Genomic DNA, 72089 nt, shown 5'->3' on the forward strand with positions numbered 1-72089 from the left:
CATGGATATACGACCTCATATCACGTTGCGTTATTGGTCACACATACAACCGTGCGGTCCAATCGTACCACTTATAGACACTTGTTGCCCATAAATGGTAGGATCATTGGAGTCTCCCTACTGTGCTCCAAAACAGCCAGAGCGTAACACAACGAAAACTTTATCACACTCTGTTGCACGTTTTCACTTCAGGCCGTGCTCATAGATCACACAGATCACAAAGTCCACAAAGCGGGATTTAATACCGTTTTATCACATAGACCACAAAGTCCACAAAGCGGGATTCAATACACTCATACCGTTTTCAACCCACTATCATTCTTATAGTTTTCTGATCAGAAAAAAAATCATTTCCCGTAGTCTGATAGCTCTCCCCAGAGGTGTTGCAGTAAAGTAAGGTATTTAAACTAAGTTTTGGAAAGCTGAAATCAATTTGTGCTATTTATCGCTTTGCGTTATTTATCGCCTGTTAAAATCAACTTGTGGTTTGAGTTACGTGGGCGTACACAGACGCTCCGTTGCGTAATATACGCTGCGTGCGTCGGCCTTTGGATTGTGTACGCAAGTCTTTGTTAGAGACACGTGTACGCAAAGCAAAGATCCACCGTAACACAATTTATACTTTTATCAATGTAGATTGATCCTTGATCATCTACCACACAACACACTGACTTCGCCTTATCTCCCAGGCAAAAACTGTGTGTTTGTCTATACTTTAACTATATTACCTCTATTCTTAAACTATGAAATAACGGCAAATCTCTTTTAGCACTTTTATCAACTATAAAACTGGCAGACAGGAGAGTGATATACGAAAATACATAAATGAAAAAGAAATGCAGATATATATGTGTGCGTGCAAGACAGAAAAATAAACAGTTTTAAAAGACACTAGCGTTTTGCTCTTACCTCCGGTTCCCGGATTCCTTCAGCACCCTTTACCTAAGCGAAGCAGACGCTTATCCCGTCAGCACTACGAGGGATACAACCTCCCGCCCTTTGCTGATGGATAATGTCTGCTGATCTACCTAGTGCAGATATGTGAAGGACTGGACGGCCCCCAATTGATAAAGCTATATGTTTATCTTATATATTACCCTTTAAGAGGTCTAAGAACACTGTACGCTATCTACGTAAGAAGTACCGTAAGGGTACGCAAGTTGCGTAACGATCGCTCAACCGTAGTCGAGACGCTCAAGCGTCACGTTCGCTTACGGCCCAGAGATCACAGGCAGGCACGCTATTGCATTATAACATTAAACCTTTATATCTATACCTTTAACAACGAAATATACAGTAAACCTTAGTGTGGTGATAGAGTGTAAATGCAACCTGGTGTAACCTGATTAACTACAAAGCTGCTTGGGCGTCACCGACGCTCAGGGAATACTTAACACTATAAGAAATACACAGATACCTGGGCTTAGGGTCCAAAACCTATTATATGTATTATGACTATTATACTTGCAAAAGAATCACATTACAAAGCATACACTACAATATAACATAGACTAACTAACCAAATAACTACACAGGAAATACCATACAATACAATACAATACAATCAAGGGAAAATAAGGGAAAAAAGAGAGGAGAGAGAGATGGCTTACAATAACATCAAGACAATATGATTGCGGAGAAACACTTACGCACAAGGGGAAACGATCGCATGCGCCTCGATATCCAGCTCCCGATTATCAGCAATGAGAACCGTTGAAGAGAGTGAACTGGATATGGTCGGCCTGCCTATTTATGCCCCACACACAATACAATTCAATGGTCCCTACAATCTCATTGTTCATTGGACACAGGAATTCGGCTTCGCATTATAACAAAAGGTCATAGGTTGATTCATACAGGTGGGCTGTGACTATTTCCAACTGCTCAGGTGGGAGGGAAACTGGGTTTCCCGCCGCATGGGTAATAAAGTGCAAATAAAGTAAATGTTCATAAACTTCTTATGTCCATAACTATTCGCACGAGCGATTGATCTGCTTCAAACCAACACCGGAATATTTCTAATTAAATATTCTTCCGATGGATACTAAACACCACTGTATTACTCCTGTCTGACCCTTCGTATCAAACAAAGAGGGATTTCTCTGTTCGTGAACATTCTATATTAACCAAACTTTCAGAATCTATCAAAGGGACCATGATCTACAAAATACATTATTACTGAAAATATGTAACGAATGAGTCGCACGCTACGATTACATAAACTCCACCGTAAATACGCATACCGTGCGCCTGCGGGTGCCCGCGACTGTGAGTATGTGCACGTACGGGAGAGCGTACGCATGCGCAGCGCGGACCAGTATGAGGTGCAAATATGGCAGTGTGTGTAGAGATATTTTTCTGACTTTGACAATATATATATATATCACACTAGTACTGCAGCCGGACAGGTATATATTATGTAATGACGGACCTGCTGGACACTGTCTGTCAGCACTGCAGACTCCTAAAGTAAGCTACTAGTATCAAGAAGATAGAAAAAAAAAAAACCACGGGTAGGTGGTATACAATTATGGATGGACGAGCGACTGCCGACACAGAGGTAGCTACAGCCGTGGACTACCGTACTGTGTCTGCTGCTAATATAGAGTGACTGGATGATAATGAGATAAAATTAAAATATATATATATATCACACTAGTACTGCAGCCGGACAGGTATATATTATGTAATGACGGACCTGCTGGACACTGTCTGCAGAATGCGTTTATAAAAACACCACACGACGAGTGTTTAACTTTTTCAGGCAGACAATCACAATATACTGGTGGTCAGCAGACAATCACAATACTGGTGGTCAGTGGTCACTGGTCAGTCACACTGGCAGTGGCACTCTGGCAGCAAAAGTGTGCACTGTACTTAAAATATGTACTCCTGCTATAACTGCTCCCCAGTCTCCCCCACAATTAAGCTGTGTGAGCAGTGAGCACTCAGCACAGTCAGATAATGATATACAGTATTACATATGATGCAGCACACTGGGCTGAGCACAGATATGGTATGTGACTGTGTCACACTGTGTATCGTTTTTTATCAGGCAGAGAACGGATTAATTAAACTGGTGGTCACTGGTCACACTATCAGCAGCAAGTAGTACTCCTCCTAATAATATGCTCCCCAAAATTTGTGTCTCTCTCTAGTACTCTAGTCTAAACGGAGAGGACGCCAGCCACGTCCTCTCCCTATCAATCTCAATGCACGTGTGAAAATGACGGCGACGCGCGGCTCCTTATATAGAATCCGAGTCTCGCGATAGAATCCGAGCCTCGCGAGAATCCGACAGCGGGATGATGACGTTCGGGCGCGCTCGGGTTAACCGAGCAAGGCGGGAGGATCCGAGCCTGCTCGGCCCCGTGTAAAAAAAGCTGAAGTTCGGGCGGGTTCGGATTCCGAGGAACCGAACCCGCTCATCTCTAATACACACTTGCCGATGTATACGATATATCATACTTGCCTACCCTCCCGGAATGGCCGGGAGGCTCCCGAAAATCGGGTGACCCTCTGACCCTCCCGGCCCCCCGGAAGAGCCGGCAAGTCTCCCGATTACAGGGGTGCCCCCCTGCCCGGCTGCCCACTTAGCGAGTGAAGTGGGCGGTCCGGGCAGGCGATGACGCAATTCTTGTTGAATCGCGTCATGCAAGCCACGCCCCCCACTGTATAATGCCGGTAATTGCGGCATTGCACAGTGGGGGGCGTGGCTTGCATGACGCGATCCGGCAGCCACGCCCCCGTCCCTCCTCTGGCCCGCCTCCGCCCCCGCCCCCTCCTCACATCAGCTCACTGCCCGGCGTGCCCGCCCCCCTGATGAACCGACTGGCTGCTCTCTCCCGGAGAGAGCAGCCCAAAAGTCGTCAACTATGCGATATATTGACAGATCCACCGGTTCGGACGATATATCGGGTGCACATCAGCAAGTGTGTACCCAGCCTAGGCTTGGTACATAGACACCTTATTGCTTGATGTGAATATTATTATGCACTATGTATATAGAGACAACATATTTCCAGCACTGGTCTATGCATGAGGAATAACTATTTCAGGTGCAAAAAGTAGGACAGCTAGTGTGCTCTTCTTGGGTATGGAAATTAACCATTATTGTCGTTTACTGTCAATTTTAATAAAGTTAATTGACAACTGATAATTCAGCATTAGTTTTATTCATGTTTATGCAGTACCAAAATGTGTGCATTATAAATGTACTACCTGGGGGAACAAATATTTTAGGATTCTTAAATCTGAGAATCCCACCCTTACACAAAACCTCTAATATGGGAAAAGAAAATGTATATTTTAAGAGAATATGACAAGGTCATAATTTTACTATGTTTTCTTCTTCTATTGGGAAGTGCAATGGTTGTGCAGTAACAAGGAGAGCTGTGTATAACCAGGAATTAAGATGTGTATACATAGAGATGATGGCTTCAGTCACACTGAGAGTCTAGTCTGTCCCACAAGCAGCATGTGATGTTTTCCCGCAAACAAACCCAAGATGTTTATATGTATGAAGGAGTGTTTCTCATTACTGCATGAAAGCAAATTCCTCTCGAGTTGTCTTAGTGCAGGCACTGACTGTCACTGGGAAATACTGATTGAGGCCACATGTCTATCCCTGAATGAAGAACAATAATACATTGACAATGGGCTCGGACGAGAGAGGGATTTGTACAATGGGACCCGTCTTCAGAGGGTACTACAGAGAGAGCAGTCTCCACTCTCCAGACAGAAACTGGTTTAGGGGCCCGAATTCACAGCTTCTTTCTGTGCTGAATCTTTGTAATCCCAACATGTTTAAATCACTCAGACAACTTGATGCCTGGGTTTACTCTATATAATAATCAGAGCCGTAACATTCAACATTTCAAAAGAGAAAACTTGCTGCTGATTTTTCTGGGGCTCCAACATCCCCCACAAAGCTCAAACCAAAACCAGTGGAGTGGAGATTAGAGGAGGGGGGATGCTTGCTTCGGAAGGACCGATCACAAGCCAAACACAATAGATTTTGTGAACGGTCATAGAGGTGCTGCAGCTTTAAAACAAACCAAATTAATGTTACACACCTTCTATTTTGTATTACAGACCAGGGATTCTCAAACGGTCTTCAAGATACAATAACAGTCCAGGTTTTAAGGATAGCCATGTTTGAGCAAAGATGGTTAACTCACAATCCCTTATCCCAAGCATAGATATTCTTAAAGTATGGCCTGTTCGTGTGTCTTGATTACAGAGTGTGAGAAGCACTGCTATAGATGAAACATTTGCTTATGTCTGCTCCATTGTACATGAATCATTCTCCTTTTTATGCACCTACGGATTGTATTTGCTTTGCAGCAGCCTCCTGGCATAAATTGCCAAAACTATTTTCCATGTCTAACTGCCCTATTTAAAGTATAAATAACAGTATTGTTACCACAATCTAGTAGAAGTATCCATTACATTTATCTATGTTACCACATCTTCCATCTCTCAGTTTACTGTTCTGCTCTGTGTCAACAACCCTACATAGCTCAGTGTCATCTCCTAATATGGACACCTCTCTCTCCAGTCCATCTAAAAGGCCATTAATAAAACCAGTGAACATGACAAGAGCCAATACTGATCGCTGTGATAGCCCAGCTGCTAACATCTTTAGCCCCATCTCTCACCCAGGAACAGTCTCAGAAAAAGGATCTCTCATAGAGCATAAGCCAGGATCATTTGTCTAGCTTTTTTTTTTGTGGGGGGGTTGGGTTTCCTATGTAAATACTGGAAACAAATCTGCTTTTTATATAAATCTTGTGGTACTGCTAACCAAGTTATGGATCTACACTATATATATACACACACACACACACACACACACACACACACACACACACACACACACACACACACACACACAATCTCCATTCAGGTGCGCAGAGCCACTGGTGCTGACATTGCTGTTATGTCGTTCTGGTAACTAGTATATTATAGGTATACTGTGTATAGATAGATTTTTATTGTATTATTTCCCTTTAAAACTGGAACACTAATGAATTACACAGGTTCTGCGCCCGGCTGACTTCAAGCCTGGTTTTAATCAGCCACGAACCTGTGTAATCCATGAGTGTACCGGTTTAAAGGGATGGGGGGGGTATGTATGTGTATGTGTGTGTGTGTGTGTGTGTGTGTGTAACATGTTATCAATATGTTTTTAGATGCTTATACCATTTAAAAGTTCTTTGGTAAAAAATTAGGTGTTGATAAGACACTTTGGCGCCGATTCTCCTATTGCTATATATATATATATTATATAGAGCGAGACAGAGATTTATATACAGTATGTAGATCCCTCATAAATTAGTCAGCAGTCCTGTAAAGCCACCTACATACGGTGTGATACAGGCCAACGGCCGATATTGACTATATTGTGGCCGGAGGCATGAACCTCCGCTATGCTTGCACATTCTATTTTTCCTTGCGATGAAAAGCACGCAGGACCGCGCATCAACATCGCAAGGTGTTTCCACCGATATATGGACTATACAGTCCATATCAGTAGATATATTGCACCGTGTGTAGGCCCCTTAAAGATGATATGAAATGGAGATCTGTATTTGTTACCACTATTTCTAAGTAAAATTTGTGTTTGGGCAAGGATCCCCCATAAAAACAAAAAGAAAACAACAACAAAAAACACATCTGTAAATGTTGATATTATTATTCGATAAAAACAAAAAAACAAAACTAAAAGCACGTGATCTAGGCCTGGCAACCTGATAGTACCAGTAATACTGTACGGTATGCTTGTCCTATTACAACACAACTTGAATTCCTCCCTGTGTAAACACGGAATAAAAGAATGTATTTCACAGGACCTCACTAGAGCTCACCATTATATCTTTTAGTGACTCAGTATTCTCAGTTATTAGCCGAGTTTGGTATAATGTGTTTCACTCCTTGTACTTCTTTATTGATACATCCAGCATTAATTATTGAATAGCTAATTGTTTTCCCACATATATTTATTTAACCAGACTGTTTTAAATTTAACATTTCTTCAACTCAATGTCTACATACCTAAAATACCTGCAACAATATTTCTTTAAAAAATTCTGAGTATTTTAGCCTCAATACTTTTCTTTGTCATAGTCTATTTTTAGTTTCTGTCCAAGTTTAACACAGTACCCATCATACCACTTTCAGACATACGACATGGGAATTTCCCTGCTCAGACCCGGGTTTTTCACCTCTCAAAAATCCTGGGGGTTTTTGCTTGAGACCCCCTTTCACACTATACCGGAGAACAGGATAATTCCTGGATCGACCCCTTTCAGACACAAGCCTGGTATGCCCTGGCATTCTACAAGCAAGGGCAGACCAGGCTACTCTCATGGCACATGTCATATACACACGTCACACTCATACATGTCTTACACACACACACACACACACACACACACACACACACACACACACACACACACACACACACACACCTTGCACATATACATGTCACACTCAAACACATCATATACACACACATGCCAAACTAATACACACACGTGTCACACACCCAGGGCTGCCATCAGAAATTGTGGGGCCCAGGACTGACAAAATAGGCAGTATTCATCCAAGGCATAGTTTTAAAACATTGCAAACATTTTTTTTATTTGAACTGGTAATAAAATGAAACTATTAGGCAAATATCAGGGAAGAGCAAGGAACAGAGGGCTGTGAGCACCAGGACATTTATAATTTTATCAGAATAATGTTATTACAGTTTTCCCCCTACCATTGGTTACCTGCAAATGTGTTCTTACTATGTGTTTTTTTTTCTTTTTATTCAGCGTACTTCCACCCCACTGTGTGCTATTCCTGTAATGTGTACCTCCACTGATCGCACACCCTGCCCGCAGCAACCTACAAGTGCACCCCAGATAGGTGCCTTGGATGGTTCCTCTGCGGGCAGGATGTACTTCATGTGTATCTTTCCATGTAGGGTATATCATACTACTACACAAGTGTCAGTTTACCCATATATGCACTGGGTCCTTGTATGGCTCATCTCCCACAGTGTAACCTATGCAGTGCACCCAACATGGCTGCCTCATTTGGTAGGCTTGTGAATGGGATGAGAAATACATGGACCTGTTTTGTTGGGACCTTACAATGAGCGGTAAGATCAGCAATCACCCCATTTTGTGTCATCTCTTCTAGGGGTAGACTGTTCTACCCAGGGTAATCCAACGCAGTCGCCTAAGATGGCTGCTTCACCTGGTACCTTGTGAGGGTGGAATACACAACCCGTGTAGGTTATTACCCAAAATGTCTACACCAGTCCTGTATTATGCTTACTCTACGGTCTAGATTTTCTTTTCTATGTCTGTGTGGCTTGTGGGTGTCGATCATAGGGTCAACCACACTTAGGTCGACAGTGTCTAGGTTGACCACTATTGGTCGACCATCAGTAGGTAGACATGGTTTCTAGGTGGACACAAGTTTTTTTTTCATTTTTTGGGTGTCGTTTTCTCCGTAGAGTGACCGGAACCCCAATTAGTGCACCGTGTCCCCTCACATGGCTTGTGCTTCGGGCAAGGTTACCATTCCCACTTGTGGTCCACATGGATCGTAAAGCATGAAAAAGTTAAAAAAAGAAAGAAGGGAAAAACACATGTCGACCTTCTGTCATGTCGACACAGAGACCATGTCGACATAGAAACCACGTCAACCTACTTACTGTGGACCAATAGTGGTCAACCTAGAAATTGTCAACCTAAGTGTGGTTGACCTATAGACTGGATACCGTGGCTTGTCTATTGCTGTATTACTATTCTTCTGTATATGCATTGTTTTTGATATCCTGCTGGAGAAAGAGCTGTATAAATAAAATTATTCATAATTATTATTATTAATATCATCAATCATTATATGAACCCAGAGCAAGAGTATCTGACACTAGTTTCTGGATTACATTTATGGTTTGAGTATTTTAGAGGAATCATTGAGGATGGCGCTTAGGTTCCTGCATTAATAATGAATGATAGTAAATTCTGTTATGCTGGATGACCTCTACCATACCTTAGTTAGTACTATACAGTGTCTTTGTCTCCATAAGGATCTACCAATGTCTACAAAGACAACACGGTCCGCCCCTGCCAGATGCTGCTTCATATGGACAAACTCCCCTGGCTTGGAGTCTGCAGAACCCCAGAATTTTACAAAGAAACATTTTCTTCACAACAGGCCATAGGTGGTAAATAAAATTTTATTAACAGTAAAGTAACAGTAAAACAGCCATGTTAATACTTATATTACAAAGAAACAAACCTGTATAAATATTTGTATAGGGCTCAATGTTCCGTCAGTAAACTAGCCAGCAGTACAACATGTTATAAGTGAGAGACCATCCAAGAGCTAAGTACATGGGATTTTGCCATAAACCGTTGTATTTCTCACTGGTCACTATGAGCCAAGAATGTCTGGAGTCCAGGGTATCTTTCTCATGTCTATCTATACCTACATTCAGCCACTGGGTGGGTCACACAAAGCACTCTATGGGATATAAAAACAAAAAAACATTTTCACCAATGTTTTAGCCCTGCGGCCATTCTCAGTGACAGCCAGTGAAAGATGGGTCTAGTTGTGCAGCACAGGAGAGGAAGACAGATTCCCAGTTACTAATAATTTCTTCACTATTCATGTGATATCTGTGTCACAAGACTCATCCTTCAAGGGAGACTGTACACAAGCAGATCCAGGGGTTGGGCTGCATCAGTGTCCAATTGAGTCACGAGTGGTCAAATCAGATACAGCTGTTTGCGGCTCAAGTCTGCCAAATAGATGCGATGGTGCCCATTTACTGAGGAACGAGGATAACTGAATGTTTTTGAGATGCTCAATAATAATAGATAACTTTTGTGTATTTCCTGTCCCCACAAAGTGGTCTGCTTCACAGTTTGCAAACATTTGCTCAAAAATAAGAGATCTAGAAACTGAAAACTGAACTTGTAGTGGTGAGAGTATGTTTCAGCTGGGTTGCCCTAATCGGCAATTTCCCAATCCATACCTTCAGAGTAAGCACTTGCCTGCTTCATATCCAAGTCCACTTAGTGGGAACACTGCACAGTTTATGATGAAGATGGCGATTTTAATTCCCAAACCTATGACCAGATGCTTGAGAGGACTTAAAAGGCTGTCCTCATCCAAACCAGCTGACCTGTAGCCGTCTCTCACCAAGGTCTAAAATCACTGAAAACAAATAAAACCATAGCCTGGTGCCACAGGATCATCTGCATAGCTAAGCTGTATACCTTATGTCCCATGCTGTATGTAGGCAGTAACTGGCAAAATCCAGAAGTTATTAAGGTGGGCCTGTCACTTACACATAGAGGCAGCAGCCATTTTGTGGGCTAACTCATGCAGCTTATCAAATCATTAGGAATTTGCTAAATAACAGCCCTCATACATTAGCAATACATTGCTGCACTGTCCCGATCCCCTGACAACTGAGTCGCGGAATTGGGAACATTAAATAGGTTTCATTTCCCAGATTCCCCAACGGATCGGCAATCATCAGCAGATCAGGGAATCGGGGTTGCTGACGAATGACCGCCGTAACTTTTTATGCAATATCCCACAATGTTACTAGGTCCCTTCAAAAAGCTAGCTATAGATTCTGTCTATAATATGGATTCCCACGCATGGTACAGATAATATTTGGGAACTATTTCCATAAAGGATCTGAATGTATTTCCTTCCATTTCAGTATGTGGTTTTTAAGGATAGCAATGGTATATGGCTGTATAATACATCAATTCTGTGCCATTTAGTGAAGAACAAGAGATAATGCAATATGATGTCATCTCTGGCTCAGGCTTCAGGCCTATAATATGAAAACGAGTGTTTTTGAGGAAACGTCTTGAAGTGAGTGAAATGGATACGTGAACACGGGTGATCACAGGGAGTAACCGCCAATGTCCTGAGGGTCACACAGTCGTTCTAATTCTCCAGCTGGTCTTGTAGGTATGCTCAGCACACTTTACACGCTGACTTTCGCCCCTCAGTATATACAGATTTCAATTTTGTGGGGGTCACAGATGTTCCTGAATCTGCTCTTCAGTCCTGACCTCCAGTCCGTTCTTCCTCAGCAGAGTCTGTTTCTGAAGTCCTTTTAACTTGAACAGAAGATCCCGTATGAATACCTGTACAACCAACAAGGTACAGCATTATCTAGTGTTCATTAAATGCGGTTGTGCCATGTTTTAATTAACAGAAATCACTTATGCGTTACACAATTTAATAGAAAATGTAATTACATTATTATTGAGTATAGACAGAAACTTTATAATGGTGGGGTACAGAAGAAAGAAAGGGACAACAAGGGGAATAAAAAGGTAGAGTAGGGAAGACAGGTCATCAACAGACATCAAAGAAACAGCAGAGAAGTATTAAGAATTCAGACAACATGGTCCTCAGTCAGGGGTTCATTCAGATTAAAAAGGGGAGGGGTTCTGCAGGAGGAGGGGGGGGGGGCATTTATCATGTGTGACATGTAAGTGCCATGGGAACCATTTCATGATAGGAGAAGAGGAGGCCGTGGAGTATGGGACTTCTCTAGTCTCCATTTCAAAATGGAATTGAGTTTTGGATACACCTTTTAGCAAAGGAGGAGGGGAAGGAGATTTCCAATGCAGAGCTGTAGTGGCCCTAGCAGATATTAAAATGTGGCCAAAACATAGTGGGGAAGATTGGGAGACGGCAATGGGATACCAATGCAAAAGAGCTAAGGAGTGATCTGAGAAAGTGAGGCCCAAAATGTCCCGTATGAGGGTATACACCTCCGCCCAAAAGACTTCACCCAATTTTTTTTAATACTGTACTATTTCATGTTTTAATTGAAGAAGAAGAAGAGAGGAGAAAAAAAAAAAAAAAAGAGAGAGAGAGAGAGAGAGAGAGATACGGTCATTAGGTCGACACCACTTAGGTTGAAAGTCATTAGGTCAACCACTATTGGTCGACATGCATTAGGTTGACAGGGTCACTAGGTCGACATGATCATTATGTCGACATGTACTAGGTTGACAGTGCAAAAGGTCGACATGAGTTTCACATTGTTTTTTTTCAATTTTTGAACCTTTGCATACTTTACGATCCACGCGGACTACAATTGGGAACGGTAACCTGTGCCGAGCGCAGCAGTAGTGGAGTGAGGCACCTTGCCCAAAGCCGCGAGCCATGAGGTCGACATGAATTGTTCACTTTTTTTTTTCTTTCATTTTGTGAACTTTTTCATGCTTTACGATCCACGTGGACTACAATTGGACTACAATTGGGAACAAAGCGAGCCATGCGAGGGGACACGGTGCAATAATTGGGGTTCCCGGTCACTATACAAAGAAAACGACAAACCCCCCCCCCCCCCAAAAAAAAAAACACAAACAACTCATGTCGACCTTTTTCCCTGTCGACCTAGTACATGTTGACCTAGCGACTCTGTTGACCAATAGTGGTCGACCTAATGACTGTCGACCCAAGTTGTGTCGGCCCAACGACCCGCACCCTCCTGACTGCTGGTCACATAACTACATCCCGATTTGAGAGCTTGTTCTTCGACACCGTTCTACAGCTGGGTGGAACAGGATTCCAGTAGAGATATAAACACTTATTAAAGATTGTAAATACATATATCCTGCGTAATCCTTGGGTAAACATTTCAAGCAGTGCCAGGAATAAACTGACGTGTGCTAATGGTGATATTGGATATTTACTATATGTAACATAAGTGATGCAGCTTAATCACTGTTAAGGTGAATACACACTGGGCGTTTTTGACCAGCGATGATCGAACCCCTCCAAAAGATTGCATTTGAATTAACCTCCCCAGAACATGTGTAATCTTACAGATATTTAGAACTTTAGTGACCCCAGATAATATTTCTATAGCTCACATCTGGCTGAGCAAGCACATTGTGGATAAGCTTCCTCAATGTGAAAAACTGAATCATTTCTGCCATTTAGAAAATGCTGTCAGCTGCCCTTGACTGTGATCATATCCATCCTGTCAGACAACTTAGTTGCGTCAGAGGAGGGGAGAGCAGGCTGTACAAACACAAATCTGGGGTAAGTACAGCCTGTGACCTTACTGCAGGCTGCAAATGAATAGGCCCGGGAACTGCTACATGCCCAGTTAAGCGAATCTGCCCAGTGTGTTTAATTTAAATATCATTTTTCAACAGTTAAAACATTAAAAACAGTACGGTATTAAAAAAATTGGATGAAGTCTTTTGGGTGGAGGTGTATACCCTCATACGGGACATTTTGGGCCTCACTTTCTCAGATCACTCCTTAGCTCTTTTGCATTGGTATCCCATTACCGTCTCCCAATCTTCCCCACTATGCTTTGGCCACATTTTAATATCTGCTAGGGCCACTATAGCTCAGCATTGGAAATCTCCTTCCCCTCCTCCTTTGCTAAAAGGTGTATACAAAACTCAAATTCCATTTTGAAATGGAGACTAGAGAAGTCCCATACTCCATGGCCTCCTCTTCTATCATGAAATGGTTCCCAGGGCACTTACATGTCACACATGATAAGTGTGCCCCCCCCCCTGCATATCTCCTCCCCCTTTTAATCTGAATGAACCCCCGACTGAGGACCCTGTTGTCTGAATTCTTAATACTTCTCTGCTGTTTCTTTGATGTCTGTTGATGACTATACATTTTTATTCCCCTTGTTGTCCCTTTCTTTTTTCTGTACCCCCCCCCCCATTATAAAGTTTCTGTCTATACTCAATAATAATTTAATGTCTGAAAAAAAGGTGAGAAGTAAGATATGTCGATAGGATGACAAGATGTTCAGAATGTCAAATAACGTTGACATCAATATCGAAACATAATGTTGACATTTAAAAAACCCTAACCCTAACTGCATATGTTAATCTTTTGACATCTGGTCAGGCCTAAAATTGCCCAAAATTGACACCTCTACCGTGATTCAATCTGATACAGTAACCATCAAAAGAATGGTGGAGAATTATTTTAACGACAATGTACAAGTTAGCATGTCAGACAGTCCCTTCGACTACTGGGAGGAAAAAAAAAACAAAAGGCAATGTGGAGCACCTTGTACAAAGTACCTATGCTTCACATGAGCTGCCCACCCTCAAGTGTGTACTCGGAAACAGTGTTTAGCACAGCCGGGAACCTTGTGAGTAGCAGCGTAGGAGGCTACTTCCTAAAAATGTGGTACAGCTGATGTTCATAAAAATGCACTACAAATTACATGAGGAATACCTTTCCCGCCAGTTACATCAAAGTACAGAGACTCAATGGTGCATTCCAGTGGGTGTGAGCTAATAATGTGTGATTATGATATGAACACTGATGAGGGTGAGGAATCTGATGAGAATGACCTCTTAGCTGCCTTAAGCCCATTGGTCGCTTTTTTTGGGGGGGGGGGAAACAAATCAAGCACTTCAGCCACAAAAGTGGTAAACCTTGTCACTGAAGTGATTGGTTTGTTAAACTGTGCATATACTTTTTAATATACAACATAAAAGGTGGGTGGGAGGGCCCAAGGACACTTCCATCTTACACCACTTTCCTTTTCATAGTGGGCTGTATTTTGGGGTGGCAGTGGGGATGGTTTTTTTTGCATACACAAAAAAAAAGTATTGGTTATTGCTCAAATACATTACTAATTTGCAACACTTTTTAAACCAGAAAATAATACAATGTTAATAGCCAAGGGTTGAAAAAGGAGCCAGTAAAATGAATAGTTGTTGCAGAGCTATTCAGCCTATCTTACATTTTTAGAATCAATAAATAAATCATTTAAATTAATCACTGAAACCTTTACCTGCCTTCCACTACATACATACATACTCCACTTCCCAGTACTACCCTCGGGCCGCTGATTTAGTTCTTTATTAAAGGAAACATTATTGGTTTCTATGGGGTGGTATAGTTTATTAATCTGCTATCCTGTCTGCCACTACTGTGTGTCAATGTTTCATAGATGTGCTATATTCTTTTAAACTGCCTTTTGTTTGTGCTGCTGCTCTGTTGCTTAGTTCAGCCAGCCACCCTTTGGCCAATATTGGGGAAAAATATTGTGAACTGCGAGATGGTCAAAATTGACTGGAAAATAAGATTTTAAACCTACCGGTAAATCTTTTTCTCCTAGTCCGTAGAGGACGCTGGGGACTCCGTAAGGACCATGGGGTAAAGACGGGCTCCGCAAGAGACATGGGCACTATAAAGAACTTTAGAATGGGTGTGCACTGGCTCCTCCCTCTATGCCCCTCCTCCAGACCTCAGTTAGAGAAACTGTGCCCAGAGGAGACGGACAGTACGAGGAAAGGATTTTGTTAATCTAAGGGCAAGATTCATACCAGCCCACACTATCCACACCGAATAACATGGAATATACTAACCTGTTAACAGTATGAAACAAAACAGCATCAGCCCAAGACCGTAACATAAACTGTAACATAACCCTTATGTAAGCCAAAACTATATACAAGTCTTGCAGAATTTAGTCCGCACTGGGACGGGCGCCCAGCATCTACTACGGACTAGGAGAAAAAGATTTACCGGTAGGTTTAAAATCTTATTTTCTCTTACGTCCTCGAGGATGCTGGGGACTCCGTAAGGATCATGGGGATTATACCAAAGCTCCAAACCGGGCGGGAGAGTGCGGATGACTCTGCAGCACCGATTGAGCAAACATGAGGTCCTCCTTATCCAGGGTATCAAACTTGTAGAATTTTGCAAAAGTGTTTGAACCTGACCAAGTCGCCGCTCGGCAAGCTGTAATGTCGAGACGCCTCGGGCAGCCGCCCAAGAAGAGCCCACCTTCCTACTGGAATGGGCCTTTACCGAATTCGGTAACTGCAATCCAGCCGTAGAATAAGCCTGCTGAATCGTGTTACAGATCCAACGAGCAATAGTCTGCTTAGAAGCAGGAGCGCCAATCTTGTTGGCTGCATACAGGACAAACAGAGCCTCTGTTTTCCTAACCTGAGCCGTGCTGGCTACATAAATCTTTAAGGCCCTGACTACATCAAGGGACGTGGAATCCTCCAAGTCCCCCGTAGCCACAGGCACCACAATAGGCTGGTTCATATGAAAAGATGAAACCACCTTGGGCAAAAATTGAGGACGAGTCCTCAATTCTGCTCTATCCACATGGAAAATCAGATAGGGGCTTTTGTGAGACAAAGCCGCCAATTCGGATACCCTCCTTGCAGACGCCAAGGCCAACAACATGACCACCTTCCAAGTGAGAAATTTTAATTCCACTGTTTGAAGAGGTTCAAACCAGTGAGACTTTAGGAACTGTAACACCACGTTAAGGTCCCATGGCGCCACTGGAGGCACAAAAAGAGGCTGTATGTGCAGCACTCCCTTTACGAAAGTCTGGACTTCTGGGAGAGAAGCCAATTCCTTCTGAAAGAAAATTGATAGGGCCGGAATCTGTACCTTAATGGAGCCTAATTTCAGGCCCATATCCACTCCTGTCTGCATAAAGTGGAGAAGACGGCCCAGATGGAAATCTTCTGTAGGAGCATTCTTGGCCTCACACCAAGATACATAATTTCTCCAGATACGGTGATAATGCTTCGGCGTCACCTCCTTCCTAGCCCTCATCAAAGTAGGGATGACTTCTTCCGGAATGCCTTTTCCAGCTAGGATTCGGCGTTCAACCGCCATGCCATCAAACGTAGCCGCGGTAAGTCTTGGAACACGCAGGGCCCCTGTTGCAACAGGTCCTCTCTGAGAGGAAGAGGCCACGGATCTCCTGTGAGCATTTCCTGAAGATCTGAATACCAGGCCCTTCGAGGCCAATCCGGAACAATGAGTATTTGTCCGCACTCTTTTTCGTCTTATGATTCTCAATATCTTTGAGATGAGTGGAAGAGGAGGAAACACATAGACCGACCGAAACACCCACGGTGTCACCAGGGCGTCTACCGCTACTGCCTGAGGGTCCCTTGACCTGGCACAATACCTCCGAAGCTTCTTGTTGAGGCGTGACGCCATCATGTCTATTTGAGGAAGTCCCCAACGACTTGTTATCTCTGCAAAAACTTCTTGATGAAGTCCCCACTCTCCTGGATGGAGATCATGTCTGCTGAGGAAGTACGCTTCCCAGTTGTCCACTTTCAGAATGAAGACTGCAGTCAAAGCGCTTACATGCTTTTCCGCCCAGCGAAGAATCCTGGCGGCTTCCGCCATTGCCACTCTGCTCCTTGTTCCGTCCTGTCGGTTTACATGAGCCACGGCTGCGACGTTGTCTGACTGAATCAGAACCGGTAGGTCGTGAAGAAGATTCTCCGCTTGACGCAGGCTGTTGTATATGGCCCTCAATTCCAGTACGTTGATGTGAAGACAAGCCTCCTGGCTTGACCATAGTCCTTGAAAGTTTCTTCCTTGTGTGACTGCTCCCCATCCTCGGACGCTCACGTCCGTGGTCACCAGAACCCAGTCCTGAATGCCGAACCTGCGACCCTCTAGAAGGTGAGCACTCTGCAGCCACCACAGGAGAGACACCCTGGCCCTGGGGGACAGGCTGATTTTCTGATGAATATGAAGATGGGACCCGGACCACTTGTCCAGAAGATCCCACTGAAAAGTCCTCGCATGAAACCTGCCGAAGGTGATGGCCTCGTAGGACGCCACCATTTCCCCCGGTTTCAACAGGTCTCTGACCAAGTTCTGGAGTTCCTGGGCTTTTTCCATTGGGAGAAAAACCCTCTTTTGTTCCGTGTCCAGAATCATGACTAAGAATGATAGCCGAGTTGTTGGCACCAACTGTGACTTTGGTAGATTCAGAATCCAACCGTGTTGTTGCAGCACTCTCAGGGAGAGCGCCACGCTTTTCAACAACTGACCTCTTGATCTCGCCTTTATCAGGAGATCGTCCAAGTACGGGATAATTGTGACTCCCTGCCTGCGCAGGAGTACCATCATTTCCGCCATTACCTTGATGAAAATCCTCGGGGCCGTGGAAAGCCCAAACGGCAACGTCTGAAACTGGTAATGGCAGTCCTGTACAGCGAATCTCAAGTACGCCTGATGAGGGGGATATATGGGGACATGAAGGTACGCGTCCTTTATGTCCAGTGACACCATAAAATCCCCCACCCCCTCCAGGCTGGAAATAACTGCCCGGAGCGATTCAATCTTGATTGTGAACTTTTTCAAGAACTGGTTTAGGGATTTTAAATTTAGAATAGGTCTGACCGAGCCATCCGGCTTCGGGACCACAAATAGGGTTGAATAGTACCCCATCCCCTGTTGACCTGGGGGAACCTCGACCACCACTTGTTGTTGACATAGTTTTTTGAATCGCAGCTAAAACTATCTCCCTCTCTGGGGGAGAAGCCGGTAGAGCCGATTTGAAAAACCGGCGAGGAGGCATGTCTTCGAATTCTAGCTTGTAGCCTTGGGATACAATTTCCATTGCCCAAGGATCCACGTCCGACTGAACCCAGACCTGGCTGAAGAGTCGAAGGCGTGCCCCCACCGGCGCAGACTCCCTCAGTGGAGCCCCAGCGTCATGCGGTGGATTTGGCAGAAGCCGGGGAGGACTTCTGCTCCTGGGAACTAGCCGTAGCAGGCTGCTTTTTCCCTCTTCCCTTACCTCTGGCGAGGAAGGAAGAGCCCCGACCTCTTCTGGACTTATGCGACCGAAAGGACTGCATCTGATATTGTGGTGTTTTCTTTCGCTGTGGGGGAACATAAGGTAAAAAAGTAGATTTGCCCGCGGTAGCTGTGGAAACCAGGTCCGCGAGACCTTCCCCAAATAAATCCTCACCTTTGTAAGGCAAAACTTCCATATGCTTCTTTGAGTCGGCATCACCCGACCATTGACGGGTCCACAGGGCTCGCCTAGCAGAAATCGCCATGGCGTTGGCTCTCGAACCTAGCAGACCAACGTCTCTCTGAGCGTCTCTCATATATAAGACTGCGTCTTTAATGTGACCTAAGGTCAATAAAATGGTATCCCTATCCAGGGTATCAATGTCAGCTGACAAGGTATCCGTCCAAGCCGCAACCGCGCTACAAACCCAAGCCAAGGCTATTGCCGGTCTGAGCAAGGTCCCGGTATGTGTACAAATAGATTTTAAGGTAGTTTCCTGTCTGCGATCAGCAGGATCCTTGAGGGCGGCTGTGTCTGGAGATGGCAGCGCCACCTTTTTGGACAAGGGCGTGAACGCCTTGTCCACCCTGGGTGAGGATTCCCACCGTACTCTGTCCTGTGTCGGGAAAGGATACGCCATAAGAATTGTCTTGGGAATCTGCAGTTTCTTGTCTGGAGTTTCCCAAGCCTTTTCAAATAACGCGTTCAGCTCATGAGATGGGGAAAAGGTTACCTCAGGTTTCTTTTCCTTAAACATGTGTACCCTCTTGTCAGGGACAGAGGGGTCATCAGTGATATGTAAAACATCCTTTATTGCAATAATCATATAATGAATACTTTTGGCCACCCTTGGGTGTAACCTCGCATCATCGTAGTCGACACTGGAATCAGAATCCGTGTCGGTATCAATGTCTGCTACTTGGGACAGGGGACGTTTCTGAGACCCTAAAGGGCCCTGTGACACAGCCAAAGCCATGGATTGACTCCCTGTTCTATCCCTGGACTCTGCTTTGTCCAACCTCTGATGTAATAAAGACACATTTGCATTTAAAACATTCAGCATATCCATCCAATCATGTGTCGGCGTCGCCGAAGGAGACACCACAATCATCTGCTCCACCTTCTCCTTAGAAGAGCCTTCCGCTTCAGACATGCCGACACACGCGTACCGACACCCCCACACACTCAGGGATATATCTATATGGAGACAATTCCCCAATAAGGACCTTTGGAGAGACAGAGAGAAAGTATGCCAGCACACACCCAGCGCCAACTGACACTGGAAACCAATTCCCAGACAAAAACAGCGCTTTTATATAGATATACACTCACTGCGCCAATAAAAAGTGCCCCCCCCCTCTCTTTTTTGCTCTCTGTCACCGTGTTCAGCAGGGGAGAGTCCGGGGAGCCAGCTTCTCTGCAGTGTGCTGTGGAGAAAATGGCGCTGGTTAGTGCTGGAGGATCAAGCTCCGCCCCCTCAGCTGCGGGCTTCGACCCCGCTCAATTTTTCTATACTGGCGGGGGATTCTACAATATAGTGCCTCCGCAGCCCCTATATTATTATTAGCCAGTCCCAAGAGGTTTAAAATTGCTGCCCCGGGGCGCCCCCCCTGCGCCCTGCACCCTTCAGTGTCCGCTGAGTGTGTTGTGTGTGGGAGCAATGGCGCGCAGTGTTACCGCTGCGCGTTACCTCAGAGAAGATCTGAAGTCTTCAGCCGCCTTTGACGTCTTCTTTCTTCTTATACTCACCCGGCTTCTATCTTCCGGCTCTGTGAGGACGACGGCGGCGCGGCTCCGGGACGAACGGCGAGGGTGAGACCTGCGTTCCGACCCTCTGGAGCTAATGGTGTCCAGTAGCCTAAGAAGCAGAGCCTATCATTTAAGTAGGTCTGCTTCTCTCCCCTCAGTCCCACGATGCAGGGAGCCTGTTGCCAGCAGTGCTCCCTGAAAATAAAAAACCTAACAAAATTATTTTTTCAGAGAAACTCAGGAGAGCTCCCCTGTAGTGCCTCTAGTCTCCTCTGGGCACAGGATCCAACGGAGGTCTGGGGGAGGGGCATAGAGGGAGGAGCCAGTGCACACCCATATCTAAAGTTCTTTTTAGTGCCCATGTCTCCTGCGGAGCCCGTCTATACCCCATGGTCCTTACGGAGTCCCCAGCATCCTCTAGGGCGTAAGAGAAATTATTGTTATTGATGTTAATACTACTGTAGGAACAAAAAAATAAAATAAAGCAGGTCCAAATTTCATGATTTTAGCTGTTTAATATTTGCTTTATTTTTGTTAATACAGATTCAAAACTAAAACCAAAGAAAGCACGTGAGGGTGGTTTTGGCAAAACCGAAACACAATGATGAATTGGAACCATAACACATGGAGCGGCGCACATCTCTAATTACAGCATGACAAATTGTGTGGTGTGTATCCAGCTTTAGCGCCCAATGCATAGTTGTGTGTTAGTCAGTCACAATTGCATCTGTTTTGCGTGCACAGGGTGAAATGCAGAGCTGTGTGCATCTATGCAACCACACCATCCCTATGCATATGCCTTGTTATAGAGTGGTCATCATTATAAGCACAAGAGATGCATTGGAGTTCAGACAGAGCCCTGCATAGCTCACAGATGCATCGATCAGAAAAAGCAGCCTACCTGCGACAACCTGTTACCATCCAGTTACACACATTCAGCCACAAGCGGAGAAGTGGAGGTGCATCTGAGATGCGTACGACGCTAAGTCACCCAAAGATGCCTACACTCGGCTACGCAGCTTGCACATATCTTGCCATTTTTGTAACTTTGCATATGCATGTGTTTGTGCCTTTCCCAGGGAGAGTATTCTGCGTCTGCAAAATATTTGGACGGAAACATGTTCAGATCTTTTTATCAAATAATATTTATGGGATATGCCATACAAACACTGAGGATCCCCCGGATGCAATAAGTAGGGACCGCAGCAAATATCCCTCATATTCACAGCAGTCCTTCCATTTCCAACAGCAGAAGCAGCTCCCCTAGGTTTCTCCAGGGGCTGCTAAGCTGTCTGATTTACCGAGCTCCGGTATGCGTTAGCCGCTGCAGCCTATGGGCTACACTTCACAGAAAATACCAAAATAGGGTTCCTTGCAAATGTAAATGTTTTATTGCCGTGAGTGGCAGTGATAAGAAATTGTAATTACCGGGTCTGACTGTGCCAAATTGAAAAGGAAGAGACTACTTTAGTTTTTTTTATTTTACATGTCCTGTTCTGTGGGCCACTGCCCCAATTTCCTTTGGTGGACCTGAACACTGCTGACACAGCCATGTGATATTTCTGTACACACACGCACACCCTTCACAGGAAAACGTTTACACTGGGGCTGCAGGGAGGGGTTTCAGAGTCCAAGTAGCTCATTTATCATTGCCAGGTGGAGGAAATGCCCTGGACATAGAACACTACAGACACATTTAGCAGACAAACCCTGGCTATGGAATCTGACACAAGCTGGTGGTTCTCTGAACACTGATCCACAGAGTGCACATTGCCCAGACGCAGCCTCACACAATGGCCCTCATTCCGAGTTGATCGGTCGCAAGGCGAATTTAGCAGAGTTACACACGCTAAGCCTACTGGGAGTGTATCTTAGCTTCTTAAAATTGCGACCGATGTATTCGCAATATTGCGATTACAAACTACTTTGCAGTTTCTGAGTAACTTCAACCTTACTCTGCCTGTGCGATCAGTTCAGTGCTTGTCGTTCCTGGTTTGACGTCACAAACACTCCCCCGTTTCTTCAGCCACTCCTGCGTTTTTTCCGGAAACGGTAGCGTTTTCATCCACACGCCCATAAAACGCCGTGTTTCCGCCCAGTAACACCCATTTCCTGTCAATCACATTACGATCGCCGGAGCGATGAAAAAGCCGTGAGTAAAAATACTATCTTCATTGTTAAATGACTTGGCGCAGTCGCAGTGCGAATATTGCGCATGCGTACTAAGCGGATTTTCATTGCGATGCGATGAAAAATACCGACCGATCAACTCGGAATGAGGGCCAATATGCGTTTCAAAACCTGAAGCTCTATGTTCACTGATAAGCACATACAGGTCTAATCATTTATAAGGCGTGTAAATGGGTGGTTTCACCAGAGATGGGGCTTCTCATTACTTACCAAGCTCTCTCAGCTGATGAAAGCTATAGCCGGATAACGCTTGCACGATGAAGCCTATTTAGGAAGGATTGCTGTGGTACATGCACTTCCGCAATCATCTTAACAATGGGCCCAATTCAGAGATGCATTTACAGCTGCGATTTTGCTTGATGCACAATTGTGAAAATATGCCAATGACTCAGACGCTGTCTTGTGCATAGAGATGCCCACTGCCGGCATCTCACACCTGCCGCATATATACACAAAAGTCGTCCATCGTGTAAGTCTATGTTGACTCAGACAGAGCGGCTCTCCAGCTGCAAACAAATTTGCAGTGGCTGACTTTGGCATGCCCGGGAAATGGTCCCATTACGCTGTGTTTTTCTAATCACTCCCCGCTACCTCCTCCAAATGCCAACTGTCACTCATTGTGAGAATAAATTATCGTTACTCACAGTGCAGCTCTGGCACATACACAGCGACAGGGAAGAAAAATAAAATCGATCCACTGAGAATATTATTGACATCTCTGGACCGGCAACGCCAAGTCATGCATGTTTAGAAGCACACAAGAATGGCTGGTGAAGCGGTTAGAGAACTTGCAGCGCTGCCAGCCATTACCGCCTGGTAGAAGTGGCAATTGAAGATCATAGTTATTTTATTGTTGAACCCTTGTAGTAAATGGATCTGCAAAATGTACAGGCACAGCAATGACTCTTAGGCAGCCTTGTTGTAGGCACAATTGGTATACATGAAAAATGGCCTCTGAATGCGCCGAGCGAAGTGTGGGGAGGGGGGCGTGTTGGGGGACATCACTAGAATGCATTACTGCAATACTATATAGAAGCTCATCAGATAGCACACTGGAATGTATCAAGGGGATGTAGTTATGTGACCGGCAGACAGGACACTGACGGTCACAACACCTCACACTACATCCCGCCCCCTGAAAATCCCGACAGTCGGCACACCCACAGAGTGGGAATAGAACCTGTGCCCCCCCTCCCGTCGGCGTTCCTCTGCCAGGATACCGGTGGAGGTATGCTGACCGGCGGTCATGCATACCCAACCTGTATCAAGTACATGAATCTCTTCATGAAGAATTTACTGAAAACAGGTAGTCGACAGCTTCTTTTCTACCCAATAAAGCACATCTGATATTTATTAAGCAGAAAATATTAGGAATTCTCAGTAATTAAGTAAACATTACTTTTGCAAAACAGTATTTCCCATAAATGTCAAGTAGATTAATAGGGTAACTCTCATGGAATGACTTCTGCAGTGTTAATACATAATTATGACTACATTCTTCCACCCACACTGCCTGCGCATACTGGCCCCACATTAGGGGCCCCAGATAAGGGGGCAGCAGAAACTTGCTGTCAATATCAGAGTTTTTTTCCCCCCATTTGCTCCAAGTATCTACAGGTGCTGGAAAGCAGAACCACGGAGTGTTTTATTACAGACTATTCCAACTAGTGTACTCCTCAGACCACTGACAATTGTATTGCAACCATTGAATTGTCTGTAATAAAACTGTAAAAAAAAATAAGAATTTACTTACCGATAATTCTATTTCTCATAGTCCGTAGTGGATGCTGGGGACTCCGAAAGGACCATGTGGAATAGCGGCTCCGCAGGAGACTGGGCACAAAAGTAAAAGCTTTAAGACTACCTGGTGTGCACTGGCTCCTCCCCCTATGACCCTCCTCCAAGCCTCAGTTAGGATACTGTGCCCGGACGAGCGTACACAATAAGGAAGGATTTTGAATACCCGGTAAGACTCATACCAGCCACACCAATCACACCGTACAACTTGTGATCTGAACCCAGTTAACAGCATGATAACAGAGGAGCCTCTGAAAAGATGGCTCACAACAATAATAACCCGATTTTTTGTAACAATAACTATGTACAAGTATTGCAGACAATCCGCACTTGGGATGGGCGCCCAGCATCCACTACGGACTATGAGAAATAGAATTATCGGTAAGTAAATTCTTATTTTCTCTGACGTCCTAGTGGATGCTGGGGACTCCGAAAGGACCATGGGGATTATACCAAAGCTCCCAAACGGGGAGAGTGCGGATGACTCTGCAGCACCGAATGAGAGAACTCCAGGTCCTCCTCAGCCAGGGTATCAAATTTGTAGAATTTAGCAAACGTGTTTGCTCCTGACCAAGTAGCTGCTCGGCAAAGTTGTAAAGCCGAGACCCCTCGGGCAGCCGCCCAAGATGAGCCCACTTTCCGTGTGGAATGGGCTTTTACAGATTTTGGCTGTGGCAGGCCTGCCACAGAATGTGCAAGCTGAATTGTACTACAAATCCAACGAGCAATAGTCTGCTTAGAAGCAGGAGCACCCAGCCTGTTGGGTGCATACAGGATAAACAGCGAGTCAGATTTTCTGACTCCAGCCGTCCTAGAAACATATTTTCAGGGCCCTGACTACGTCCAGCAACTTGGAATCCTCCAAGTCCCTAGTAGCCGCAGGCACCACAATAGGCTGGTTTAAGTGAAATGCTGAAACCACCTTAGGGAGAAATTGAGGACGAGTCCTCAATTCTGCCCTGTCCGTATGAAAAATTAGGTAAGGGCTTTTATAGGATAAAGCCGCCAATTCTGAGACACGCCTGGCTGAGGCCAGGGCTAACAGCATTACCACTTTCCATGTGAGATATTTTAAGTCCACAGTGGTGAGTGGTTCAAACCAATGTGATTTTAGGAACCCCAAAACTACATTGAGATCCCAAGGTGCCACTGGAGGCACAAAAGGAGGCTGTATATGCAGTACCCCCTTGACAAACGTCTGAACTTCAGGAACTGAAGCTAGTTCTTTTTGGAAGAATATTGACAGGGCCGAAATTTGAACCTTAATGGACCCTAATTTTAGGCCCATAGACAGTACTGTTTGCAGGAAATGCAGGAAACGACCCAGTTGAAATTCCTCTGTAGGGGCCTTCCTGGCCTCACACCACGCAACATATTTACGCCAAATACGGTGATAATGTTGCACAGTTACATCCTTCCTGGCTTTGATCAGGGTAGGGATGACTTCATCCGGAATGCCTTTTTCCTTCAGGATCCGGCGTTCAACCGCCATGCCGTCAAACGCAGCCGCGGTAAGTCTTGGAACAGACATGGTCCCTGCTGGAGCAGGTCCTTTCTTAGAGGTAGAGGCCACGGGTCTTCCGTGAGCATCTCTTGAAGTTCCGGGTACCAAGTCCTTCTTGGCCAATCCGGAGCCACGAGTATAGTCCTTACTCCTCTCCTTCTTATGATTCTCAGTACCTTGGGTATGAGAGGCAGAGGAGGGAACACATACACTGACTGGTACACCCACAGTGTTACCAGAGCGTCCACAGCTATTGCCTGAGGGTCCCTTGACCTGGCGCAATATCTGTCCAGTTTTTTGTTGAGGCGGGACGCCATCATGTCCACCTTTGGTTTTTCCCAACGGTTCACAATCATGTGGAAGACTTCTGGGTGAAGTCCCCACTCCCCCGGGTGGAGGTCGTGTCTGCTGAGGAAGTCTGCTTCCCAGTTGTCCACTCCCGGAATGAACACTGCTGACAGTGCTATCACATGATTTTCCGCCCAGCGAAGAATCCTTGCAACTTCCGTCATTGCCCTCCTGCTTCTTGTGCCGCCCTGTCTGTTTACGTGGGCGACTGCCGTGATGTTGTCCGACTGGATCAGCACCGGCTGACCCTGAAGCAGAGGCCTTGCCTGACTTAGGGCATTGTAAATGGCCCTTAGTTCCAGGATATTTATGTGAAGTGACGTTTCCATGCTTGACCACAAGCCCTGGAAATTTTTTCCCTGTGTGACTGCTCCCCAGCCTCTCAGGCTGGCATCCGTGGTCACCAGGACCCAGTCCTGAATGCCGAATCTGCGGCCCTCTAGAAGATGAGCACTCTGCAACCACCACAGGAGAGACACCCTTGTCCTTGGAGACAGGGTTATCCGCTGATGCATTTGAAGATGCGATCCGGACCATTTGTCCAGCAGATCCCACTGAAAAGTTCTTGCGTGGAATCTGCCGAATGGAATCGCTTCGTAAGAAGCCACCATTTTTCCCAGGACCCTTGTGCATTGATGCACTGACACTTGGCCTGGTTTTAGGAGGTTCCTGACTAGGTCGGATAACTCCCTGGCTTTCTCCTCCAGGAGAAACACCTTTTTCTGTACTGTGTCCAGAATCATCCCTAGGAACAGCAGACGTGTCGTCGGAATCAGCTGCGATTTTGGAATATTTAGAATCCATCCGTGCTGTCGTAGTACTACTTGAGATAGTGCTACTCCGACCTCTAACTGTTCTCTGGACCTTGCCCTTATCAGGAGATCGTCCAAGTAAGGGATAATTAAGACGCCTTTTCTTCGAAGAAGAATCATCATTTCGGCCATTACCTTGGTAAAGACCCGGGGTGCCGTGGACAATCCAAACGGCAGCGTCTGAAACAGATAGTGACAGTTCTGTACCACAAACCTGAGGTACCCTTGGTGAGAAGGGTAAATTGGGACATGGAGGTAAGCATTCTTGATGTCCAGAGACACCATATAGTCCCCTTCTTCCAGGTTCGCTATCACTGCTCTGAGTGATTCCATCTTGAATTTGAACCTTTGTATGTAAGTGTTCAAGGATTTCAGATTTAAAATAGGTCTCACCGAGCCGTCCGGCTTCGGTACCACAAACAGCGTGGAATAATACCCCTTTCCCTGTTGTAGGAGGGGTACCTTGATTATCACCTGCTGGGAATACAGCTTGTGAATGGCTTCCAATACCGCCTCCCTGTCGGGGGGAGACGTTGGTAAAGCAGACTTCAGGAACCGGCGAGGGGGAGACGTCTCGAATTCCAATTTGTACCCCTGAGATACTACCTGCAGGATCCAGGAGTCCACTTGCGAGTGAGCCCACTACGCGCTGAAATTCTTGAGACGGGCCCCCACCGTGCCTGAGTCCGCTTGTAAGGCCCCAGCGTCATGCTGAGGACTTGGCAGAAGCGGGGGAGGGCTTCTGTTCCTGGGAAGAGGCTGTCTGCTGCAGTCTTTTTCCCCTTCCTCTGCCCTGTGGCAGATACGAGTGGCCTTTTGCCCGCTTGCCCTTATGGGGACGAAAGGACTGAGCCTGAAAAGACGGTGTCTTTTTCTGCTGAGAGGTGACCTGGGGTAAAAAGGTGGATTTCCCAGCCGTTGCCGTGGCCACCAGGTACGATAGACCGACCCCAAATAACTCCTCCCCTTTAAACGGCAATACTTCCATATGCCGTTTGGAATCCGCATCACCTGACCACTGTCGCGTCCATAACCCTCTTCTGGCAGAAATGGACAGCGCACTTACTCTTGATGCCAGAGTGCAAATATCCCTCTGTGCATCTCTCATATATAGAAATGCATCCTTTAAATGCTCTATAGTCAATAATATATTGTCCCTGTCCAGGGTATCAATATTTTTAGTCAGGGAATCCGACCAAGCCACCCCAGCACTGCACATCCAGGCTGAGGCGATTGCTGGTCGCAGTATAATACCAGTATGTGTGTATATACTTTTTAGGATATTTTCCAGCTTCCTATCAGCTGGTTCCTTGAGGGCGGCCGTATCAGGAGACGGTAACGCCACTTGTTTTGATAAGCGTGTGAGCGCCTTATCTACCCTAGGGGGTGTTTCCCAACGCGCCCTAACCTCTGGCGGGAAAGGGTATAATGCCAATAATTTTTTAGAAATTAGCAGTTTTTTATCGGGGGAAACCCACGCTTCATCACACACCTCATTTAATTCATCTGATTCAGGAAAAACTACGGGTAGTTTTTTCACACCCCACATAATACCATTTTTTGTGGTACTTGTAGTATCAGAAATGTTCAAAACCTCCTTCATTGCCGTGATCATGTAACGTGTGGCCCTACTGGAAAATACGTTTGTTTCCTCACCGTCGACACTGGAGTCAGTGTCCGTGTCTGGGTCTGTGTCGACCACCTGAGGTAACGGGCGCTTTAGAGCCCCTGACGGTGTTTGAGACGCCTGTACAGGTATTAACTGATTTGCCGGCTGTCTCATGTCGTCAACAGTCTTTTGTAAAGTGCTGACACTATCACGTAATTCCTTCCATAAGACCATCCAGTCAGGTGTCGACTCCCTAGGGGGTGACATCACTAATACAGGCAATTGCTCCGCCTCCATACCATTTTCCTCCTCATACATGTCGACACAACGTACCGACACACAGCACACACACAGGGAATGCTCTGATAGAGGACAGGACCCCACTAGCCCTTTGGGGAGACAGAGGGAGAGTTTGCCAGCACACACCAGAGCGCTATATAATAAGAATTTACTTACCGATAATTCTATTTCTCGGAGTCCGTAGTGGATGCTGGGGTTCCTGAAAGGACCATGGGGAATAGCGGCTCCGCAGGAGACAGGGCACAAAAGTAAAGCTTTCCGATCAGGTGGTGTGCACTGGCTCCTCCCCCTATGACCCTCCTCCAAGCCAGTTAGGTACTGTGCCCGGACGAGCGTACACAATAAGGGAGGAATTTTGAATCCCGGGTAAGACTCATACCAGCCACACCAATCACACCGTACAACTTGTGATCTAAACCCAGTTAACAGTATGATAACAGCGGAGCCTCTGAAAAGATGGCTCACAACAATAATAACCCGATTTTTGTAACTATGTACAAGTATTGCAGATAATCCGCACTTGGGATGGGCGCCCAGCATCCACTACGGACTCCGAGAAATAGAATTATCGGTAAGTAAATTCTTATTTCCTCTATCGTCCTAGTGGATGCTGGGGTTCCTGAAAGGACCATGGGGATTATACCAAAGCTCCCAAACGGGCGGGAGAGTGCGGATGACTCTGCAGCACCGAATGAGAGAACTCCAGGTCCTCCTTAGCCAGGGTATCAAATTTGTAGAATTTAGCAAACGTGTTTGCCCCTGACCAAGTAGCTGCTCGGCAAAGTTGTAAAGCCGAGACCCCTCGGGCAGCCGCCCAAGATGAGCCCACCTTCCTTGTGGAATGGGCATTTACATATTTTGGCTGTGGCAGGCCTGCCACAGAATGTGCAAGCTGAATTGTATTACACATCCAACTAGCAATAGTCTGCTTAGAAGCAAGAGCACCCAGTTTGTTGGGTGCATACAGGATAACAGCCAATCAGTTTTCCTGACTCCAGCCGTCCTGGAACATATTTTCAGGGCCCTGACAACATCTAGCAACTTGGAGTCCTCCAAGTCCCTAGTAGGTGCAAGGCACCACAATAAGCTGGTTCAGGTGAAACACTGACACCACCTTAGGGAGAGAACTGGGGACGAGTCCGCAGCTCTGCCCTGTCCGAATGGACAAACAGATATGGGCTTTTTTGAGAAAAAAACCACCAATTTGACACTTGCCTGGTCCAGGCCAGGGCCAAGAGCATGGTCACTTTTCATGTGAGATGCTTCAAATCCACAGATTTGACTGGTTTTAAACCAATGTGATTTGAGGAATCCCAGAACTACGTTGAGATCCCACAGTGCCACTGGAGGCACAAAAGGGGGTTGTATATGCAATACTCCCTTGACAAACTTCTGGACTTCAGGAACTGAAGCCAATTCTTTCTGGAAGAAAATCGACAGGGCCGAAATTTGAACCTTAATGGACCCCAATTTGAGGCCCATAGACACTCCTGTTTGCAGGAAATGCAGGAAACGACCGAGTTGAAATTTCTTTGTGGGGCCTTCCTGGCCTCACACCACGCAACATATTTTCGCCACATGTGGTGATAATGTTGTGCGGTCACCTCCTTTCTGGCTTTGACCAGGGTAGGAATGACCTCTTCCGGAATGCCTTTTTCCCTTAGGATCCGGCTTTCCACCGCCATGCCGACAAACGCAGCTGCGGTAAGTCTTGGAACAGACATGGTACTTGCTGAAGCAAGTCCCTTCTTAGCGGCAGAGGCCATAAGACCTCTATAAGCATCTCTTGAAGTTCCGGGTACCAAGTCCTTCTTGGCCAATCCGGAGCCATGAGTATAGTTCTTACTCCTCTACGTCTTATAATTCTCAGCACCTTAGGTATGAGAAGCAGAGGAGGGAACACATACACCGACTGGTACACCCACGGTGTTACCAGAACGTCCACAGCTATTGCCTGAGGGTCTTTTGACCTGGCGCAATACCTGTCCCGTTTTTTGTTCAGACGGGACGCCATCATGTCCACCTTTGGTATTTCCCAACGGTTTACAATCATGTGGAAAAAACTTCCCGATGAAGTTTCCACTCTCCCGGGTGGAGGTCGTGCCTGCTGAGGAAGTCTGCTTCCCAGTTTCCATTCCCGGGATGAAACACTGCTGACAGTGCTATCACATGATTTTCCGCCCAGCGAAAAGTCCTTGCAGTTTTTGCCATTGCCCTCCTGCTTCTTGTGTCGCCCTGTCTGTTTACGTGAGCGACTGCCGTGATGTTTTTCCCACTGGATCAATACCGGCTGACCTTGAAGCAGAGGTCTTGCTAAGCTTAGAGCATTAGAAATTTACCCTTAGCTCCAGTATATTTATGTGGAGAAAAGTCTCCAGACTTGATCACACTCCCTGGAAATTTTTTCCTTGTGTGACTGCTCCCCAGCCTCTCGGGTTGGGCTCCGTGGTCACCAGCATCCAATCCTGAATGCCAAATCTGCGGCCCTCTAGAAGATGAGCACTCTATAACCACCACAGGAGAGACACCCTTGTCCTTGGATATAGGGTTATCCGCTGATGCATCTGAAGATGCGATCCGGACCATTTGTCCAGCAGATCCCACTGAAAAGTTCTTGCGTGAAATCTGCCGAATGGAATTGCTTCGTAGAAAGCCACCATTTTTACCAGGACCCTTGTGCAATGATGCACTGTTTTTAGGAGGTTCCTGACTAGCTCGGATAACTCCCTGGCTTTCTCTTCCGGGAGAAACACCTTTTTCTGGACTGTGTCCAGAATCATCCCTAGGCACAGCAGACGTGTCGTCGGGATCAGCTGCGATTTTGGAATATTTAGAATCCACCCGTGCCGTTGTAGCAGTATCCGAGATAGTGCTACTCCGACCTCCAACTGTTCCCTGGACTATGTCCTTATCAGGAGATCGTCCAAGTAAGGGATAATTAAGACGCCTTTTCTTCGAAGAAGAATCATCATTTCGGCCATTACCTTGGTAAAGACCCGGGGTGCCGTGGACAATCCAAACGGCAGCGTCTGAAACTGATAGTGACAGTTCTGCACCACGAACCTGAGGTACCCTTAGTGAGAAGGGCAAATTTGGGACATAGAGGTAAGCATCCCTGATGTCCCGGGACACTATATAGTCCCCTTCTTCCTGGTTCGTTATCACTGCTCTGAGTGACTCCATCTTGATTTGAACCTTTGTAAGTGTTCAAAAAATTTTTTAGAATAAGTCTCACCTAGCCTTCTGGCTTCAGTACCACAATATAGTGTGGAATAATACCCCTTTTCTTGTAGTAGGAGGGGTAATTTAATTATCACCTGCTGGGAATACAGCTTGTGAATTTTTTCCCATACTGCCTCCTTGTCGGAGGGAGACCTTGGTAAAGCAGACTTCAGGAGCCTGCGAAGGGGAAACGTCTCGACATTCCAATCTGTACCCCTGGGATACTACTTGTAGGATCCAGGGGTCCTGTACGGTCTCAGCGCCATGCTGATAACTTGTCAGAAGCGGTGGAACGCTTCTGTTCCTGGGAATGGGCTGCCTGCTGCAGTCTTCTTCCCTTTCCTCTATCCCTGGGCAGATATGATCTTATAGGGACGAAAGGACTGAGGCTGAAAAGATGGTGTCTTTTTCTGCAGAGATGTGACTTAGGGTAAAAACGGTGGATTTTCCAGCAGTTGCCGTGGCCACCAGGTCCGATGGACCGACCCCAAATAACTCCTCTTCCTTTATACGGCAATACACCTTTGTGCCGTTTGGAATCTGCATCACCTGACCACTGTCGTGTCCATAACATCTTCTGGCAGTTATGGACATCGCATTTACTCTTGATGCCAGAGTGCAAATATCCCTCTGTGCATCTCGCATATATAGAAATGCATCCTTTAAATGCTCTATAGTCAATAAAATACTGTCCCTGTCAAGGGTATCAATATTTTTAGTCAGGGAATCCGACCAAGCCACCCCAGCTCTGCACATCCAGGCTGAGGCGATCGCTGGTCGCAGTATAACACCAGTATGTGTGTATATACTTTTTATGATATTTTCCAGCCTCCTGTCAGCTGGTCCTTGAGGACGGCCCTATCTATAGACGGTACCGCCACTTGTTTTGATAAGCGTGTGAGCGCCTTATCCACCCTAAGGGGTGTTTCCCAACGCGCCCTAACTTCTGGCGGGAAAGGGTATACCGCCCATAATTTTCTATCGGGGGGAACCCACGCATCATCACACACTTTATTTAATTTATCTGATTCAGGAAAAACTATGGTAGTTTTTTCACATCCCACATAATACCCTCGTTTGTGGTACTTGTAGTATCAGAAATATGTAACACCTCCTTCATTGCCTTTAACGTGTGGCCCTAATAAGGAATACGTTTGTTTATTCACCGTCGACACTGGATTCAGTGTCCCTGTCTGTGTCTGTGTCGACCGACTAAAGTAAACGGGCGTTTTAAAACCCCTGACGGTGTTTTTGAGACGTCTGGACCGGCACTAATTGTTTGTCGGCCGTCTCATGTCGTCAACCGACCTTGCAGCGTGTTGACATTATCACGTAATTCCCTAAATAAGCCATCCATTCCGGTGTCGACTCCCTAGAGAGTGACATCACCATTACAGGCAATTGCTCCGCCTCCTCACCAACATCGTCCTCCTACATGTCGACACACACGTACCGACACACAGCACACACACAGGGAATGCTCTGATAGAGGACAGGACCCACTAGCCCTTTGGAGAGACAGAGGGAGAGTTTGCCAGCACACACCAAAAACGCTATAATTATATAGGGACAACCTTATATAAGTGTTTTCCCTTATAGCATCTTTTTTATATATTTCTAACGCCAAATTAGTGCCCCCCCTCTCTGTTTTAACCCTGTTTCTGTAGTGCAGTGCAGGGGAGAGCCTGGGAGCCTTCCCTCCAGCCTTTCTGTGAGGGAAAATGGCGCTGTGTGCTGAGGAGATAGGCCCCGCCCCTTTTTCGGCGGCCTCGTCTCCTGCTCTTAACGGATTCTGGCAGGGGTTAAATATCTCCATATAGCCTCCGGAGGCTATATGTGAGGTATTTTTAGCCAAAATAGGTATTCATTTGCCTCCCAGGGCGCCCCCCTCCCAGCGCCCTGCACCCTCAGTGACTGCCGTGTGAAGTGTGCTGAGAGGAAAATGGCGCACAGCTGCAGTGCTGTGCGCTACCTTTAGAAGACTGAGGAGTCTTCTGCCGCCGATTCTGGACCTCTTCTTACTTCAGCATCTGCAAGGGGGCCGGCGGCAAGGCTCCGGTGACCATCCAGGCTGTACCTGTGATCGTCCCTCTGGAGCTGATGTCCAGTAGCCAAGAAGCCAATCCATCCTGCACGCAGGTGAGTTCACTTCTTCTCCCCTAAGTCCCTCGTTGCAGTGATCCTGTTGCCAGCAGGACTCACTGTAAAATAAAAAACCTAAGCTAAACTTTTCTAAGCAGCTCTTTAGGAGAGCCACCTAGATTGCACCCTTCTCGGCCGGGCACAAAAATCTAACTGGCTTGGAGGAGGGTCATAGGGGGAGGAGCCAGTGCACACCACCTGATCGGAAAGCTTTACTTTTGTGCCCTGTCTCCTGCGGAGCCGCTATTCCCCATGGTCCTTTCAGGAACCCCAGCATCCACTAGGACGATAGAGAAATATATATATATATATATATATATATATATATATATATATATATATATATATACATATACAGGGATAACCTTATATAAGTGTTTTTCCCTTATATAGCTGCTGTATAGATTTATCTGCCAAATTAGTGCCCCCCCTCTCTTTGTTTTACCCTGTTTCTGTAGTGCAGGACTGCAGGGGAGAGTCAGGGAGCTTCCCTCCAACGGAGCTGTGAGGAAAAATGGCGCCAGTGTGCTGAGGAGATAGGCTCCGCCCCCTTCTCGGCGGCCGTTCTCCCGCTTTTTTATGGAAAAACAGGCATGAGTTAAATGCATCCATATAGCCCAGGAGCTATATGTGATGCATTTTTTGCCCCCTAAGGTGTTTATATTGCGTCTCAGGGCGCCCCCACCCAGCGCCCTGCACCCTCAGTGACCGAAGTGTGCTGAGAGCAATGACGCACAGCTGCGGTGCTGTGCGCTACCTTATTGAAGACAGGACGTCTTCTGCCGCCGATTTTTCCGGACCTCTTCTGCTCTTCTGGCTCTGTAAGGGGGACGGCGGCGCGGCTCTGGGACCCATCCATGGCTGGGCCTGTGATCGTCCCTCTGGAGCTAATGTCCAGTAGCCTAAGAAGCCCAATCCACTCTGCACGCAGGTGAGTTCGCTTCTTCTCCCCTTAGTCCCTCGATGCAGTGAGCCTGTTGCCAGCAGGTCTCACTGAAAATAAAAAACCTAAAACTAAACTTTTTTCTAAGCAGCTCAGGAGAGCCACCTAGACTGCACCCTTCTCGTTCGGGCACAAAAATCTAACTGAGGCTTGGAGGAGGGTCATAGGGGGAGGAGCCAGTGCACACCAGGTAGTCTTAAAGCTTTTACTTTTGTGCCCAGTCTCCTGCGGAGCCGCTATTCCCCATGGTCCTTTCGGAGTCCCCAGCATCCACTAGGACGTCAGAGAAACATTTCACTGTGGTCTAGGGGTAGTGCAATCACTAGAAACACCTGTAATTGTGGTGCCATATAAATGAAGGATAACTGGACAAGACTCCAGCATCCCGCTGTATTCTGGGTAAAGTGGGCGAGACAGGGCGACAATGCTATTTGCTATAAATTTCATCATTATAGACCTGGCCATTTACTCAAGATTACATGCCACCTGAACCTCCCTATCCTAGAAACTGACTTGCCAAAGTTGGCAAGTACGCAATGGTCTGAGGGTGTACAATCAATGCAATAGTCTTTAATAATATACACAATTGTCGGGGGACAATCTAAGTCTGTAATGGGCCCTACACACTGGCAGATAATACTGAAAGATATGAACGAGAAACCGTTCATATCTTTCAGTGTGGAGGCACCAGCGATGAACGATGCGCGGCCCTGCGCTCATTCATCGCTGGTGACCCGTCGCTTGTGCATGCAGGCCAATATGGACGATCTCGTCCAAATTTGCCTGCACTTCTATGGAGCCGGGTAACGGGGGGAGTGAAGTTCACTCCCCCCCCCCCCCCCCCGCCGCCGGGTCACCCGTCGGCAGTATCCGCCGTCGGGCAGCACGGCGTGGGATCACGCTGTGTGTAGGGCCCATCAGACATTGTTTTGAGAAAAGCAAAAAAAGGTAACTTTGCATCTTGGCAAAACCATGTTGCATGCAGATGGGGCACATGTAAAATGTGTCCAAATTAATACCCAAATTGCAGTGTAAAAATAAAGCTGTATAGCATTTGAGGGCTGCATGCAAAAGCAACTAGTATTTACTCTGCATGCAAATATAATAAATGTATTTGTTCCCCTATTACTGCAGCATGGTTTGTCCAGGTGCAAAGTTACTTTTTTTTTACTTTGCTCACAAGTCAGAATGTGTCCCTATAACTATATTGTAAAAATACTCCATGAACTTAAGATTGTAAGGTTGTGAGCAGGGCCCTCTTACCAATGTGTGCTGAGCGGTCTGTGCTAGATCGCTCAGCACACATCTTCCCCGTGTGTACAGGGCTTAAGTACATTATCTTGTAATTCCTAGCAGCTAGTACTCTAAATATAGAACCTGGCATATAATATACTAAACATAATAGAATAAAATGCCATAATGCACAATATAAAAGTCAAATTCTAGGTTTCTTAATACATAGTATGGATGTAATAAATACCTCTGTGCTGTTAGTACAAGACTGGAGGGTGACCTGTAAAAGGAGGAAACAGAGATTAGAGCGGACAGATATGAATGAGAGTATCACTTTATTTTTTACATTTGACCAAAAACAGATCACAAAATGCTTTCCTCATAAGAATAAAAAGCGCCTATATCTCTACATATCCTAGAAAGATATCTCCTGTGTTAAACCCCCATATCACTGACTAACACCGTCCGCGTAGACGTACATAGAAAGGTGGTAGTCTCCAATTTAACAAGGTCAGGTTTTCAGAGTTGGTCTCCTATAGTGAACACCATCATGTGGTCAGCAGCCTTTGAGTGTGACTCCTTTTGTGAGCATGCATAACCTAAGGCTGGGCATGTGCAGTAACAAGGCCAGGAAAGAACACAGGAGTGTCATTTGTCACCGCTGTGTACAGTGGCGGATGAATAGCTGTCATGATATGCAGTTCTCCCAGCATGAAAAGTACGACAAGTAGCCACAATACTTTACTGACCTATTCCTGCAATAATTGATGTGTGTTTCCAGAGAGTCTTAAATAGACCCCATTATATAACAAGTATTGACGTATCCAGGGGCGGATTGGGAACAAAAAGCAGCCCTGGAAAAATTTGTACTAGTGGCCCCACTTGGGCAGCACCCTCCCCCCAAGACTTTCCAGATAGTGGGCATGTCCAGCATCAAGGGGGAAGTTAAAAGGAAATCAAATCAAATATTATGAGCACATTATATGATACACCTTTAGAATTTAGGAAACTATATAATTCTTTAGAAAGATATATTTTCTTGCTTATTACACCAACTGCGTATCCCAATCACTATTCACTCAATCTTATATGTCAGCCAAGCAGGCAGAGCATATACTAGATCATCTGCAATCACAGGCTAAGTGGCAAAGACATTTTCATATATGCAAATTATTTTGCATCTTATTCATTAGGTCTATAAATAGGACCACGTCCTCAAACAAAACAGGCCCCACGGGTGCGTCAGCCCACCGGGGATCTTCCCTGTGAGCCCTATGGCCAATCCGCCTCTGGACGTATCAGTAGAGAGAGATCACTCCACAAAATAAAATCTTGTAAGCATGGTGTAAGTCACATTGGGGCAGATGTATTAACCTGGAGAAGGCATAAAAAAGTGATAAACCAGTGATATGTGCAAGGTGATAAAGGCACCAGCCAATCAGATCCTAACTGTTAATTTACATACTGGAGCTGATTGGCTGGTGCCTTTATCACCTTGCACATATCACTGGTTTATCACTTCCTTATGCCTTCTCCAGGTTAATACATCTGCCCCATTATTTCCAAAGAGTATTTTGTTCTGCACCCAGTCCGTTCTACGGTCACTTAAACACTTTGTAAATGAGACCCACATATTCCTATCTTGTATTGATTGCGGATCAATGGGAGAGGATCGAAGAAATACACTGTAGGGGGTTCGATCACCCCACCTCCCATCCTTTGTGTGTCTGTAACAAGGGTCAAGATCTCAAGCACAAAGGAAGCCACTGAATAACACAATACTTACATAGGGAGAAGGAGGTTGGGTGGTTGAAAATAGATTTGAGACTAATGTTTAGCGCTTGAGGATGCCAACCCCCCCCCCAACCTCATGGTTTTATCCACCCTCTGTATGTGGGAAAGGCATTAGTAATAGACCACATCAAAGCTGGGACAGTGAAAGCCACAGATATGGCACAGATTACAGTTATCAGCTGAATGTTATTCATCCTCTTGCAGATGTTTGAAGTGCTTTATCTCTTTTCTGTGTAATTTCCAAACACAGCCAGATAGACCATCATCACAAAGACCGTTATAAAACCTTCTTAAAGCGAAACGGTTAGGACACAATTTGCCTCACAAAACAGAGACTATACAAGAGCAATTGGAAGGTGTAAGTGGGTACACACTAGGACGACTCGCAAACGATGCAATGTCGTCAGCAACGGGACCCGACGAGCAGCGACGGCAGGGAGCCGGGGCCATGCTGCATGCAATATCACCCGCCAGGAGCGTGCATCGTCAGCGACATAGTGCATACACACTGGACGATATTGTGAATGATGTGTCTGAATCGGGCACATCGTGCCAATATCACCCTAGTGTGTACGTACCGTACTATTAAAAATATAGGATACGCTGTGTTTTCCACCATCTTGGAGTGGGTGGGGATATCAGGTGGGTGCCACCCCTGTAAAACTTCTCTAACTGCAACTTCTTCATATCCATCCTCTCAGAGATGTGGTCAGGAGACAGATGGTCACATAACCTCCCACTACATCCCGCCCCCTCACAATCCCGACAGTCGACCAACAGGGACTTTTCCCACTCGCAACACCTAAAAAATACTGTATTTGCCCAGTTTAATCTACGCTTTTCACATCTGGAGTACACACCCCTGTGAAATACAACATGTGACACTGAAGTAGTGTTTGTTTCCACTTTCAATAAAACAGGTTATGTAGTCTATTAGCATATTAAAGGTGTGGCTGCACAACAGATCAGAGCCGGCAGAAGAAGATACCTTGAAGGCACAGATCCTTGGATGGTGGCAATGGGTCACTAAAAACAATCACGGACGGGTTAAACTCACGCTGGGCGGCTGTCAGGCGTTTACAGAATGTTTAGGGTTTTGCTTACGGTGGATAACTTACCATTACTGACCATTCCAGCTTGTGCTGTTTGACTACACCAGCCAATCACTGCGTCAACTGGGCAGTGCACGTGGTCATATCTATAATAGAGGCAGGGTGTGTGTACAACACAGGCAACTGGGTTCCAAGAGCCCACACTGCACACAACCCTGGTTGTGTATCAACATGGAACGGCCAGCTGTAGGACAGTAGTCACTGTTGCCATACTCTATATTGCTACCTCAAATGGCTATTATTACATTATAAATGTATGTTGGGTTTCTATGGGTTACAGTGTATGTGGATGGATTAGATAGATACTTTTTTTTTTTTTTTATGTGCACCAAAATAGTATAAGTTCCTAGTGTATATGAGAGAGAGCGCATGGGGCAATGTTTGCTGGTTTACTCATTTCAGGACAACCTTAATATCAGATTCCTGTCTTCCTGTAACCGAGCCCCTTCTTGGTGTTATACAGAGGTCAGACTGCATTATCTGCTTTTCTCAAGTGAGACCAGAGCACCTGCAGGTTATCAGGGCGTGTGACTGGAAGAGGAAAGACTTGTTCCCTGATCCTCCAATTAGCAACTCTTCATGTTTCTAGAAGCAACTTGTTGGTTCTATGCACAGGACGCAATTTGAGATGATTTTTGGAGTTGGGCAATGATAAACGGAGTCCCGTTATTTAGATCAGTAACATTTGATTTAAGATTTATGTGACAAATACATATTCAGTACCCAAGTTCTCCAGATTTCTGCTTGTGGCTTAGTTTCGGTAGTTTATAGTATCAGATGGGATGAGGGCTCTGTAATCAATTCTGATCACACTAAGGGTAGGATTGCAAAGACAACAAAATAAACACTGTTATTGGAGCGCGCTGACGTTTTTGCCAATAAGGGTTTTTCTTTTTTGCGTCTTTGCAATCCCTCCCTCAGAGTACCCAGTATTCACCTCCTGGGAGCATCGCTAATGTTTCTAGCCTTACATTTAGGAATATCCCCACCACTCCCCTAATAGTTTGCCCTGAACAGAGATTTATTGTATCCAGTGTCTGTCTGTGTATATATTATATATTATATATATATATATATATATATATATATATATATATTATATATATTTTTTTTTATTTTTTTATTACACACGCTAATTTCAGATCACACCTGGCATTCTTTCAACCCACCCTGCACTTTCCTTTAGGTCCCAAAGAATGACTTTTTTTTTTTCCGTTTGTTTATTTGGGTTCTCTAGGAGTCTCAATTATAGGACTACAGGGAAATTGACATAGGAAAAAATAATCTGGACAGACAGACATCGTATATCTAAGAACTTGTTTTGTAGCAAGAAGGACTTACTGGATATACCCAGTGCAATTTGCCTTTGTACTGTACTCCATACTTGCCTCTTCTAGGTGACCTGACTGTCCATCCACACCCACGGAACAGGACAGGGCATAACAAGAACATAAAATAGTAATGATACCATCTCTGCTCAATTTTTTAGCAGAGCAGTTTTATGTAATCACTAAATATCACGTGACGCTGCTCTGCTCCAAAAACAGAATGGGTAATATAATATCCTCACCTGTAGGCTGCTTCTCCTCTGCTCATCTGTGTCCATGTCCAGGAGATCATCAATGTTCACTTCATCTGGCATGTCCATCTCCTGAAAGAAAATGAACATGGGTTGGTGTGAGGAAAGGGTTAATCCTGAGAGCTAAAACAGGGCTGATATTCACATCGCCATCACATTTGTGTGGCGGAAGCAGCAGAGGAGGGGTATACATTGCATGTCTCCAGGATGGCTGATCTGTCCCTCAGGGACACTATATTCAATGATTATGCAGAAGGCACAGTTCCTGGAAGAAGTCAAATATCCACTGGGTAACAGAGCCTGGGCTAAGTGTGTTATCATGGAGCCATTCAGAGGTCGCTCGGTTAACTCAGCAAAATTACCTCGCAGGAGGCACTTCAGTGTGCGACATTCCTAAAAGCAAGCCTTAACCGATGGAACTGTCATCCACTACATGGGACGAAACCAATATTTAGTAGTTGGGGCTGGCGCTTGTATAGAGGCATGGTTTTTAGCCAGCCTGGGTACGTCATGGGTGGAACAGGAGCATGGGGAATTTGGTCAACATTTTTCAGACCAAGCATGTTGGTAGATATGTTTTGGTCACTTTACACCTAAGCTTGTTTTCAGGAGCTACAGACTAGAATCCAGGCATCTGATTAAGTCTAAATGGTTATATACACAGGAAACTAACTGGTGTCGTTTCTTTAGCTTTCATTTGTGGGGTTTTCTAGACAGGCCCCATAGTTCTCTTTAATGCTGTCTGATTATTGTGTAATTAGCTATCAGTGGTATTGGATGCTTGGTGCAGCATACTCTTGTGATTAACTATCACAGATACACAGTGACTGGAGCAAGGAATAACTACACAATATCTATTTAGGAATACAATTATAACGGCCATAGATATAAATCAGTATAAAGATCAATAAATTGCTAAACCAAACGACAGTCCCTGACATTGTAACTTAAATGATATATGTTGGATTTACTAAAATTGGCTATTTAGGCAGTTGTCTAGTAAGTGTATATATACACATAAATGGAGATTACGTATTTAGGGTATCCGGGTATAAATATCTGGCCTGTACATACTTTACAGCCTCTAACCCCTTATGATTACACAGAGCATTATATGCAGTACCTTGCAACTTTTCATGGGAAAAATCAGTGACAAACAAGGGCATGCACATGGAAAGGGTGAATGATCTTACATCAAGGAGGCCTGACTAGCGTTTCCAATGTGGTGCCTCCCCCCCCCCACCACCACCACCACCACAACCACAACCACCACTTTCCCTACAATCAGCTTCTAAACACAATGCAATGAACATGTTCACTTCTGTTCTGCCGAGCCTCAGTGGTCAGTATACCTTGCAACCTTCCTGCGTAATCTAGACTGCTGGAGCTGAAACGCAAGTTATATGACTGGACAGAATATAATAGGGCAGGATATAGTAAATGACTTTGCTGATTAAAAAGCGCATCTTCCAAAGACACCATGTACTGCACTTTGTAGGTTCATTTTAGGTTTGTTTACTAACGTTAATTATAATGTATTTTTACTTTAATGACTCTTCTTCAGTAACATATAATATATACTGCCTATACGCTATACACTATACGTTATATAGTAGTACATGATGAAATACCTAAGCTATACTGTTAAATCACAGAGAGAACATGGTTTTGCGTCACATGGAAGATAGGCAATTCAGCACATTAATGAATGATGTGAGGTTTCCAGTGCTCCCATTACTTTATACTGATCTCTGGATAATCTCTCTGGTTAATGTCATCTAGCTTCCTCTAAGAAACATACAAGCATCTCATTACCGGTACGAGATACCCTAAATGCAACCTGCTAAACACACTGGAGATCCAACTGACTTCTGCGCTACCCTGAATAACCAGCTGTTCTGCAGGGGATGCGGTTACATTGCCGACCCCTGAAACCCGACCACTGACAATGTCGACAGCCGGAATCCCAGCTACCAGGGGCTATTCCCACTCGTGGGTGTCCACGACACCCATTGAGTGGAAATAGAATCTGTGGCAAGCCCGCAAGGGGCTTCAATGCGCTTGCCACCCTGCCAGCGTTCTGGTGGTTGGGAGCCTGGCGTTGGTATGTTGACCGCAGGGATCCCGGCCTCCCATACCCATTCTGCAGAGGTGTGTCTAGGTCTCAGTCACCCACAGACATATGCACAGTGTGATAGGACTGCTTTGCGAACGTCTATGAATCGGGCCTTCTGTGTACTGTCGAAGTCGAAAAATATTGTAATGCATATACCCTGTACTAACCCCATACACATGCCCGCTGCGCATGCACTCAGTCCTCAATTTGCGTAGGATCGCTCCTGCGATCATGCGCGTGGTATAGGTATTTACGGCGGAGTTTGTGGGCGCATAGAGGGTTATTAGAACATTACATATTTAACCCAAATAGTGCATTTTGTACACATAGTTCCCCTACACCACATCAGCGAGTATCAACAGTTTAAACAGTTCCAGGACTAAGGGATTCGCCTTTGCATGATAGGAAGGGTCAGATAAAGGTTGGAAGGTGATGTCTAGTAGGGTATTTTAAGGGTAACATTCCGGTGTTGGTTAGAGAAAGATCGCATGTTCCAGCGTATAGTTATGTGCAGAAGTAGAATATAGATATTAACTGTATTTACTGTATATTATGTATGCGGCGGGAATCCAGTGGATACCACCCACCAGAGCAGTTGGGGAAAGACATCGCCCATCTTTTCAAATCAACCTATGACCTCTCCTGTAATGAAAAGACACATCTCTGTGTCCAATGGACAATGAGATTACAGTGACCATTGTATTGTGTATGTAAGTTGTGTATAAAAAGACCAATGTTGCCTGGCCGGTCAGAAGACTCTGAACGCTTTCTACCTGACAAGCGGAGGACCGGCCGGGTTGCGCTTGCGAACATTCTCACGTATGTACATTCTCTGTAGCCATTATTCTGTTTTAGATTTATCTTGTTAGCCTGTAGTGTACGATTTGTACTGTTTTACCTTTTGAAATAATCCACGGTGGCCTTAGAACCCTGTGGTTTCAACTACAAATCGGTGTTGTGTCCTCACTTTCCTGCAAGGGTTTAAGAGCATATTTAACTGTATAAGGTTTATAAGTATTGATAAGGTGTACGCAGTGCGGGTACTTTATACCGCCAGTGCTACTTAAGGTTTAAAGTATAACATCGTTGCAGTACTTTGCTGCTAAGGGTTTAAAGTGTAATCATATCATTGCATTGTAACACTAACAAGGTTTAAAGGTTATCAATTGTGTGTGCACGCGCTGTGCGTACTCTGTACACTCAGCGCGGCGTGTGTACGCCAAGTACGTACCACGTACGGGACTCTGTACGCAAATAGCGTACAAAGTGCGTAGCACGTGTATTCATTGTAGCTGCCATAGCAGCTCCACGGTAAAAGTGTATCTAGAGGTATAGCTTTATGGTTTAAGATAATATCGACATTATCAGTACATATATTTTCACTGAAGCTCATGTGTTTACAGACCAAGATGGCGGCAGAATTTTACACATGCAAAGGGGAGGAGCTTGACAGAGTGAACGCTATCCTAGTAGAAACCAGATTTCCTTTTTCTTAAGGATGTGCAACCATCTCCAATTACTGAAAAAAAGAAAAAAAAAGAAACGCGATGTTCATGCCTGATCACCAATATATGGATCGGTTCTGGAGACTTCAAGCAGCGATAAATGACCTATTCCCTAGCATCTCCTGCTTTACTGCGCATTTTCCTTTTTTACATGCGCAGATGAGGAGATTTTACCAGCCAACCTAACCACATGTGCGCCAACAAATTTCCTGTGCATGCGCCCGCACTTTCTGCGGGGGGGGAGGGGCAGAAAAAGCGATCGCCTCTGTCTGACAATCAGGCAGAGGCGATCGCAGGGCGGGAACGCTCCATTTCCAGGTAGGAGACGGAGCGCTGCGTGGGCAGGGCGGCATGAACGGGGCGTGTCGTGGGCTAAAATGGCACCAAGTCTCCTGCAGGCGCAGCTAAGCTGCAGAATTTTTATGATGAAGCAGAAATTGCGAGGCGCTCGCAATTTCTGCTTCATCAAGGGGAAGAGGGGGGGGGGGGAGGCACAGAGCAGCATGCCTTGCCCAGCGATGGGCGGCCCCCAGCATGCGATCCAAAGGATAGCAAATTCTGCTGATTAATCCTTACTGAATTAGCCCCCAAATGTGATAGCCCACAATTTGTGGAAGCCAGTGTGATTCCAGCAATCAGTGAAGCACGCAGGTTTTTTTTTTTGTAGTACCCAGAAACCATTATGGTTGGCCAATTTTTTCCCCCAGAGTGGTGTCTCCATCTCAGCAAAAACAGCAGTTGGGGGGAGCCGCTTGCGCATGCCCAACGCAGCATCTCCTTCCGCCACCATCTTTAAATCTAGAGACTATCTCACCAGAGTTGCGCTGGTTCTTGCAAATTGCAGACTGTTACAATTAGCCCCGTGCATAACGGGAGACTTTTACAACTCACTGCACTGGAAACACGCTTCTTGTTTTCTGAAGAGTCACACCTTGATGTTCACGAAGGGGTACAATGAAACGCTTTCCACTGCTTCTCTTACGTGACCTGCCCAATATTTAAAGGTATGTAGGGAAACAGACTGTCATATAAATTAATTTATATACTATATAGGTAAGTACCATCCTCATGAATTGGCTTAGCCTACAAAATGGCTGCCTCTATTGTGTGTAGGTGCTAGATTAATTGTACATACAATGTTGTAGGTCATACAAAGTAATAAATAAAAGGGGAAAATATATGTTTTTAGGTACAGAGTAAGTGTTGGTAAATAAAGTGCAGTGTTACCCAGCTCGGGTCACCTGGTCACACCAGCTTATACAGAGGGACCCAGCTGCCATATTAGCAGATAATTGGCTGATACCCCCTGGGAGAGAATGTGACACTCAGAGAGGGGGATGTGCTCCCCCAGGGAACACTAATCACTGTCACATACACACAAAGTCCATTCAAGATTATTGGAAGATGAATGATAGATGTCTCAGAGAAGCTGCTCGTGGCTGGGGACTGAATGAATAATTCATACCAAGTGTGTGTATGGAAATAGGAACATGATGAATTCTATAGGCACATGAAGGTTTAGGGTTTCAGGACTACAGAAATATATGTGTGTGTGTGTGTGTGTGTGTGTGTGTGTGTGTATACACACACTGGATTGTACTGGGCATATGGTCAATAGGCTGGACACAGAGCTATATATGGTGGTCAATAGAACGGTAAGCGTGGCATGCATACTGTGGGCATGAGCACGATGACATAGCTTTATATGTTGTACAGCATGCATTGGCATGATGCTGATAACCTGGGAATACACACAGCTGGGCGTAATGCTGTATGACGCTCTTATGTGGCATGCTGGGCAGTAAGGGGGGGGGGGGGGGTGCTGGACAGGAGGCAGCCATGCTAGGTATTATAAGCTCTATGTGGTGGGACTTAATATTCACTATTCTTTCAAAGAGGTTTAACAATAGGATGCCCAAACTAGTTCTCTGACCTGGGCCCCATCTTGTGTAAAACGAGTATATTTAGTATTTTATTTTCTGGGTTTTGCTAATTGGCCAGGAAAGAACATGTAAAAACATTAAACATAACTGCAGTTATTAATGATGTAACACACAACACTGCAAGCCTTATTTGCAGCCCAGAGGAACCCTCCTCCCCAGCAAAACACTTCATTTTGCAAAAATGAACCTAGTTATTCTAAACCTGGATACATGCCACATGCCGGTTTTTGCAACCGACTCTGGAAAATCACTTTGCACCTACTGTTGCAGGATCAGATCCAGCGTTTCGCATTCAAGACAAAGGATTACTTACTATGGGGGGTTATTCAGTAAGGATTGCAGATTCCTCTTATCAGCAGAATCTGCAATCCTTTGTATCGCATGGGAGCCGCCCATCGCAGGGCAAGGCTGCCCTGCATGCTAAATGGCCAACCCGGTGACCGCCAGCAACTGTGGACGACCCCCTGCAGCCGCAGTTACGCTGCGTACGTAGGCGGTCTACCGACATTTTCTTGATTGGAGCGACCTGCCCCCATTTTCGATGTGCTGCCCCCGCATCAGTGATTCGTCGCCCCGTTAACGCCTCTGCCGGTCAGTCAGGCAGAGGAGTTCACAGTCAATGACATCAGATCACATTGACTGCTAGCACACACGCAGGACGTGACCTCCATGTGCGCATTGGCGCCGTCAAAGGGGTTAGCTGACTAACCCCAATGTCACTTCATCATGCAGCCATCTATCACTATAGGATACCTACCTGACCCCTCAAGATGTTTTATCACATTGGGGCAGATGTATTAAGCCTGGAGAAGTGATAAAAGCAGTGATAAGTGCAAGGTGATAACGCACCAGCCAATCATTACAGATTTGAAAAATGACAGGAGCTGACTGGCTGGTGTGTTATCACCTTCCAATTATCACTGCTTTATCCCTTCTCCAGGATTAATACATCAGCCCCAGGGCTTAAAGTGAGCCGGAACGGGGCGGAACTGCGTTCCGTCAGTCCCACTTGGGAGACGGAATGCAGTTCCGCCTCCTCCAGCTCACCTAACCAGATGTGTGCCTGGCACTGCAGGGAGATGCCGGGTGCCCGCTGAGATTGTGTTACCAGCGGGCGCCCGGCTCTCTCTCCACAGCGGAAGCCGGCGGCAGGAGCTCACTACTGAGCTCCGGCTTCTGGCTCTGTAGGTGTGCGCTATGGGAGAGATGTCATGACGTCTCTCTCATAGTGCCGGGGAGCGGACGCCAGGAAGACTGCAGCGGTCGGACGCGGGAGCGGGGCTTGGCGAGTATGGTCGGTGTTTTGTTTTTTTATATGTGTGACTGCTTCTACTGGGGGCAAGCTACAAGGGGGCGTTACTAATGGGGCCAACTACTGGGGGCAAACAACATGGGGGCATTAGGACATTTGGACCTGTGGACATCTACCGACATCCAGGATTACTGGATCGTGGACTAATTATTTGGAGCCTTGGTGCCGCTGTGTATTAGGAGTGTCTATCAGGAACCCTACAATTGCGTGCTGGAGCCATTGCCAACTGGACCACCACCTACGGGCCATTTACATCGTCACTACTGGACTGGTAAATATTTGGAACTGACAGTCCTTACAGCAATAAAAGCTATTAATTAATTTTTATTATATTGTGTGTTGTAATAGTAAGGCAAAGATTTCTTCCTTATAAATATTTAATAAATAACCTATCAATTGTTTTTTTTTAAAACACACCTGTCTGTTTGTATGAATGTAGTTAGCACTGTGTTGCTTTTATATTACTACTGGGGGGCATTACCACTGGGGGCTAAACTACATGGGGCAAACTACGTGAGGGCATTACCACTGGGAGGCTAAACTAAAGGGGGGTAAACTACTGGGGTCATAACTGCAGGGGTATTACCACTGGGGGCTAAACTACTGTGGCCATAACTACTGGGGCTAAATGACTGGGCCCTGGGGGCATTACTACAGGTGACATTACTACTGGGGAGGGGGGGGAGGGGGAGAAAAACTACACAGGGGCATTACCGTTAAGGGCACAACTAATGAGGGCATTGTAAAGGGGGCACTTCATATGGGGCATCACTCCTGGGGACATAAGGGGCACTACTACGGGGGGCTTCGCGTAAGGAGCACCGCTACTATGGGCTCTATATTAGGGGCACTACCAGCACAGTGGACATTGAATAAGGAGCACTACTACTGTGGGCATTGTAAAAGGGGTGCTACAGCTGTGGGCATTATGTGTATTACGGGGTTCTACTACTGTGGGCATTATGTGTATTAGCGATGCTACTACTGTGGGCATTATTACTATTGTGTGACCACGCCCCTTTTTTGAGGCTACACCCTTTTGAGGCACCACCTCTCTAGGAACACTTTAAGAACTGATCTGCCCCATTGTTAGAATTTTGCTGTCCCCTGAAGTATACATAACTGTAGTGTCCAATAATTGCTCCCATCCACTTTCAATTCCAGTTATTAAAAAAAATTAAAAATAAATAACTTTTAGATCTGTCATATTTTATTTTTCCCATAGAGCATGAGAGCACCTAGACTTCAATTAGCTAGGAACGCCTGCCCACGAGAAAATGTTGCACCACCTGCAGAAGCAAAGCAGCACAGAAGAGATCAAGGTATCTCTAGTCATATCTAGACTACATTTATATGTATGCAGTGTAAATATAACTACTCTATGTTATTTCATGCTTATGACATAAGAATTTCAACATTTGTTCCAGAGGGTGTGTCAAGTGAAATATATCATAAAATAGAAGACTCTTACTCCATAGATACTTTTATAAATATACCTATGTGGGTAGAGTTCCCCTTAACTCTCAATGGGGTCAATTCAATTCGGCAACTTAAGAATAGCGCCGGGAATTAGCTCCCGACGCTATTCAATTCAGCTGCTAGTGACCCGCAATTGTCGGGAATTCTTCTCTCATCCCCGGGGGATGAGAGAAGAAACCCGACAAAAGTGCTGCCTCGCGGCCGGCGCGTGGCTGATTCTGTCGGGAATCAGCATCGCCGCGGGTAGTTAAGTCGGAGAATGCCCGTTCTCCCGACAAAACTACCTGTTAAGTCGGCGAGAACGGGACATCGCCGACTTAACTGGAGCTGAATTGAATAGCGTCGGGAGCTAATTCCCGGCGCTATTCTTAAGTTGCCGAATAGAATCGACCCCAATGTGTCACCCTGTTATCATTCCATCATTTACTTCTCAGGAATTGTATTGTCCTATTGCTCTCATTAACCCTCATCCAGTATAATAAAAGGCTAACGCTGCTCCTCAACTTTATGGGGGAATTAAAGTGTTTTGCGCGCGGCCACTAGATGGCGCCCTATGGAGCAATTCAAGTGTTGCACTGTTCGGGCTCGCACAGCTGCCGACACTGACATTATTGTTATGTTGTTCCGTCATTCTGACGGGCTAGTAGCTAATACCCTTATACAGTGTATCCTTTTATTAACTCAGGGCAGATGCATTAAGCCTGGAGAAGTGATAGATCAGTGATAACGTACTAGCCAATCATTATGGATTTGAACAATGACAGTTAAGAGCGGATTGGCTGGGGCGTAATCACCTAGCGCTTATCACCTCTTTATCCCTTCTCCAGGCTTAATACATCTGCCCAACAGTGTCCCTTTACTCCAATCCTCACACATCTCATGTTTTCAGGATTTATTTTTTCATGCACAGGTAACTAAAGTTGGGCATACACTATACAATTATCTGACAGATAATCTGTGGTTGGACTGAAGACCTGGTAATGGATGAGAGCAACTGACAATCAACCATTTGCTACCAAACATTGGAAAATGAAATACAAATTGGTTAAATGACAGACAGGTTTTGTCCATTTTCCAGTGTTTGGTAGTAAATGGTTGATTGTCAGATGCTCTCATACCAGGTTTTCATTCCAACCACAGATTATCTGCCAGATAATTGTATAGTGTATGCCCAGCTTTACTCTATTTGGCTAGGTCCATAATTATCCCACCTGCATCCACAGATATAAATAATGAGCTATTGTGGGTGTGTGAAACACTGGTTTAACTCTATCATCACCCCTAGGACACTCACCCTGCCCTGGTATAGCTGCTCAATACTGTCATCTATCCACTTCTCCACATCCAGCCTTTTCTGCAGCTCCTTGCGGTCATACTTCACCGTGACTCTGGCTTGTCTCCGCTGTATGGCTTGTCCTGAATCTCGGCTCCTGGACGGAGAATGGGTTTTATTGATCAGTCTCTTCCCAACCTTATTTGCAGCCATTCCTGAAAGTCCTGTTCTGAGTAGATTAGGTATTGAGGGCAGGAGATAAGGCTTGTGGGGTCTTCAGTTCAGGGTAATCAATTCATTCAGTAAAGACAAAGATTTCTCAGGCATTGCCAGAAGAGTAATTACAGATGTCCAAGTGAGGGTTTTCCGCAGGCTACTAATGTGATGTAAGAGTCATAAATGAATATGATCAGTGACTTTAATGTTCATCCCGCATGGATAAGTACTCCAGTAATAGCTGTCCCACTATAGATCAGAAGTCTATGAGCAATAATAGATCTCCAGTTATCAATCAACACATTCAGGACTGTATCACAGATACGCAGATTTGCTGTTAGACTGTTATCTCCACGTGTCCAAATAATCCAGAACAATACAAAGGACTTACTGTGATAGAGACAGACATGCTCTTGTGATATGGTGTTAGTGCTGGGTTCGCTCTAATCCTGTGATGTGCTCAATGCCACTCCTCACACGTGCTTTTATGGCTGCACTACAGCTGTAGCGGTGTACATCCTAGCCCTGCAACTCTCAGACTGTCACTGACACAGCAGCACAATGTCTCTGACTGAGCATGTGGGGAGGGGAGGAGCTCTTGTGCAAATCACTGTAGTGTATTGTGCTGAATACTTATCACCCATGGCCAGCAGGACACAAACCTCCAGGTCAAACCTCCCCGCAGACCTCCCGTAAGGTTTGCACACACTGTGAGATAAATCTTTAAAGGGGGGTAAACACAGAGCGGGTTCTGGAATGAATGGTCGACAATGTTAAGGTTAACACTCATTAGGTCGACCACTATTGGTCGACATTGGCATGGTCGACATGGACTAATAGTCGACACATGAAAATGGTTGACACATGAAAAGGTCGACATGATTTTTTTTAAACCATTTTTGGTGTCGTTTCCTGCGTAAAGTGACGGGGAACCCCAAATAGTGTACCGCGTCCCCTCGCAGCTTTGGGCAGGTTACCATTCCCAGTTGTAGTCCACGTGGATCGTAAAGTATGAAAAAGTTCCAAAATAGAAAAAAAAGTGAAAAACTCATGTCGACCTTTTCATGTGGCGACCTTTCATGTGGCGACCATTTCCATGTGTCGACCATTAGTCCATGTCGACAATGTCAACCACTAGTGGTCGACCTAATGAGTGTCGACCTTAACACTGTCGACCATCTGACCGGATACCCATGTGCGGTCCCGCACGTCGTTATCGCCGGTGCTAGATTGGCCTGCATGCAGGCACAATTTAGCAGGTCGCTTATTTCACCGCTTGGTGAAATTAGCTGCCCCCCCCCCCCCTTCCGTCCCCTCTCGCTCAGCACACATTGCGCTGTGCTAAGCGGGGGGAGAGATGTGTGCTGAGTGGTCTGTGCTAGACCGCTTAGCACTCATCTCCCGCCACCTCTCCCAGTATGTACGGTCCTTGAGATTTTGACTCTATAGTCATAATCTTAAGGAAAGTTAATGCACATCTAAAGGTGTTAGGCAGCTTGCGATACCGATTCGATCCCGATGCGCGCTCCCGTGGGGTCGGTATTGCAAGGCTAGATAGACTGTGCAGACAAGTCAATCTTGACTATCTAGTGCAGTGGTTCTTAACCGCGGTCCTCAAGTACCCCCAACAGTTCATATTTTCCAGGTCTCCTCACAGGATTGCAAGTGAAATAATTAGCTCAACCTGTGGGTCTTTTAAAATGTGAGTGAGTAATGAATATACCTGTTCAACTGCTAGGTGGCCTGGAAAACATGAACTGTTGGGGGTACTTGGGGGTACTTGAGGACCGAGGTTGAGAACCACTGATCTGGGCCCTCATTCCGAGTTGATCGCTCGCTAGCTGCTTTTAGCAGCAGTGCACACGCTAGGCCGCCGCCCTCTGGGAGTGTATCTTAGCTTAGCAGAAGTGCGAACGAAAGGTTAGCAGAACTGCTCGTGAAATTCTTCATGCAGTTTCTGAGCAGCTCCAAACCTACTCCTACCTTGCGATCACTTCAGTCAGTTTAGTTTCTGTTTTGAAGTCACAAACGTTTGGCCAGCCACTCCCCCGTTTCCCCACACTCCCGGAAAACGGTCAGTTACCACCCAGAAACACCCACTTCCTGTCAATCACTCACCGATCAGCAAAGCGACAGAAAAGCGTCGCTCGCCCTTGTGTAAAACTGCATAGTTTTGTGTGAAAGTACTTCACGCATGCGTACTGCAGCCCGAACGCATGCACAGAAGTGCCGATTTTTAGCCTGATCGCTGTGCTGCGAACAACGGCAGCTAGTGATCAACTCGGAATGACCGCCCTAGTGCACTATCTAGTACAAAGTATAGTCAAAATTGGCACTTAGTCCATTTGTATGGAAAAATCTCCAGTGCACCTTCGAACTTCCGTCAATTTCTTTCCTCGGATATATCATCTCGGGCACAGAGCTTCGTATGGATCCGGAAAAAGTTAAAGCCATCTGGGATTGGACTCAACCACTCTCGTTGAAAGCGGTGCAAAGATTCCTGGGCTTTGCTAATTACTACCGGAATTCATTAAGGGATTCTCCACCATAGTAGCACCCATTACCTGCCTGACCAAGAAAGGCTTTAAACCAAGTCTATGGCCTCCTGAAGCCGTGGAGGCATTTTCTCAGTTGAAATCAGCCTTTATGTCCGCTCTGGTGCTTCAGCAGCCTAATCTTGAGAAGTCTTTTTTCCTAGAAGTAGATGCATCCTCAGCTGGTGTAGGAGCTGTTCTTTTGCAGTACTCTTCGGATGGGAATTTACATCCGTGTGGCTACTACTCCCAGAAATTTTTGCCTGCAGAACGAAACTATTCCATAGGAGACCAGGAACTTTTGGCAATAAAATCTGCCCTGGAGGAGTGGAGATATTTACTGGAGGGTGCTAAACATCTTATTACTAACTATACCAATCACAAGAATTTGCTCTACATTAGGACCGCTCAATGTCTTAATCCTTGCCAAGCTTGATGGGCACTCTTTTTCACTCTGTTTTCATTTATCATTAAGTATCCGGCCGGGACTCTCAATGCAAAAGCTGACACTCCCTGACCACCTCTGACGAAGAGAGTTCGGTTGAGAAGAGTCTAATTCTCAATCCACTCTCCATCTCCACAGCTCCCACCTTCCTAGGCCCTCCACCAGGAAGGTCGTCCGTTCCAGTTGAGATTCGCTTGAAATTGTTACAGTGGGCTCATATCTCCAAGTTCTCCGGCCACCCAGGGGCACAAAAAATGTTTGAATTCTTGCAAAGGTCTTATTGGTAGCCCACCATGAGGAAAGATATACAGGATTAAGTCAGCTCATGCTCTCAATGTACCCAACACAAAATCCCTTGTCTACCTCCTGCCGGGTTATTTCATCCTTTGTCCATCCCCAGTAGGCCCTAGACCCATATCTCTATGGACTTCATCATGGAGTTACACTGGCAAGACTCCATTCTAGATCAACTATGGATTCCATCTGCATGTTCCTGAGTTACCGCTTTCCCCTTCGAAGGATGTTCCTGTTGTAACCTCCACTCTGCAGCATTTCAGTCACGTCTGGAATAAGGTTCATGCTCACCTTAAGAGAATCTCCATCAGATATAAACTCTTCGCGGACAGGAAACGGCGGGTAGTTCCTCAATACAAGGTTGGCTACAGGGTATAGCTCTCCACTCGCAATCTTCGGCTTAAGGTGCCCACTATGAAATTTGCTTCAAGATTCATCGGTCCTTACCCAGTCCTGCAAGTCCTGAACCCTGTTGTCTACAAATTGGGTTTGCCGTCTCACTTTCGAATACCAAACTCTTTCCACGTTTCTCTCCTCCGCCCTCTTATTTTAAACCGTTTTCTTTCAGATTCACCTAGACCAATTCCGGTGGAGACCGAGGCCGGAACAGAATTTGAAGGCAAGGCTATTCTTGATTTTCGTTACTATCGTAAGAATCTACAGTACCTGGTGGAATGGAAAGGTTATGGACCTGAGGAGAGAAGTTGGGTGAAGGTTTCCTATGTTTCTGCTCCACGACTAGTTCAGATCTTTCATTCCAAGCATCAGACGAAGCCAGGAAAGTGTCCAGGGGCCACTCCTAGAGGAGGAGGTACTAACACAGACAGGGAGTAGCGGCCGCCACTCTTACCCCTCCACTGCGCGCTGGGTCTCCGGGGCGGTCTCCCCCCGAGTGGGCTTTGGGTCCCGGCGTGGGGATGGCATCTCTCCGGTCCATGGGTGCCGCCACTGTGCCCAGCATCCACGTGTGTGGAATGGGCCAATGGCTCAATCCGAGGCTCCCTCCACCAATCAGAGCAGAGCGGCAGTTCAAAAGGAGGCGCCGGGCAAAGCTCAGGCGCTAGAGTATCGTCGCTGCACAAGCTTCTCCCAGGCTCACACTGCTATTCGTGGAAGTGTGTTCCCAGCTCTCACTGAGTTCCTGTGCTTCCAGCATATACAGTGTGTTCCCAGCTCTCACTGAGTTCCTGTGCTTTCAGCATATACAGTGTGTTCCCAGCTCTCACTGAGTTCCTGTGCTTCCAGCATATACAGTGTGTTCCCAGCTCTCACTGAGTTCCTGTGCTTTCAGCATATACAGTGTGTTCCCAGCTCTCATTGAGTTCCTGCGCTTCCAGCATATACAAGTGTGCTCCCAGCTCTCACTAAGTTCCAGTGCTTCCAGTATTTACAGTGTGTTCTCAGCTCTCACTTGGGGGGGGTCATTCCGAGTTGATAGCTCGCTAGCAGTTTTTAGCAGCCGTGCAAACTCATTGCCGCCGCTCACTGGGGAGTGTATTTTCGCTTTGCAGAAGTGCGAACGCTTGTGCAGCAGAGCGCCTGCAAAGTCTTTTTGTGCAAAACAAGACCAGCCCTGTAGTTACTCTTCGTGTGCATTCATTCTAACGACGGTGGGACAGCTTTTGACGTCACACCCCCGCCCAGCATTCGCCCAGCCACGCCTGCATTTTTCGAAGCACTCCCTAAAAACGGTCGGTTGCCACCCAGAAACGCCCACTTCATGTCAATCTTCCTGCGTTGTGCCGTGCGACTGAAAGTTTCGCTAGAACCTGTGCAAAACCACAAAGGACTTTGTAACCATACATCACGTGTGCGCATTGCGGCGCATACGTATGCACAGAAATGCAGATTTTTAACCTGATCGCTGCGCTGCGAAAGGCAGCTAGCGATCAACTTGGAATGACCCCCTTGGTTCCAGTGCTTCCAGCATTGAGTGTTCTTCAGCATCGTTCACAAGTCATCACTCATTTCTTCATTCAGTGTTCTTCAGCATCATTCACAAGTCATCACTCATTTCTTCATTCAGTGTTCTTCAGCATCATTCACAAGTCATCACTCATTTCTTCACTCAGTGTCCTTTGGTATCGTTCTCAAGCATTACTTACCTATAAATCTGCATGAAGAAGACCTACATCCAGCCGTCTTTATTACGACCCATCTCTGGTTCCTCTTCCCGACCATTGGAAGAACCTCCGAGTACCCAACCCTTCCGTTCCAGGTCTGTGACACTGGCACATTTCACTTACAGTGCTTCATCCCATATAGTGTATATATATATATTTATTATGTGTTATGTATGATCAGTGATACAAGATTATGGGGTATATGCAATTGCGGTCGAATTCCCGAAATTGTCGAATTTCGGGTATTTTTCGCCCCAAAAAAAAATTCGTCAATGCAATTCAGTGCTTTCCGTCAAAAACGGACTTTCAAAATTCGACTTTTTGAAATTCGACTTTTTGCAAATTCGACTTTTCTGCAATGATACAAGTGCTGCAATTCGACAAGAGCATATTCAATTCAAGTTTGGAAATTCGACAGCAGTGCTTTTAAACAGCAAATTCGTCATTTTCAATCCGCCACACTTTGGAGGGTGAAACCAATAAAAAAAATTTAAAACATGTTTTTTTTGTGGGTTTTTTTCGTGGTAATATCAGATCTATTTATATTTGAAGGGATTAGGTACTTGGTTTGTCTTTTTGGGAGGCACAAGTATTATTTATATATTTTTAAAAATAATATATTTTTATTATTATTTTTTTTTATAGATGGAATGGTGAAATCCCTGAAAAAAATGGCGTGGGGTCCCCCCTCCAAAGCATAACCAGCCTCGGGCTCTTCGAGCTGGTCCTGGTTCTAAAAATGCGGGGAAAAAATTGACAGGGGATCCCCCGTATTTTTAAAACCAGCACCGGGCTCTGCGCCTGGTGCTGGTGCAAAAAATACGGGGGACAAAACGAGTAGGGGTCCCCGTATTTATTACACCAGCATCGGGCTCCACTAGCTGGACAGATAATGTCACAGCCGGGGGTCACTTTTATACAGTGCCCTGCGGCCGTGGCATTAAATATCCAACTAGTCACCCCTGGCCGGGGTACCCTGAGGGAGTGGGGACCCCTTCAATCAAGGGGTCCCCCCCCAGCCACCCAAGGGCCAGGGGTGAAGCCCGAGGCTGCCCCCCCCATCCAAGGGCTGCGGATGGGAGGCTGATAGCCTTGGTAAAATGTCAAGAATATTGTTTTTTCCAGAAGAACTACAAGTCCCAGCAAGCCTCCCCCGCAAGCTGGTACTTGGAGAACCACAAGTACCAGCATGCGGGAGAAAAACGGGCCCGCTGGTACCTGTAGTTCTACTGGAAAAAAAATACCCAAATAAAAACAGGACACACACACCGTGACAGTAAAACTTTATTTCATACGTCGACACACACATACTTACCTATGTTCACACGCCGACATCGGTCCTCTTCTCCAAGTAGAATCCACGGATACCTGAAAAGAAAAGATAAATATACTCACCTCAGCCAGGGTCCAGAGATAAATCCACGTACTTGTTAAAAAAAAAAAAAAAAACGGACACCCGTACCATGCCGGACTGAAAGGGGTCCCATGCTTACACATGGGACCCCTTATCCCGAATGCAGAGAGACCTCTCAGAGTGACAGCTGTCACAGAAAGGTCTCTAAAGCCAATCAGGAAGCGCAACTTCGTTGCGCTCACCTGATTGGCTGTGCGCTGTCTGAACTCAGACAGCGCATCGCACAGCTCCGTCCATTACTTTCAATGGTGGGAACTTAGCGGCTAGAGGTGAGGTCACCCGCCGGTCAGCGGCTGACCGCGGGTAACCCCCGCAGACGGCAAAGTTCTCACCATTGAAAGTAATGGAGAGGCTTTGCGATGCGCTGTCTGACAGCTCAGACAGCGCACAGCCAATCAGGTGAGCGCCACGGAAGTAGCGCTTCCTGATTGGCTGAAGGGACTTCAGTGACAGGAGTCACGTGGTGTCCCGGCATTCGGGGAAAGGGGTCTGATGTGAAAGCATGAGACCCCTTTCAGTCCGGTGGTACGAGTGTTCGTTTTTTTTTTTAACAAGTACGTGGATGTACCTCTGGACGCTGGAAGGTGAGTATAATTTTTTTCACAGGTACCCTCGGATCGTCGGAGACCGTGGCAGTCGGCGTGTCAACATAGGTAAGTATGTGTGTGTCGGCAGTGTGTAATAAAGTTTTACTGTCACTGTGTCTGTGTACTGTTTTTATTTGGGTATTTTTTTTCCAGTAGAACTACAGGTACCAGCGGGCCCGGTTTTCTCCCGCATACTGGTACTTGTGGTTCTCCAAGTACCAGCTTGCGGGGGAGGCTTGCTGGGACTTGTAGTACTGCTGGAAAAAACAATATTCTTGTCATTTTTCTCAAGGCTATCAGCCTCCCATCCACAGCCATTGGATGGGGGGGACAGCCTCGGGCTTCACCCCTGGCCCTTGGGTGGCTGGGGGGGGGACCCCTTGATTGAAGGGGTCCCCACTCCCCCAGGGTACTCCGGCCAGGGGTGACTAGTTGGATATTTAATGCCACGGCCGCAGGGCACTGTATAAAAGTGACCCCAGGCTGTGGCATTATCTGTCCAGCTACTGGAGCCCGATGCTGGTGTAATAAATACGGGGGACCCCTACTCTTTTTGTCCCCCGTATTTTTTGCACCAGCACCAGGCGCAGAGCCCAGTGCTGGTTTTAAAAATACGGGGGATCCCTGCCCAATTTCCCCCCCGCATTTTTAGAACCAGGACCAGCTCGAAGAGCCTGAGGCTGGTTATGCTTTGAAGGGGGGACCCCACGCCATTTTTTTTACGGCTTTTTCCCGCTTTTTCCCGTTTTTTTAAATCGCAGCAAAATCCGGCAAATCGGCCGTTTTTCGCCCGCGGGACTGTCGAATCCGTTTTTCATTGAATATGGTGAATTCCGGCAGCCACCTGCCGGAATTCACCTGTCGAATTGTGTCGAATTAAAAAACGGCGATAATTTGCCGCGATTCGCCGTGAATTGCATATACCCCAATGTTCCTTGGAACAACATTTTTCCAGAATGACCTCAAATATCACGTATGCACACCATTTTTCATAATGAATCACACACTTTTTTTTTAAATTATTAAATTGTCAGTAACCGAATAAATAAATATATTTATAAAATAAAGCATTTAAACATTTATGCAGTGGATTGTGAAATAATTTACATTCAGAACAGTTTTGATCAATAAAATGTACATAAAACATCTGAAATAACATAGTACTAAGTGGCAACTAGAAATAGTGTTTATTCCAATTGTCAAATGATATGGAATATATTGCGCTACATAAAAACAGGAAAAAATAATAATAATGATACACTAATTTTTTTAAAGTGATGCTTCCTTGCATGTTTAGTTGAAAATGTTGCTAATGTCAATCGCTGGCTGGATCTAAGAGTAGCCAGCCCAAGGCTGGATTGCTCATGGCCAGGGCTCGAGGATGGCACACCTGAGGTACTGACCTCTTGCAGAGCCGGCCCTAACCAATATGATGCCCTAGGCAAGATTTCACCAGTCACTGCCACTGACCCTGCACCCCTTTTCCAGCACCATCACCCCTTGCCCACAGCAGTCCTCATTTTGGTGCTCCTACCCCCTATATTTTAAACAGGAATAGGGTGTACATTCGGCGCAGAGACCAAAAAGGGGCATGTTCTTGCTGGGAAGGGGCATGGTCACAAAATAGTACCCCCAACTCAAATTACGCCACACAGTAGTGCAACTTTATTCACATTTTATCATGCGATAGTGTCCCTAATTTATGTTACATCACACAGTAGTACCACTTTACCTTATATACGTTACTCCTCACAGTAGTGCCCCTTATTCACATTACACCACACCATATTGCTCTTTATTCACTTTAGACCACACAGTATTGCCATTTCTATATGTTACACCGTTACAGCATTACACATAATGCTACACATTAGTAATGCATTAATACACATATTACCACACAGTAATGCCCCTTACACATTATGCCAACCTTTATCAATGCCCTTATACACATAATGTCCCTTACACATATGCCACACATTATTAATGCCCTTATACACATAATGACACACATAGTGCCCCTTACACATATGCTGCACATTATTAATGCATATACACATGACACACATAATGCCCCTTACACATATGCTGAACACTACTGCAAAACTAACCCACCAGCACACAGCACTCACATGGCCACTAACACTGTGACCTTTGCCTCTGCTTGGATACAGATGTGTCCTCATACATCTTGCGTCAATACGCCATGCAGCGGGAGATGCCTGGCGTGGGTCAGCTGACAACTCTGCTAACGTTGGTTGCCTTTTGATGAAAATGCATCTGATTAGCATTACTATGTGGCTAGTTGTCACGATCCGGGTATCTGGACGCCATTTCTTACCTATCAGATGCCTCCTAAGGCTGGCTCAGCGCTCCAGGACCGGATCCCATCTGTTATCCTGATGTGCACATTCCCGCATCCTCTCCTGTCACTCTGAGACGCGGTCACCGCGGCGCCATGTTACATCTGGAATGGCGTCTCCCGCGGCCTCCGCCGCTGTCCCTGAGTTCCTGCATACAGAGTGTCAGAGTGGCGATTACGTCAGCCGCGGCCTCCGCTGTGCCCGCGTGGTTTAGATGTGCAATCATCAGTCTGGCGTCTCCTGTCTCCTGTGGCCGGCGCCGCCATTGCTGTTTCAATTCTCACATGGATTACAAACCAAACTTCCCTCCAAGTGTCTGCATGGGCGCAGCCATCTTGGATTTTGTCATCTGATCATTTCCACCAATCTGCTGTCTGTATTGTTAATCTGCATAATTGCCTAGCCAACCCCTTCCTTGCTGCAGGTATAAATATGCTGTGCCTGAGCAAGGAAGGCGTCAGTGCTTTGGTTGTCAAACCTAGTTCCAGTTTGTCTCTCTTCTGTGAATGTCTTCCAGGTTCCAGCTCCTGTCTCCAGACTTCTGCTATAGAGACCCGCACCAGCATTCCATCTGCGGTGTAGCCTGACTCTCCGATCCATTCTGGACTCACCTGTTTCCAGCTACAACATCACCTGCTTCCAGCTCAGCTTCCAGCAGTGTACAGCTTCTCTTAAAGGGCCGGTGTCCTTTCTGCAGTTTACCACTCTCCACCGGTATTATTATTTCTCCGCTCTCAAATTCTACATTTCATCTACATTGCATCGCTCTCAAGCTTTATTTATTATTTAACTGGTCCCAGCCAGTATCCACTCCGTGCCAACACCTGTCTGGTTCTAACCAGTACCCACAGCAGCATTTTATCTACAGCAGTCCAGCTTTCCCTGGAACATCAGCTGGTACGACCCTGGGCTTTCCTCATTGCTACAGTTGAGCCTGGTAAGGACTTTCCAACTTGCAGATAATAAGAACTGTCTCATACCACCAGAGCTCTGTGGCCCCTGCCACCCTGTAGTACCCAGGAACTGTATTATTATTTCTCTGCTGATTTTTATGTTACTTTTTACTGCTACTGTGATGCATGGAGTTTGTCATAAATAAATATCATTGACTTTTACTCAAGTTGTCGTGGTCACGCCTTCGGGCGGTTTCTCTTCATGTTACTTACATGTCCAGGGGTCTGATACAACCTCCCAGGTTCCGGTACATCTCAGCCCCTACAACTGAGGCTGCCTTCCGTCAGCTCAGGCCCTCAGTTGTGACACTAGTATGCACAAGTAGCTTCTGCTGATTAAAATGATATGCGGCATGCCTATAGTCTGTGTGTGACTGTATCTGCATACAAAATGCTACATTACAGTGATTTCCAGGAATACACTGTAACGTAGCATTTCTTATACAGATACAGCCGCAGTCACACACAGAATACAGGCATGCTGCATATCATTTTAATCAGCAGAAGCTGCTTGTGCCCCTAGGCATACCAAATGCCCTAGGTAATTGCTTAGTTTGCCTATGTATAGTGCCGTCTCTGACCTCTTGTACAGTATGATTTGATGAACCAGTTTAAAACAATTATTTCAATCACCATCCATGCTGTAATTGACTGATAATTGCATTAGTTCACAGTTATATCTGGAACTGTGTAATTGGCTTGCAAAAGCATTAAATTGCTAGTACTGTGTGCTGATGCATATTTGCGTGAACGCATTCTGTTCTACACTTATGGCTACCCTGTGTCGAATTAGTGACATTTATTGACAGGTCGAAAAAATGTCACTTAATTGAATACTCCCCTTAGGGGTATATTCAATTAGTGCCAAATTTTCGGCACTAATTCAACCTGTGTATTCAGTAGCGGCCGTTTTCGCCCATTTTTTAATCCATTTTCGCCAACTGCGCCAAAAATGGCCGAAAACACCTGCAAATTCACCAAAACACGTGTATCGGTGGCGAATTCGGCGATACACGTGGTTTTCGCCAGTGCCAGATGTAAATTCGACCCAAAAATGGGCAAAAAGTGCATTTTTTTTCGACTGGTTGAAAAAACGGCACTAATTGAATACCCCCCTTAGGCTTCGGGGGCCCCCTCCTCCAGCCCTTCTCCTCTTATTAGCATTGCACCCCTGGCTGTGCCGCTGTCTACCCCTTCCCCCTGAACCTCCATGAGGCAATAGCAGCAGAGCAGGTCTTATTTGCAGCAGGGGCAGACTTCAGATCTTCCTGTCATGCAGCGCAGGCAGCAGTGACCCCCTTCTTTGTGCCCCAACTGTGGTGCTGCTGTCTGGGGACCGTTTTTATTCATCTCCAGACTCCGCTGCCAGCAATAGCTCTCCCTGCAGCAACTGTTGTCGCGCTGCTCCTGGAACAGCTGCTGCTGATGGGCTTGCAGCGGAGATGGGTGACGGGCAGAATCATCAGTGGACAGCAGTGCCAGAACTGGGGCAGCGGTCTTGAGAGGACCGCCCTGCCCCACTCATCATCCACTACTGGAGACTGCACACAGTGCACATGGGCCTGGGGGGGGCCTGAGAGGGGAGGGGGGGGGGGGGGTAGGGGCACTTTCCCTCTGTGCCCCCTCTTAATCCGACTCTGTATTTTATGAAAAAGGCATTGGAGCACCTTCACTATGGAAAAACAGCAAATACTACTGCCGGCAAGGTTATAGCTGGCTGCTCGCTCCTCAACTGTGAGCAAAGATGTCTAAGTGATACATGTCGCAAAGCTGTTCTGAAAACATCTCGTGTGTAACTGAATCTGCACTACAGACTATTTACCTTCTCCTAATATACAGTAATCAGGACACAGGGGGTTATTCAAAGTTGGTTGCAGATTTTGCTAAATCTGCGACCACGAAATTTACATGCTGAGGCCGACCAGCACAGGGTAAAGCCACCTAGCAATGTGATCACAATTGAATTGAAAAAAATAAAAAAGAATTTACTCACCGGTAATTCTATTTCTCGTAGTCCGTAGTGGATGCTGAGGACTCCGTAAGGACATGGGGAATAGACGGGCTCCGCAGGAGACTGGGCACTCTAAAGAAAGATTCAGGACTATCTGGTGTGCACTGGCTCCTCCCCCTATGACCCTCCTCCAAGCCTCAGTTAGGAACTGTGCCCGGAAGAGCTGACACAATAAGGAAGGATTTTTGAATCCCGGGTAAGACTCATACCAGCCACACCAATCACACCATATAACTCGTGAGAGGAACCCCGGTTAACAGTATGATAACAATGGAGCCTCTGAACAGATGGCTCGCAATAACAACCCGATTATAGTAACAATAACTATTTACAAGTATTGCAGACAATCCGCACTTGGGATGGGCGCCCAGCATCCACTACGGACTACGAGAAATAGAATTACCGGTGAGTAAATTCTTATTTTCTCTGACGTCCTAGTGGATGCTGGGGACTCCGTAAGGACCATGGGGATTATACCAAAGCTCCCAAACGGGCGGGAGAGTGCGGATGACTCTGCAGCACCGAATGAGAGAACTCCAGGTCCTCCTCAGCCAGGGTATCAAATTTGTAGAATTTTGCAAACGTGTTTGCCCCTGACCAAGTAGCAGCTCGGCAAAGTTGTAAAGCCGAGACCCCTCGGGCAGCCGCCCAAGATGAGCCCACCTTCCTTGTGGAATGGGCTTTTACTGATTTAGGCTGCGGTAATCCCACCGCAGAATGCGCCAGCTGAATAGTGCTACAAATCCAGCGCGCAATAGACTGCTTAGAAGCAGGAGCACCCAGCTTGTTGGGTGCATACAGGATAAACAGCGAGTCAGTTTTCCTGACTCCAGCCGTCCTGGAAACATACATTTTCAGGGCCCTGACTACGTCCAGTAACTTGGAATCCTCCAAGTCCCTAGTAGCCGCAGGCACCACAATAGGTTGGTTCAAGTGAAAAGCTGAGACCACCTTCGGGAGAAACTGAGGACGAGTCCTCAACTCTGCCCTATCCATATGGAAAATCAGATAAGGACTTCTACAAGACAAAGCCGCCAATTCTGATACCCGCCTGGCCGAAGCCAGGGCCAACAACATGACCACCTTCCACGTGAGATATTTCAAATCCACAGTCTTAAGTGGCTCGAACCAATGTGATTTCAGGAATTCCAAAACCACATTGAGATCCCAAGGTGCCACTGGGGGCACAAAAGGAGGCTGAATATGCAGAACTCCTTTGACAAAAGTCTGAACTTCAGGCAGTGAAGCCAGTTCTTTCTGGAAGAAAATCGACAGAGCCGAAATCTGGACCTTAATGGACCCCAATTTGAGGCCCAACGTCACTCCTGCTTGCAGGAAATGTAGGAATCGACCCAGCTGAAATTCCTCCGTCGGGGCCTTCTTGGCCTCACACCACGCAACATATTTTCGCCAAATGCGGTGATAATGTTTTGCGGTGACATCCTTCCTTGCTTTGATCAGGGTAGGGATGACTTCCTCCGAATGCCCTTTTCCTTCAGGATCCGGTGTTCAACCGCCATGCCGTCAAACGTAGCCGCGGTAAGTCTTGGAACAGACAGGGTCCCTGCTGTAGCAGGTCTTGTCTGAGCGGCAGAGGCCAAGGGTCCTCTGCAAGCATCTCTTGAAGTTCCGGGTACTAAGCTCTTCTTGGCCAATCCGGAACACGAGTATAGTTTTCACTCCTTGCTTTCTTATTATTCTCAGTACCTTGGGAATGAGAGGCAGAGGAGGAAACACATAAACCGACTGGTACACCCATGGTGTCACTAGAGCGTCCACAGCGATCGCCTGAGGGTCCCTTGACCTGGCGCAATATCTTTTCAACTTTTTGTTGAGGCGGGACGCCATCATGTCCACCTGTGGTCTTTCCCAACGGTCTACCAGCATTTGGAAGATTTCTGGATGAAGTCCCCATTCTCCCGGGTGGAGGTCGTGCCTGCTGAGGAAGTCTGCTTCCCAGTTGTCCACTCCCGGAATGAACACTGCTGTCAGTGCCAACACATGATTCTCTGCCCATCTGAGAATCCTTGTGGCTTCTGCCATCGCCATCCTGCTTCTTGTGCCGCCCTGTCTGTTTACATGAGCGACCGCCGTGATGTTGTCTGATTGGATCAGTACCGGCTGGTTCTGAAGCAGGGGCCTTGCTTGGCTTAGGGCATTGTAAATGGCCCTTAGCTCCAGAATATTTATGTGAAGCGAAATCTCCCGATTTGACCACAGTCCTTGGAAATTTCTTCCCTGTGTGACTGCACCCCAGCCCCGAAGGCTGGCATCCGTGGTCACCAGGACCCAGTCCTGTATTCCGAATCTGCGGCCCTCTAGTAGATGAGCCCTCTGCAGCCACCACAGCAGCGACACCCTGGTTCTTGCCGACAGGGTTATCCGCTGTTGCATCTGGAGATGGGACCCGGACCATTTGTCCAACAGGTCCCACTGGAACGTCCTTGCGTGGAACCTTCCGAATGGAATTGCTTCGAAAGATGCTACCATTTTTCCCAGGACTCGTGTGCAATGATGTACCGACACCTGTCCTGGTTTTAGGATGTCTCTGACTAGAGATGACAACTCCTCGGCTTTTTCCACTGGAAGAAACACTCTTTTCTGGTCTGTGACCAGAATCTTTCCCAGGAACAGAAGACGTGTCGTCGGGACCAGCTGTGACTTTGGAATATTGAGAATCCAGCCGTGCTGTTGTAGCATTTTCCGAGAAAGTGCTACCCCCACTACCAACTGTTCTTTGGACCTCGCCTTTATCAGGAGATCGTCCAGGTATGGGATAATTAAAACTCCCTTCTTGCGAAGGAGTATCATCATTTCGGCCATTACCTTGGTAAAGACCCTCGGTGCCGTGGATAACCCAAACGGCAGCGTCTGGAACTGATAGTGACAGTCCTGTACCACAAATCTGAGGTACTCCTGGTGCGGAGGGTAAATAGGGACATGCAGGTACGCATCCTTGATGTCCAGGGAGACCATGTAATCCCCCTCGTCCAGGCTCGCAATAACCGCCCTGAGCGATTCCATCTTGAACTTGAACCTTTTGATATAAGTGTTCAAGGCTTTTAAATTTAAGATGGGTCTCACCGAAACGTCCGGTTTCGGTACCACAAACATTGTGGAATAGTAACCCTTTCCCTGTTGAAGGAGGGGTACCTTGACAATCACTTGCTGTGAATATAGTTTTTGAATAGCCACCAACACTGCCTCCCTGGCAGAGGGAGTTGCCGGTAAGGCAGATTTTAGGAAACGGCAGGGGGGAGACGTCTCGAATTCCAGCCTGTACCCCTGAGACACTACTTGAAGGACCCAGGGATCCACCTGTGAAAGAGCCCACTGTGTGCTGAAATTCCTGAGACGGGCCCCCACCGTACCCGGGTCCGCCTGAGCAGCCCCAGCGTCATGCTGTGGACTTACCGGACGCAGGGGAGGACTTCTGCTCTTGGGAACTAGCTGTGTGCTGCAGCTTTTTCCCCCTACCTCTGCCCCTCGGCAGAAAGGATGAGCCTCTAGCCCTCTTATTTTTCTGGGGCCGAAAGGACTGTACCTGATAATACGGTGCTTTCTTGTGTTGTGGGGTAGCCTGTGGCAAAAAAGTCGATTTCCCAGCAGTAGCTGTGGAAACGAGGTCTGACAGACCATCCCCAAAAAGTTCCACCCCTTTATAGGGCAAAACTTCCATGTGCCGCTTCGAGTCGGCATCGCCTGACCATTGCCGAGTCCATAACCCCCTTCTGGCGGCAATGGACATAGCGCTTATTTTTTATGCCAGCCGGCAAATATCCCTCTGTGCATCACGCATGTATAAGACGGCGTCTTTTATATGCTCTATCGTCAGCAAAATATTGTCCCTATCCATGGTATCAATGTTATCCGACAGGGAATCTGACCACGCAGCTGCAGCACTGCACATCCAAGCCGATGCAATAGCGGGTCTCAATATAATGCCGGTGTGTGTGTATATAGCTTTAAGGGTATTTTCCTGCTTTCTATCAGCAGGTTCCTTTAGGGCGGCCGTATCCGGAGACGGTTGTGCCACCTTTTTTAATAAGCGCGTCAGCGCTTTATCTACCCTAGGGGGTGTTTCCCAACGTGACCTATCCTCTGGCGGGAAAGGGTACGCTGCCAATAACCGTTTAGAAATTATTAATTTCTTATCTGGGGACGACCACGCTTCCTCACACACCTCATTTAATTCCTCAGATGCAGGAAAAACTACTGGTAGTTTTTTCTCACCAAACATAATACCCTTTTTTGTGGTACCTGGGGTATTATCAGAAATGTGTAATACATTTTTCATTGCCTCAATCATGTAACGGGTGGACCTATTGGAGGGTACACTAGTCTCATCGTCGTCGACACTGGAGTCGGTATCCGTGTCGACATCTGTATCTGTCATCTGAGGTAGCGGGCGTTTTACAGCCCCTGATGACATTTGAGACGCTTGGACAGGCACAAGCTGAGTAGCCGGCTGTCCTATGTCGTCAAACCTTTTATGTAAGGAGCTGACACTGTCACGTAATTCCGTCCATAAGTCCATCCACACAGGTGTCGACCCCGCAGGGGGTGACATCACATTCACAGGCATTTGCTCCGCCTCCACATCATTATCCTCATCATACATGTCAACACAGCAGTACCGACACACAGCACACACACAGGGAATGCTCTGACAGAGGACAGGACCCCACAAAGCCCTTTGGGGAGACAGAGGGAGAGTATGCCAGCACACACCAGAGCGCTATATATCACAGGGATATCACCTTATAAAAGTGTTTTCCCTTATAGCTGCATATATATATTGTATACTGCGCCTAAATTGTGCCCCCCTCTCTTTTTTACCCTTTCTGTAGTGCAGGACTGCAGGGGAGAGCCAGGGAGCGATCCTTCCAGCGGAGCTGTGAGGGAAAATGGCGCCAGTGTGCTGAGGGAGAAGGCTCCGCCCCTTTTTCGGCGGGCTTTCTCCCGCTATTTTAAAACGTCTGGCAGGGGTTAATTTACACCTATATAGCCTCTGGGGCTATATATGGTGTTAGTTTGCCAGCCAAGGTGTATATTATTGCTGCTCAGGGCGCCCCCCCCCCCAGCGCCCTGCACCCATCAGTGACCGAAGTGTGTGGTGTGCATGAGGAGCAATGGCGCACAGCTGCAGTGCTGTGCGCTACCTTGGAGGAAGACAGAAGTCTTCAGCCGCCGATTTTCCGGACCTTCTTGCTTCTGGCTCTGTAAGGGGGACGGCGGCGCGGCTCCGGGAACGGACGACGAGGCCGGGTCCTGTGTTCGATCCCTCTGGAGCTAATGGTGTCCAGTAGCCTAAGAAGCCCAAGCTACCACCAGATAGGTAGGTTCGCTTCTTCTCCCCTTAGTCCCTCGCTGCAGTGAGCCTGTTGCCAGCAGGTCTCACTGTAAAATAAAAAACCTAAACTATACTTTCTTTCTAGGAGCTCAGGAGAGCCCCTAGTGTGCATCCAGCTCAGCCGGGCACAGAAATCTAACTGAGGCTTGGAGGAGGGTCATAGGGGGAGGAACCAGTGCACACCAGATAGTCCTGAATCTTTCTTTAGAGTGCCCAGTCTCCCGCGGAGCCCGTCTATTCCCCATGGTCCTTACGGAGTCCCCAGCATCCACTAGGACGTCAGAGAAATAGGATTTTGATAACCTACTGGTAAATCCTTTTCTCCTAGTCCGTAGAGGATGCTGGGGACGACATCAAGACCATGGGGTATAGACGGGATCCACAGGAGACATGGGCACTCTAAAGACTTTTCATTGGGTGTGAACTGGCTCCTCCCTCTATGACCCTCCTCCAGACCTCAATTGTAGGAACTGTGCCCAGGGAGACTGACATTTCGAGGAAAGGAATTACTTAACTAGTGGTGAGATATCTACCAACTCACACCCTCAACCATGCCGCACACATGGTATTCAACATAACACACGCCAACAGGCATGAACTAATTGCAGCAACATGCTGAAACCAAGATAACACAACTTGTGTAACTGGAATAACTAAACTGCATGTAAAGTACGCACTGGGACGGGCGCCCAGCATCCTCTACGGACTAGGAGAAACGAATTTACCAGTAGGTTATCAAAATCCTATTTTCTCATACGTCCTAGAGGATGCTGGGGACGACATCAAGACCATGGGGTCTATACCAAAGCTCCAGTACAGGCGGGAGAGTGCGGATGACCCTGCAGCACCGATTGACCAAATTTTAGGTCCTCATCGGCCAAGGTGTCAAACTTGTAGAATTTTTCAAATGTGTTTGACCCCGACCAAGTAGCTGCTCGGCAAAGTTGTAATGCCGAGACCCTCCGGGCAGCCGCCCAGGAGGAGCCCACCTTCCTAGTAGAATGGTTCCTCACCGACATCGGTAACGGCAATCCAGCCGTAGAATGAGCTTGCTGAATCGTACCTCTGATCCAGCGCGCAATAGTCTGCTTGGAAGCAGGACACCCAATCTTGTTGGAAGCATACAGGACAAACAAAACCTCTGTTTTCCGTATTCGAGCTGTTCTAGCGACATAAATCTTCAAAGCTCTAACCACATCTAGAGACTTTGACTCAGCAAACGTGTCAGTAGCAACTGGCACCATAATAGGTTGGTTTATGTGGAAAGAGGAAACCACCTTTGGAAGAAAATGTTGACAAGTTCTCAACTCTGCCCTATCTTCATGGAAGATCAGGTAACGGCTCTTGTGGGACAAGGCCCCCAATTCAGACACCCACTTTGCGAATGCCAACGCCAAAAGCATCACCACTTTCCAAGTGAGAAACTTCAACGCTATTTCTTGTAGAGGCTCAAACCAACCCGATTGAAGGAACTGCAACACCACATTAAGGTCCCATAGTGCCACTGGAGGCACAAATGGAGGCTGGATGTGCAGAACCCCTTTCACAAACGCCTGAACTTCTGAAAAGGAGGTTAATTGTTTTTGAAAGAAAACTTATAAGGCCGAAATCTGGACCTTGATTGACCCCAATCTAAGGCCCGCATCCGCACCAGGCTGCAGAAAATGGAGAAAACATCCCAACTCAAACTCTTCCGTAGGAGCCTTCTTGGATTCACACCAAGACACATATTTTCTCCAATTACGGTGGTAATGTTTAGACGTTACTCCTTTCCTGGCCTGAATAAGAGTGGGGATGACTTCCTTGGGAATACCCTTTTGGGCTAGGATCCGACGCTCAACAGCCATGCCGTCAAACGTAGCCGCGGTAAGTCTTGATACACCCACGGCCCCTGCTGTAGTAGGTCTTCTCGAGGAGGAAGAGGCCGAGGATCTTCTATGAGCAACTCCTGAAGATCTGGATACCAAGCCCTCCTTAGCCAGTCTGGGGCAATGAAGATTGCTCAAACTCTTGTTCTTATTATTATTTTGAGAAATTTTGGAATCAGTGGAAGTGGAGGGAAAACATATACCGACCGAAACACCCACTGGGTCACCAGTGTATCCACTGCCATTGCTTGAGGGTCTCCCGACCTGGAACAATATCTCTGAAGCTTCTTGTTTAGATGAGATGCCTAGAGAAAAGAGGGGGGTGGATGACCAAAAGACGGTCATCTACCAAAGAAGGCTTACTTTGTGGCGCACTCTTTTTTATCTAAAAATATGTATTAATTATAGAATTAAAACTTAACATTTATTAATTATTTATATAAAATATTGTGATCAAGATCAGACATAAACAACAAAAATATATAAATTGGTCAGTATTGACCTGTTAGTCACTGTTGTACGTATTTATAAACAGTAAAGATTCCTTTTTGTATATAACCACACTTATACTGTAACAGTGAATAATATAGAACAAAAAGTGAAAATATAATATCAAATAATTTTTATCGGGTTGTTATTCATTCTAAGAGATCCTTCCAAGAGATTCATTGGGTCTCTATTAAATAACCCGATTAGCGGTACTCGTAACCTCAACTGAAGCACTTATCCTTTAAGAAAAGAAAAACAATGTCCTCTAAGAAGGCAGGAGTAGTGGGTATTAATTAAAACACAATTAGTGTTAATTACCAACACACCTTGATGCCTTAGAGTAGTAATCAAAATCATTAGGTTTCAATGCAACATCATAGATGTAAATAAATACATCATAACCATTATTCTCAAAGTGTATAAACATTTGTTAATATGGACATTGTGCCCTTTTTAACCTATATATGCTTTTTGACAATAATATGCACACATATATCGCGGGGGTGGATGATTGATCATCATAAATGTGAGTATAAAATAGTCGTCATTCCCAAAGTGTATAGACATTAATCAGTATGGACATCATGTCCTTTCTAAGTCTGTTTCTCAATCTGTATGTACTTTTGTGACAATAATGTACTAACATGTATCACTGTGGTAGATAGTTGATCATAGAAACCAGGGGCTGGTTTATGTGAGTGCCAGTCAGATCACTCGCCAAAATGCTAAGGATACTGAAATATTTGCCAACATGCACGCTGTTCCCCTTTCTCTCTATGTCTAGGCATGTGTGTGCTAAATCCCTGATTAAATCAGGCTGTATGCGTACAGTGCAAAAAGGAAACAAACAGA

General features: G+C 46.2%; 1 protein-coding gene across 1 annotated transcript; it reads right to left on the reverse strand.

The window, feature by feature from the left end:
* Positions 1-9224: 9224 nt before the first annotated feature.
* On the reverse strand, positions 9225-51395 carry PPP1R14A (protein phosphatase 1 regulatory inhibitor subunit 14A). Its single transcript, XM_063937647.1, has 4 exons — positions 50609-51395; positions 40951-41031; positions 36722-36754; positions 9225-11180 (listed from the first exon to the last, which is right to left on the reverse strand). The coding sequence occupies exons 1-4, from the start codon at positions 50798-50800 to the stop codon at positions 11070-11072; spliced, it is 417 nt and encodes a 138-aa protein (XP_063793717.1). The 5' UTR covers positions 50801-51395; the 3' UTR covers positions 9225-11069.
* Between the last annotated feature and the right edge of the window lie 20694 nt (positions 51396-72089).

The sequence above is a fragment of the Pseudophryne corroboree genome, chromosome 8 (genome assembly GCF_028390025.1).
Source record: "Pseudophryne corroboree isolate aPseCor3 chromosome 8, aPseCor3.hap2, whole genome shotgun sequence".
Classification (NCBI taxonomy): Eukaryota; Metazoa; Chordata; class Amphibia; order Anura; family Myobatrachidae; genus Pseudophryne; species Pseudophryne corroboree.

Coding starts and splice junctions, on each gene's coding strand:
- PPP1R14A (XM_063937647.1), bottom strand. CDS start 50,800: ATGGCTGCAAATAAGGTTGGGAAGAGACTGATCAATAAAACCCATTCT. Junction 41,032..50,608: donor AGCAGCTATACCAGGGCAGG/GTGAGTGTCCTA, acceptor ATTTTCTTTCAG/GAGATGGACATGCCAGATGA. Junction 11,181..36,721: donor CTTGTACTAACAGCACAGAG/GTATTTATTACA, acceptor TTGGTTGTACAG/GTATTCATACGGGATCTTCT.